Source organism: Sorex fumeus, unplaced genomic scaffold (assembly GCF_029834395.1).
Source record: "Sorex fumeus unplaced genomic scaffold, SorFum_2.1 ptg000007l, whole genome shotgun sequence".
Lineage (NCBI taxonomy): Eukaryota > Metazoa > Chordata > Mammalia > Eulipotyphla > Soricidae > Sorex > Sorex fumeus.
Window position 1 is genome coordinate 6,263,531 of NW_026606064.1, and position 72,089 is coordinate 6,335,619.

Sequence of the window (72,089 nt, forward strand, 5' to 3'; positions counted from 1 at the left end):
CTCAGGAATTACTCCTAGTGAGAAGCATTGTGTGTTAGGGATTGAATCTATATAACCACATGCAAGGCAAGTGCCTTGCCTGCTGTAGTCTCTTTAGCCCATGATCTATGATTTACTATGAAAATATATTTGTTATGACCACTTGGGAGACCTCTGTGGAATTTTATACTTTAGTATTGTTAATACAATATTATTGTAAATACAATGGGTCTCATTCACCTGACCCTGAAAGAGCCACAAATACAAGAGCACTAAGAAGGATGAGGAAGGACAGGCTGATAAAATCTCAGGGCCGAACTAAGCTTCCAAAAAAAAAAAAAACAGGACAAAAATGACTGTCTGAACTTTCAATGTACATACACTGGCATCAGATGCATCCTTCAGAGACCTGATGGTGCAAGCACAAAAGATCAGGTACATCATTATTGCTCTGACCGAGACGAGAGGGCATCAATCTCATCATGCTGTTTTCGACACTGGAGAAGAACTGTTCTTCGAAACATGCGTCAAAAGAGGCATTGGTGGTACCCGTGTCATTGTCAATACAAACTTGGCCATAAACATTGATTCAGTTGAATGACTAACGACCCGAATCGCATGATTACTCTTGAATAGATGTGGTTTACTGCCAGCAGTTCCTATTTTCGTTGTCTACACACCAGCATCCAATTATGATTAAAGAGAAATTTCAAAGTTCTAAATGGAGCTAGAGTGGTTCCGTAAAGAAGAACACACCTTCTAAAAGTGCCACGCCATCAACGGTGTCGCCCGCGTAGCAACCTGCTATGGTGACCTGGGCCTGGCCCAGGCCCCGCGGGAAAGGGAGGTTCGCGACCTTTGGGTCTATGCCTCCGGCGCCCCCTTTTTTCTTATCCTGCTTTGTGTGCTTCTGTGGCACTTTGGTATGTGGCTTTTCTGCATCCCGGATGGAGTTTATAATGGTTTCCTGCCAATTTTACTTATAAGTTAGGTATTTAGAATTAATAGGTAGAAGCTTTGTAGTTATAGTTTGCTTTTTAATCATTGTGAAATCTGTAGGAAACTAAGGAGATGTTAGGTTCGACAAAGGTCAGGAGTCATAAGTGAAACCAAACAATAACAGGAGCCAGAAAAATCGCCAAATATTGTGGCTGAAACAATTAGATTCTTAGCATACAGTACAGCCCTTAATTTCAAGCAAGGGCACCTAACATAAAAGAAAACAATAAGTTACCGTATGAGAGAATGAGGGACATTGTGAAACCTTTATCCCCCCATACAAAAACTGATCTAAGCACATACATCCTGGAGTTTATTAACAGAAAAGCAAAGTGTTGCAAACCAATATATGGGAAGGTCCGAGACCCTTCCTGGATTGTGATGTGTGGTTAAGACCCTGTCAGATGAAAACAAAAGTTGCTGAAGAAAAACAATGATAGAGAACTCTGTAGAAAGGGGAACCATGGTTAGACATTAAATCCTGTGTAATCACTGTAAAGAATTCATAGGTAAATGTTTTGTCCTAATTTAAAGCAGGAAGTGTATTAAGAAAGTGTTTTTGTCCCTCGATATTTTTTGGAATATGTCACCAATAAGTAACCACGATTTGATGTAATGTCCAATTGTATTCTGGCCCTTTGTTCTATGATTTTGCCTTGACTGTATAAAAAAGGAACTCTGTGCTCAGTAAATTCGCAGCAGCACTCAGCCTCACTTGTGTTGGTGTCTGTCTGTCATCGCCGAATCTCCTGCTTTCCTGTAAACCTTCTCCCACGTTCCCTCAGCCTGGTGGTTCCTGACCGAGCCAGTCTGCGGCATAAAAGATCATTGTAAGTGATATTAATGTCAAGATAGGACCGAGAAGATCAGCCGAATTGCTCCACATCAGGACCCATGGCCTAGAACGGAACAAACAGGGTGAGAGACTCTCTCAGTTCATCATGTTGACCAAGACCACCCATGGTAACCACAATTCAGAAGGCTGAATCTAAATATTGGACATGGGCGTCTCCCAGTGGACAGTTCCACAATGAAATTGACCACGTCATATTCAATAGATGGTCTTGCCTGACCGATATCACTGTTGTCCCAAAATTCAGACAGGATTGGACCACCATATCCTTTGTGCAAAATTCTACTTCACAGAGCAGGAAGAAAGGGCTGCAAAGTTTAAGAAGAGAACTCCCAGAATGACCACCAAATCGGAGCTCTTTGGCACTAGTGCTGCAACATGGGAAGATGCCATCATTGACAACAATGACAAGAAATACAATCGACTAGTTCAGCACCTCCATGATTGTGCAAAGAACGCTGAGAGAGAGATAAACACAAAAAGACGCTGTCTTTGAAAACTCTCGAGCTCATTTGGCAATGTGGCTTGGTGCAAGCCTCAGAAAATCTCAAGCAAGTGTCTGAACTCGCTAAAGCACTGCAGAGTAGCAATAAAGGAAGACCTCAAAGAGAGAAGAGCACCAGTGCTGGCAGATGCGGTAGAAGTAGAAAAGCATTCGTAATGCCCATCTGTTCATCACCAACTACAAGACCAAGATGACTGCCCTCCAAAGTCCTAATGTATCTATAACATCTTCCAGAAGGGCAATGGAGAAGATTATTCTTGCCTTCTACTTTTATGTCTTCATTAGCCATGTCTACCTGCCCACATACCAAATTCCCCTGGATGGATATGTTTTTCACTTCCAAAATCTGACACGGCATTTCATCAGTAAAGAAGCGAATAGCACCGAGCACAGACAAGGTTGGACCTGAACACCTGAAGAACATGCCATCAGAACTCATCAATATACTGACTGAGTTCTTCACAGACACCCTGTCTGAATGCAAGGTACGTTCCAATGGAAAACCAGCAGGACTGTACTACTGTACAAGAAGAGAGACATCCATGATATTGGCAACTATCACCCAATCTGCCTGTTGTCTGTTGTTGTCTACAAGCAGTTCACTCAAGTCATCCTGAATGGGATTGGCAGAACACTAGACGAAGGACAATCATGAGAGCAAGCCAGTTTCTGAAAAGGATTCAGCACGATGGACCATATTTACCTGATAATCAAGCTCATTGAGGTTTCTCGGGAGTTCAAGATGCCTCCCTATCTAACGTTTATTGATTAAAAGAAGGCCTTTGATTCTATTGAGACTTAAGTGGTCATTGAAGCCCTAGCCAAACAGGGCATTCAAACTCAATACATCAGGATCCTCCAAAAGCTGTATAGCGGATTTACTACTAGGATATCACCTTTCTACAAGGAAGTGATCATCCATGTCAAGAGATGGGTTTGGAAGGGTGATACCATTTCACCAAAACTCTTCAGTACCACCTTCGAGAACATGATGCGATGACTGGAATGGGAAGGAATGGGAATGAAGATAGACAGTCGGCAAGTATATCACCTCTGCTTCGCTGATGACATCATTCTAATAACACCAAACATTAGCCAAGCAGCACAAATGCTGAACAACTTCGACTGTGTGTGTGGAAAGGTCTGACTACAGCTGAATCTCACAAAGACAATGTTTATGAGAAATAGTCTTGTTCCTGATGTTCCATTCACTCTCAACGGAATTAACATGTCCGAATGCAACAGTTATGTGTACTGAGGTTGAGAAGTCAACTTGACGAATGACCTGGCACCTGAGTTGCCCAGGAGGAAGAGAGTGGCAAATGGTCAAAGAAAATTAAAATGTTTATTTTAACTTAAAGATAAGGAAATACAAAATAGGACAACAATAATATGACTCTCATGCCTATCAGTATAGCATATTCTCATTAAAATGTCTGGAAACAAAAGCATTGTCTGGGTGGAGGCAAGAAAGGTACCCTTAGGCACTCTTGTTGAGAATGTAATCTGTTTCAACCCCTAATGAAAGCAAAACAGAGAGTTTAACATTAAGAGTAAGAATATAAGTCCTCAAAACATAGCAGTAAAGCTTTGGTCATATACACCCAATCACAAAAACATTAATGTGTTTAGGAGTATATGAAAAAATTGCTCAAAGAATATAGGCTCATCTGTGTTCATCATAGTGCTTAATACAAGATATGGGAACAGCAAAATATACAAGAAATAGGAACAGCAAAATTGAACCACTTCATTGGATCAAGATGCAGTGGTATCTTTACTCAATGAAGTATCATGAGATCAAAGTTAGGCAATTTTCTGCAATGTAGGTGAACTAGAGGATATCATTCTGAGTAAAGGCAGTCAGAGAGAAGGTAATGACACAGAATGATCTCTCTCATTTTTGTGATCAGAAGAAGACACATCAGAAGATTTATCTTTTGGGTAATAAATTTGCTTGAGAGTCTGTTTTTATCCAGTAAAAGATAGTTGTCCTTATTGTACGTTTACAATATAGATGAAATTGAATAACCTGATGCCTCCCATATTTGATAGTTTTGTACAAATTTTAGAAATTTCAGATTTATGTCTAATAAGATAAAGTAGGACTGAGAGTAGAGCAATACCTCCCAGTGGCATATTCATATGCCAAAAACAATAACAAGTGTCACAAAGGATATGTTACTGGCACTCACTCGAGCAAATCGCTGAACAATGGGAGAACAGTGCTATAGAGTGTTATGTCTCTGAAGAATATCATGGAAGTTTACTGGACAGTCACAGAATCTGGTTAGTGGTTTGGATAGAACAATCATTTAAGTCATATTAATCTGGTGCTGGAGCAATAGCACAGAAGATAGGACATTTACTATCGACCAACACGGATTTGATCCCAGGATCCCATATTGTCCCCAGAATGCCAACAGGAGTAATTCCTGAATAAAGAGCCAGGAGTAGGCCCTGTGCATCGCTAGGTGTGACCCAAAAAGCCAAAAAAAACTTATTAATTCTTAATATTTATGAATGAGGCTAATATTTACATGTCCCGTATCTTCCAAAATTAATTTAATACTAATGAATTGTTTTAACTAAATAAGTATTTTTCCTCTTTTGGTCAGTTTTTAATAGACATGTGGTGTATTTGACATGATCTGAAGCAATCTGAGATTTTATTTCTATCTCTTCTACAATTTTGTTACTATAATGTGCTGCTTGGGTTATGTAATATCTTGAGTTATTAATACCATTCCTTGGAATCTATTACAATGTTTTGAAAACTTGAATCTACTCCGATTACATTAAAAATTAACATTTTAAGAGATATACTCCTTGTTGATTCCTGTGATATTTCAATAGCCAATATTTCTAAGAAATTAAAAGTATTATGAAACGGGTTGTCTGGAAAAAAATCATGGGATGGTAGAGAAGATGGAGCCTACTTGTAGAGCAGGAACCAAGCATTGCCCAAGATCAGTTACACAATAAGCTACACAATAATACTATCTAACACTAACACTAACACTAACACTAACACTAACACTAACACTAACACTACCACTAACACTAACACTGTCCTCCCAGGTTCATCGATTTGCTTGAGGGGGCCCTGTAACGTCTCCAATGTGAGACTTGTTGTTACTATGTTTGGCATATCGAATATTTCATGGGTAGCATATCAGGCTTTATCCTGTGGGCGAGATACTCTTGGTAGCTTGCCGGGCTCTCCGAGAGAGGCTGAGGTATTGATCTCAGGTAGGCCATGTCAGTCACGTGCAAGGCCAATACTTTACGAACTGTGTGACACAATAAAGGTACACAATTTGTTGAGACTAGGCAGAAGTAGAAACAGTGGCCCCTCTGCTAAATGACAGAGACCATGAAACCTGGAATGACAATCCAACCTAGGAATAGAGAAGAGTTAGGTAGTTTAGTATTTCCTTAGTGTTAAAAATGCTCAACGTCAAGCACAAAAATTTGTTAGTCTACAACTGTACCTCATGGTCTCTCACTATTAAAAATTAAAAAAAAAATTTTTTTTAAATAATGCTCAAAGTCAACCCTTCTCCTCCCCGTACATCCCACTGCAAAATCAAATCAGCCATCTTGTAGAGACAACATGGAAACTGAAGAATTATCAGAGCTTCTGATATGAAGCAAATCAAGAATCAACCCATATTCATTGCAGCTATTTCACAACCATCTGCCTGAGATCAGAGCTACGTAGAAGTCCAGATAGTTATCAGAGTGGCTCAAGAGTGGAGAAATTCCAAAGCTGCTCCCTTCCCATTATTTGTTTGCAGTATCTAAGTCAGATAGCCCATACAAGTGTCAGTGAGAGAAGATGAAAATACAGAGAGAAGCAGAGAGCTAGGAATAGACAGCTACTCTGATGTAGCGCAAGAGTGAAAAAAAACCATAAGGTATTTGCATTCATAGACCAAACTCATATTCCAATGCAAGAGAACACTGGACAATGACCAGGTCTTTTCAGATTCTGGAACGGTAGACTGCTTATTTCCAAAGTCATGTTTCTCCAGGACACAGTTGGGAGTAAGGGTACAAAGACTCCGTCAGAGATACTGAGTCAGCTTTCAATGGCTGAGCACTCTTCAATTCACCAGTATGGTAAGATCCAGCAGGTACACCAATACCACAACTGTGGTCCTAAACCTGTACCACGAGGTGGCAGCACTGGAGAGCAAGTCCTCCAGTTTCCAGCAGATCAGAAAACCTATGATTCAACATTCCCAGCAATGTAAGGGTCAGGTACCCATCCCGCCACCAGTACTCATTCTCCATCAATGATTATCCCAGTATCCCTCCCATCCCATCCCCCAAAAAATCCCACCCTACCCATTCTCTGTGGCAGAGCATTCTCTTTTGTTCTCTCTCTCATTTTGGGTGTTCTGGTTTTCAATAGAGATATTGAGTGGCCTTCTTGTTTCGATCTATAGTCTACTTTCAGCACTCATCTCAAATTCAGAGTGGATGTTCCAAACACACATTTTTTGGTGTTCCATTTTCTATCTGAGCTGCCTTTTCTCCCGGCATGTGAGGCCAGCTTCCGAGCTGTGGAGCAAACATCTTGGTACTTATCTCTACTATTCTTGGGTATTAGTCACCAATTCTGTTACATTATATTTCACAGATGAGTGTAATCTTTCAAAATTCTCTCTTTCTTTCTGACTCATTTAATTTAGAATGATACTTTCCATGATGGTCCAGTTATATGCAAAGTTCATGACTTCATCTTTTCTAACAACTACATAGTATTCCATTGTGAAGATGTACCAGAGTTTCTTTAAGCAGTCATCTATTCTTGGGCAGTAGGGATATTTCCAGATTCTGGCTGTTGTAAACAGTGTTGCAATGAACATACAAGTGCAGATGTCAGACTGAAACATAAACACCAAAATATGTAGACCTCTATAACTGTACCTCCTGGTGATACACTAACATAAATATCTGAAAAAATTTCCCAGAAATAGTCTTTTGTGTGGCAGGAATCTGCAAAGGAGATCCGGCAAAGAGCTGAGTGTGGACTACTGTAATGAGATTTATATAGTACTCACAAAATTTAGCAACAAGACAACTCCGAGAGAGTGGGAATAGAAGAACAGATCTCTCATATGTGGATGAAAAAAATGAAATTTAAAAAATAATCAATGATAACTGAACTAAAAAGTTAGTTCTACCTGCAGGACTCTTTAAGGGAGCATGTAAGGAGGAATAAAGGAAGGAACTGAGAGTAGACCAGAAACACAATGGGATAACCACTTTGTATTTCTAAAAGATTTCCATGCCAGTATTATAAGTAAATTTGCCAACATATCACGAAATAAATATATGAATAGCAGGAGCTATTTTATTTTAAGTAAGACTGAAAATTGTTTAATTATAATGATAATAGTTGCTTATTTGGATGTCTAAGAAAATCGAGGTCTGAGAATTGATTCTCTAAATCTCTTTTTGTAATTATTGAATTATGAGGCACAGCGGGTAGGGCGTTTGCCTTGCACGCAGCCAACATGGCCGACCCGAGTTCGATTCCTCCGCCCCTCTCAGAGAGCCCGACAAGCTACCGAGAGTATCTCGCCCCCAAGGCAGAGCCTGGCAAGCTCCCTGTGACGTATTCGATATGCCAAACCCAGTAACAACAAAGTCTCCTGGAGACATTACTGGGCCCACTCGAGCAAATTGATGATCAACGGGAGGGCCTTAAAATAATATTTCCATAAAATGTTTCCTTCAAATATGTTTTACTCTTTTACATGTAACTTATTTTTTTCAAGTTTTAAGACTTTATTTTTCCACAGAAACCATCATTCTTTTATTCCACAGTTTCCTCATGGCATTTATCACCTCTTTATTTCTGAAAGCATAAATCAAAGGATTGAGAAAAGGAGTTAGCACTGTATAGAACATCTCCACTAGTTTATCAAAGGAGAAAGAAGTTGGAGGCCGTGCATATTCAAATATACAAGGGATAAAGAACAAAATCACTACTGTAATGTGAGATCCACAGGTGGAGAGGGCTTTCCTCTGTCCTTCAGTGCTGTGATTTCTCAGGGAGAACAGGATGACCGCATAGGACACAAGCAACATAGCAAAGATCAGGATGCAGAAGAATCCACTGTTGGCCACCACAAAAAGGCCAAAGATATGCGAATCAATGCAGGCAAGCTTCAGTAATGGGAACAAGTCACACATAAAGTGATCAATGATATTGGGGCCACAGAAAGGAAGTTGAAAAATAAATAGAATTTGTATAATGGAATGGAGAAAGCCCCCTGTCCAGGCCACTCCAATCAGAATGCCACAGAGCCTTGAGTTCATGATGGTAGTGTAGTGCAAGGGTTTGCAGATGGCCACATACCGGTCAAAAGCCATGGCTGTCAGCACAATCAACTCTGCTCCTGAAAAGAAGTGTGCAGCAAAGATCTGGGTCATACAGCCTCCAAAGGAGATCGTTTTTTTCTCAAAGAGACAGTCTATAATCATTTTGGGGGCACTAGCAGAAGTGCCACATACCTCCAAAAAGCACAGATAAGCCAGAAAGAAGTACATTGGGGAGTTCAGAAGTGCAGGACTGTTAAGGACAGTGACCACGATCAGCAGATTGCCACTGACTGTTGCAATATAGATGAGCAGAAATATAATGAACCCGATTTTCTCAATTTGTGGATTCTGTGAAAGTCCCAGGAAGACAAACTCAGTTACAAAGCTTTGGTTTTGCATGATTTCCCAGGAAACACATTCAGATCTACAATGATGAACATTAGAATCCGTAATTATAAAAATAAAAATGTCACATCAGGCAAGTTTATTATCGTAGACATATTGAATTTTTTTAATCCATATGGTGTTTTGCATTTTTTTCTTCATCACTGAAGTCACAGTAGAAATTTGTTAAACGTAATACTATGAGATCGGGGCAATATTTACTAAGTAATGAAACAGTGCAGGATTAGACAGAACTTCTGTAGAGTTACAAACTCACATGTGATTTGGTGAGGAGGTAATTTTATCTCAGTTTTAAGCCTGGATCATCTGGTCATACTTCCCTACAGTAAAGTTGTGAAAAGGAATTTTGAAGCAATATTTTAGCTCCGAGGAATCAAAGACAGCCATTTTTCTTGATGGGCACCACCTGTAACAACATATAGTAGAAGCATGATATCCCTGATCATGAGATGCCTTATCTAGAAAGGGAAAAGATTTCAGAGGCTTTTTTTTAATTTATTTTTTTATTTTTTTTTATTTTTTTTTTTCAGAGGCTTTTAAATCACAGACAACACCCATTTTCTTAATCTGTTTATTAATGTATAGTTCATATTTTTCATTAACTAAAAATTCAGATTAAGAAGATAGGGTGTAAGAATTATCGAATCTAGCCCTAAAATTATTTTAAGTAGCTGAAACTAACATGCCTGTATAATATAAAATATCATGCTATTGTTTTAAAAGTTGCAAGCTTTCCACAAGAAATATTGCCGTGTCACCAGACCTAACCATCCATTATACTCTCTTAGACATCAATTACGACTATGTATATTCATAGAGGAAGTAACTAACTCTGTTCACACTTGTCCCAAAAAATGGTTGAATATTCCTGTCTTGAAAATGTAGCTTTTTAACATGCTTCGGTGCTTTGAAGGCGCATTTACATGTGCTATTATATTCATATCAGTCACATTAAATCAATGATATTCAGAGGAATAGTATGTTTCCCAAAATGTGTTCCATAAATCTGTTGTATCTAGAACAAGAAATCATTACTTACTTAACAAAGTCTTTTTTATTTTCATATCTTGCTAGACCTCATCCTTTACTTGACCATCTGAAAATTGTATCTATCCTTTTATAGCACTGCACTGCACTGTCCTCCCGTGGTTCATTGATTTGCTCTAGCAGGCCCAGTAACATCTGTATCGTGAGACTTGTTACTGTGTTTGGCATATCGAATACATCATGGGTATCTTGCCAGGCTTTGCCCTGTGGGCGAGATACTCTCGGTAGCTTGCAGGGCTATAACCTCATAATATTTTATTTTATCAGAATAAATCTGAACATTTACCTATATTCAACAATAGTACTCTTAGTATCAGTGGAATGTGAAAAGTACATTCACATTTAAACTTTGATAAATTCGCAGCATTTATTTTCTGTTTCACTATACCTTTATTTTATTTTAAGGTTGAGATAAAGACACAATTAATATAAAAAATATCTTAGATTCTGCCATGTCAATATGCCTGACCAATTCTGAAGCTTATCAAATCTTACTTTCAAAGAAAATTAACTGGATTTATTTTTAATTGAAAATTTTTGCTCTTTGAATTATATAACTTCTCAATATATTTTATGCACTTTTTGGTCTCAAGTCTTTTCATGAGTATAACAAGTGGAATGCACTATATCAAAACCTATTTAAATTATAAAAGCACTGAATCAAAAGCCCCTACATTATTATTCTTTATTATACAGACTCAGAAATCTAAAACACCAAAGTGGGGAAAGATTTCTTAGGTGCCTGCTAAGTGAAAAAATTGTAAAGAACAAATAAATTACCAATGAAGACAAAGGCAAGATGGTGCAAATGCTGGATTTCATCTAATATTTATTTAACTAAAACCTGAAAATTATCACAAAGGTAGGTTTATATTTTGAAATAGTGAGCATTTCAAACACTATTCCAAATACTTTTTTTTAATGTACATGACATTTATTGATTGTTTTAAGTAAATCAAAGATTGTCTTATTGATAGTAGACACACAATTTTGTAACGTTTGCACTTTTATTCAGTGTGTAAATATTATAATCCTTAATTAAAGTGAAGAATAGTCCTGAGATAGATTTGATGTGATTAGCCCAAGTGTTCACAATTAATAGGCATTAGATTCTATTAAACATGAAACTTGTAATGTATCCTTCATAGTTTTATGTCTAAATTGAAATTTGAAAATCTTCCTGAAAAATATGAGTGCAAATCATAGATCTTACCATTTGTCAGTGTTTGAAAAGCTCTGGTGATGGCAATCTCTTATTTTCTGTGAATAAATGTGTATTCAGAGATTGTCAGACAAGTGAAAGGCTGTTTCCAAGTCCTATTTCTGCATCTCTGAGACAGATCAAGAGCCACTCCAGGTGACAATGTTTCCTACTGCTTGGGCAGCACTTTCTTGAAGATGGTTTGGGTAAGGAGGAAATAAGAAATCAGTTTTCTCATTGATTGATTTCCCACTCGAATTAAAGGATGTTTCCCTGAGACATTGGAAACACATAGAATTGCCTCTTGGTTTTCCCAAGGGTTGGAAATTTCCCAGAAGTATGGTTCTTTTACTAACTAAGACTGTGACTTCTGTTTTAGTTCTCTCAAGTGTTTGCAAAATATTTATGTCCCTAGCCAATTAGAAATTTTATATCCTTTTTTGTATTTGTTCCAATGCACTATTTGAAGATTCTTCCATCCCCTTCAGGAATAGAATACTAAGTATACAGAGATGGATGGAATATTGCCTCTGTGTGGTGAAGGCTGAAACATCTGGGTACCTAGAATGCCAGAACAGAGTTCTGTGACAAGACCTAGCATTAAACTATAATCTGAAAAAAATATGTTTTCGTGCGTTAATCTATGTTTATGAAAGAATGATAGAGTTAGCATGGTAGAACGGTCCTCCTGTTGTTCATTGATTTGCTTGAGCGGGCTCAGTAATGTCTCCATCGTGAGATTTGTTGTTACTGTGTTTGGCACATTGAATATGTCATGGGTAGCTTGCCAGGCTCTGCCGTGCAGGCGGGATACTCTCGGTAGTTTGCCAGGCTCTCCGAGATGGGGAGGAATTGAACCCAGTTGCTGGGCCGGCTGTGTGCAAGGCAAACGCCCTACCACTGTACTTCGCTCAGTAATAGAGTTATAAATATATAATATGTATATTTTAATGGCTATGATATTTTCTTAATCCCTGACCTTTATAGTCCACAACTTTGATGCTAAGATACAATTTCTAGACAATGAAATAATTTTTCTTTTTTCAGGGTTTTGAAGTGAATGATGTTCCGTCTGTTTACTCTAATGAAATGTATGCTGGAATTAAAATTAATGAAAAACTTGCACTAATACACTAGTTCTCTTCATTAAATGGACATCATAATGAGTTTTAACTCATTTTTAATACAAAAATAATCTATTTTTGCATTTTCCATGAAAGGAGAAGAGTTGTATGTTCCTTTAGACTGAAATCCAGGAAAAAATTAACTTCATTGTCCTAAGCTATTAGGGACAAGTGATTTTCGTTAATATAAAAAATCTTTGGTTAAGCACTGAAGAATTTTATGCTGAATCTAATGAAGGCATAAGAAACTTTAAATTTGATAATTAATTATTGGAAGAGTATACTCCATTTTTCAGAAAGTACCCTGAAAATATAGAACAATCACACTTACCTAATAGAATTCATGGAAGATACTTCACAATAACTTAAAAATCCTACAAGTGTCCCAGTAAAAAGTCATTTCAAATAGTCTGAGTAATATTTATTTCTACAGCCTAATTATTTGTGTCTGTTTGTTTTGCGAAACACTAACAGTGCTCCATTGTTACTCTTGGCTCTGTGCTCAGGAATTTCTTCTAGTAAGAAGCATTGTGTGTTAGGGATTGAATCTATATAACCACATGTAAGGCAAGTACCTTGGTGCTGTAGTATCTTTAGCCCATGATCTAAGGTTTACTATGAAAGTATATATGTTATGACCACTTAGGAGACTATTATGGAATTTTATACTTTATTATTTTTAATACAATATTATTGTAAATACAATGGGTCTCATTCCCCTGACCGTGAAAGTGCCACCAATATGGCAGCACTAAGAAGGATGAGGAAGGAGAGGCTGATAAAATCTCAGGGCCAAACTAAGCTTCCAAAACAAAACAGGACAAAAATGACTGTCTACATTTTCAATGCACATACACTGGCATCAGATGCATCTGTCAAGGACCTGATGGTGCAAGCACAAAAGATCAAGTACGACATCATTGGTCTGACCAAGACGAGAGGGCATCAATCACATCACGCTGTTTTCGACACTGGAGAACTGTTCCTTGTAACATGCAACAAAAGAGGCATCGGTGGTATCAGTGTCTTTGTCAACACGAACTTGGCCATAAGCATTGATTCAATTGAATAACTAACGACCCAAATCAGATGATTACACTTGAATAGATGTGGCTCATTGCCAGCAGTTTCTATTTTTGTTGTCTACACACCAGCATCCAATTATGATGAAAGAGAAATTGTGAAGTTCTACATGGAGCTGGAGAAGTTCTATAAAGAAGACCATACTTTCTACAAGATCATTGTTGGTGATTTTAATGCCAAGATATGACCAAGAAGATCAGCTTAAGTACTCCACATCAGGACCCATGGCCTAGATTGGAAAGAACAGGGTGAGAGACTCTCTCAGTTCATCATGTTGACCAAGAGCATCCATGGTAACTCACAATTCATAAGGCTGAATCTAAACGTTGGACATGGGAGCTCCTGGTGGATAGTTCCACAACAAAATTGACCACATCATATTCAATATATGGTCTTGTCTGACCAATGTCGCTATTGTCCCAAAATTCCAGACAGGATCGGAGCACAAGTTTATGAAGAGGACTCCCAGAATGACCACCAACTGGGAGCTTTTTGACACTATTGCTGCAACATGGGAAGATGCCATCGTTGACAACATTGACAAGGAATACAATCGACTGGTTCAGCACCTCCATGATTGTGCAAAGAACGCTGAGAGAGAGATAGCCACAAAAAGATGCCTGTCTTTGAAAACACTAGAGCTCATTTGCCAACGTGGCTTGGTGCAAGCCTCAGGAAACCGCAAGGGAACATCTGAGCTTGCTAAGCAGTGCAGAAAAGCGATAAAGGAAGACCTCAAAGAGAGAAGAGCGGCAGTGCTGGCAGATGCGGTAGAAGCTGGGAAAAGCATTAGCAACACCTGCCTGTCCTTTGACAACTACAAGACCAAGATGACAGCCCCCCGACATCCTGATGGATCTATCACATCTTCCAGAAGGGCAGTGGAGAAGATTACCCATGCCTTCTACTCAGATCTCTTCGATAGCCATGTCCACCTGCCCAGATACAAAATTGCACAGGATGGATATGTTGTTCCCTTTGAAGTCTGACACGCCATTTCATCGGTAAAGAAGCGAACAGCACACGGCCCAGACAAGGTCGGACCTGAAAACCTGAAGAAAGTGCCATCAGAATTCACCAATACACTGGCTCGGCTCTTCACAGGCTACCTGTCTGAATGCAAGGTACCGTCCCAATGGAAAACAGCAGGATTGTACTACTGTACAAGAAGAGAGAAATCCATGACATTGGCAACTATCACCTGATCTGCCTGTGGTCTGTTGTCTACAAACTGTTCACTCGAGTCATCCTGAATAGTATTGACAGAACACTAGAGGAAGGACAACGATGAGAGCAAGCCAGTTTCTAAAAAGGATTCAGCACTATCTACCATATCCACATGATAATCAAGCTCATTGAGGTTTCTCGGGAGTTCAAGATGCCTCCCTGTCTAATGTTTATTGATTAAAAGAAGGCCTTTGATTCTGTTGAGACTGAAGTGGTCATTGAAGCCCTAGCCAAACAGGGCATTCAAACTCAATACATGAGGATCCTTTGTGAGCTGTATAGCAGATTCACTACCAGGATCTCACCATTCTACAAGGAAGTGATCATCCATGTCAATAGAGGGGTTCACCAGGGTGATATTTTATTTCACCAAAACTCTTCAGTGCCACCTTCGAGAAAATCATGCGACACATGGAAGGGGAAGAAATGGGAGTGAAGATAGATGGTCGGCAACTATAGCACCTCTGCTTTGCCGATGACATCGTTCTTATAACACCAAATATTAGCCAAGAGGCACAAATGCTGGCCGACTTTGACCATGAGGTTAGAATGGTAGGACTGCAGCTGAATCTCATAGAAGATGTTTATGAGAAACAGTTTCATTCCTGATGTTCCACTTGCTCTCAACAGAATGAACATCTCTGAATGCAACAGTTATGTGTAGCTAGGTCGAGAAGTCAACATGATGAATGACCTGCACCTGAGTTGCGCAGGAGGAAGAGAGCGGCAGATGGTCAAAGAGTATTAAAAAGTGTTCATTTTAATTTAAAGATAAGGAAATGTAAATAGGACAACAATAATATATCTCTCATGCCAATCAGTATAGCATATTCTCATTAAAAAGTCTGGAAACAATAAGAATTGACTGGGTTGAGGCAAGAGAAGTACCCTTAGTCACTGTTGGTGAGAATGTAATCTGTTTCAAGTCCTAATGAAAGCAATACAGAGAGTTTACCCTAAAGAGTAAGAATGTAACTCCAAACAACATAGTGGTATCACTTTTGTCCTATACCCCCAAACACAAAAATCTTAATGTGTTTAGGGGTATATGACAAAAATGCTCAAAGGATATATGCTCACCTGTGTTCATCACAGTGCTTAATACAATAGACAAGATATGGGAACAGCACAAATGAACCACTACATTGAATGAAAACGCAGTGGTATCTTTACTCAGGGAAGTTTCATGCTACTCTAAGATCAAAATTTTCTGCAATGTAGGTGAACTAGAGGACATCATTCTGAGTAAAGGCAGTCAGAGAAAAGATAATGATACAGAATGATCTCTCTCATTTGTATGGCATAAACAAACATACATGGTAATGTAGCAACAAAAGGCCAAAAACTAAGAGAACTGGAAGTTGGTTCACAGAATTAAGTATGTGTGTTAAGAGAGTGCTGGAAAGGAGGAGACTTTGAGAACTTTAGAGAGAAGAATGGGTCGTATAGTGAGGGTGTTGTGTTGGAATGATGTAGATATAAAACTGCAATTTACAGTATTGTAAATTAATAGTACCTCAATCAATGCATTTTTAAAATTTTAAAATAAGTTAAATGTACACACATCTGAAGATTTATCTTTTGGCTAATCAGTTGGCTGAGAGTCTGTTTTTATTCAGCACAAGATCACGATCACGATCAAGACCATCCTGGTATTTGTCAATTGCCTCGAGCAGGCCCCAGTAACGTCTCCTTCATCCTCCCCCTGAGATTTTTAAGAAAGTGCCATATTCAAGGCTCTTTAGGAGAATGAGACCCATCATTGTTACTTGTATTTGGCATATTGGGTATATGCCAAGGGGAGTTTGCCAGACTCTGCCTAGTGGGCAGGTTACATTCGGTAGCCTGCCAGTTTGTCCAAAGTAGGAATGAGAAAATAAGCTGTCACAATAAGATGTCGTGGGGCCGCAGGAGCTGGGTTTTATAGTCTGTGAGTCTTGGCCATTGATGGGATTACACGGAGCCAGGGGGCCAGTTGGTGGGTGTGACCCCCGCCTACTGGAATTTGGAGGATCTGGGTGGAGGATGCTCAGCCCCAATTCGAGTAGGCTTGAAGATCTCGGCCCCAGGACCCGCGTGCCTTTGTTCCCCTGCCGGTACCTTCATGTGTGTGGAGAGTGGTCTCAGCAGGGTGGTGGCTGGTTCTGGAGGTCTTCGGCTGCTGGAGCCCTGGTCGGGTGGGGAGGAAAACTCAACCCCCTCCCCTCCAAGGGGCCCCAGCAAGGACAGCCAGGCGCGGGGGCAGGAGACTCTCCAGTACAAGATAGTTGTGCTTATTGTACTTTTACAGTATAGATGAAATGGAAGTAAACTGATTCCTCCCATATTTGATAGTTCTGTACAAATTTTAGAAATTTCAGATTTATGTCTCTGAAGAGAAAGTAAGACTGAGAATAGAGCAACAGCTTCTTTTGGCGTATTCATGTGCCAAAAACTGTAACAAGTCTCACAATGGATATGTTACTGGTGCTCACTCGAGCAAATTGATGAACAATGAGAGGACAGTGCTATACAGTGTTATGTCTCTGAAGACTGTCATGGGAGTTTACTGAACAGTCACAGAATCTGGTTAGTGCTTTGGATAGAAGAGTCATTTAAGTCATATTAATCTGGGGCTGGAGTGATAGCACAGAAGATAGGGCATTTACTATCAACAACTAGGGTTTGATTCCCTGCATCCTATATGGTCCCCAGAATGCTGCCAGAAGTAATTATTGTGTAGAGAGCCAGGAGTAGGTCATGTGCATCACCAGGTGTGACCCAAAAAGCAAAAAAAAAAGTTTGTTTCTATGTCCTGTATCTTCCATGATTAATTTAATACTAACTAATTGTTTTAACTAAATAAGTATTTTTCCTCTTATGGAAAGTTTTTAATAGGCATGTGGTTTATTTGATATGATCTGAAGCGATCTGAGATTTTATTTCTACCTCTTTTACAATTTTGTTACTATAATGTCCTGCTTGGGTTATGTAACATCTTGAGTTATTGATATCATTTCTTGTAATCCATAACAATTTTCTGAAAAATTGAATCTACTCCAATTACATTAAAAATTGACATTTAACAATATATACTCCATGTTGATTCCTGTGATATTTCAATAGCCAATGTTTGTTAGAAGTCAAAAGTATTATGAAACGGGTTGTATGAAAAAAATCATGGTATGGTATAGAAGATGGAGCCTACTTGTAGAGCAGGAACCAAGCATTGCCCAAGATCAGTTACACAATAAGCTACACAATAACACTATCTAACACTAATGCTAACACTGTCCTCCCATTGTTCATTGATTTGCTTGAGCTATCCCTGTATCATCTCCATTGTGAGACTTGTTACTATGTTTTGCATATCGAATAAGGCTTTGCCATGGGAGCGAGATACTCTCCGTAGCTTGCCTGGCTTTCTGAGAGGGGCTGAAGAATGGGCCAGGTCGGCGGCATGCAAGGCAAACACCTTACCCTCTGTGTTGCACAATAAAGGTACACAATTTGTTGAGATTAGGCAGAGGTAGAAACCGGGGCCCCTCTGCTAAATGACAGAGATCATGAAACCTGGAATGAGATTCAAACCTGGGAATAAAGAAGAGTTAGGTAGTTTAGTATTTCCTTAGTGTTAAAAACGCTCAAAGTCAACCCTTCTCCCTATACATCCCACTGCAAAATCAAACCAGCCATCTTTGTAGAGACAACATGGAAACTGAAGGAGAATTATCAGAGCTTCTGATTTGGAGCAAATCAAGAATCAACCCATGTCCCTTGCAGGTTTTTCACAACCATCTGCCTGAGATCAGAGCTATGTAGAAGTCCAGATTGTTGTCAGTTGTTCAAGAGTGTAGAAATTCCATAACTACTCTCTTCCCATTATTTGTTTGCAGTATCTATGTCAGATATACCATACGAGTGTCAGTGAGGGAAGAAGAAAAATACAGAGAGAAGCAGAGAACTAACAATACACAGCTACTCTGATGTAAAGCAAGTGTGAAACAACCATATGGTCTTTTGCATTCATAGACCAAACACATATTCAAATGCAAGAGAACACTAGACAATGACCAGGTCTTTTCAGATTCTGGAACGCTAGACTGCTTATTTCCAAAGTCATGTTTCTCCAGGAGACTGTTGGGAGTAAGGGAATGCAAACACTGACACCTTCAGAAATTCTGAGTCAGCTTTCAGTGGCTGAGCACTCCTCAGTTCGCCAGTACAGTAAGACTCAGTAGGTACTCACTCCAATACCACAACTGTTGTCCTATATCTGCAGCTGTTAACACTAGGTGGCAGCACTGGAAGGCAAGTCCTCCAGGTTCCAGCAGATTCAGAAAACCTATGATTCAAAATCCCCAGCAATACAATGCTTGAGTACCCATCCCTCCACCAGTGCCCATTCTCCACCATCGATGATCTCATTATCCCTCCAACCCCCTCAACCCCACCCCGCCTCTGTGGCAGAGCATTCCCTTCTGTTCTCTCTCTCTTTTTTCAGGTCTTGCGGTTTGGAATAGAGGTATTTAGTGGCCATCCTGTTCAATCTATAGTATACTTTCAGCACGCATCTCCCATCTGAGCGGGTCCTCCAATCACACTTCCCTTCTCTATCTGAGCTGCCTTTTCCCCCAGCATGTGTGGCCGGTTTCCAAGCCGTGGAGCAAACCTCCTGGTATTTATTTCTACTATTCTTGGGTGTTAGTCACCCACTCTGTTACTTTATATTCCATAGATAAGTGCAATCTTTCTATGTCTATCTCTCTCTTTCTAACTCATTTCACTTAGCATGGTACTTTCCATATTGGTCCACTTATTTGAAAACGTCATGACTTCATCTTTTCTAACAACTTCATAGTATTCCATTGTGTAGATTTACCAGAGTTTCTTTAACCAATCATCTGTTCTCAGGCACTCGAGTTTTTTCCAGATTCTGGCTATTGTAAATAGTGCTGCAATGAACATACAAGTGCAGATGTCAGACTGAAACAAAAGCATGAAAATATGTAAATCTGTTACTGTACCTCACAGTGATTCACTAATAAAAATTGAAAAAAAAATCCCAACAATAGTCTATTCTGTGGTAGGAATCCGCACAAGAGATCTGGCATACACCTGAGTGTGGCTAATGTAACAAGATTTACATCGCACTCACAAAATTAAATAACAAGACAATCTCTGAGAGAGTGGGGATAGAAGAATAAATCTCTCATATGTGGAAGCAAAAATAATGCTATTTTAAAAAATGATCAATGATAACGGAACTAAAAAGTCAGTTCTACCTGCAGGACTGTTTGTTAAGGGGGTGTCTGGGAAGGATTAATAAAAGGAACTGAGAGTAGGCCTGAGGGAGGCTAGGCTATCAACATTGTATTTCTAAAAGATTTCCATGCCAGTATTGTAAGTAAACTTTCCAAAATCTCACAAAATAAATATATGAATAGCAGTAACTGGTATTTCTCTGTGACTTTATTAATCATTTGATTTTAAGCAAGAATAAAAATTGTTTCTTTATTTGATTATAATGATAATAGTTGCTTATTTGGATATCTAAGAAAATCAAACTCTGAAAATAGATTCTATCTCTTTTTGTTATTATTGAAATATGAGGCCTTCTTTAAAATAGCATCTCCATATAAAGTTTGCTTCCAATATGTTTTACTCTTTTATATATAACTAATTTTCTTTTCAAGCTTTAAGACTTTATTTTTCAACAGATGCAATCATTCATTTATTCCACAGTTTCCTCATGGCATTTTTCACCTCTTTATTTCTGAAAGCATAAATAAAAGGATTGAGAAAAGGAGTTAGCACAGTATAAAACATCTCCACTAGTTTATCAAAGGAGAAGGAAGTTGGAGGCCGTGCATATTCAAATATACAAGGGACAAAGAACAAAATCACAACTGTAATGTGAGATCCACAGGTGGAGAGGGCTTTCCTCTGTCCTTCAGTGCTGTGATTTCTCAGGGAGAACAGGATGACCGCATAGGACACAAGCAACATAGCGAAGATCAGGATGCAGAAGAATCCACTGTTGGCCACCACAAAAAGGCCAAAGATGTGCGAATCAGTGCAGGCAAGCTTCAGTAATGGGAACAAGTCACACATAAAGTGATCAATGATATTGGGGCCACAGAAAGGAAGTTGAAAAGTAAATAGAATTTGTATAATGGAATGCAGAAAGCCCCCTGTCCAGGCCACTCCAATCAGAATGCCACAGAGCCTTGAGTTCATGATGGTAGTGTAGTGCAAGGGTTTGCAGATGGCCACATACCGGTCAAAAGCCATGGCTGTCAGCACAATCACCTCTGCCCCTGAAAAGAAGTGAGCAGCAAATATCTGGGTCATACAGCCTCTAAAGGAGATGGTTTTTTTCTCAAAGAGACAGTCTATAATCATTTTGGGGGCACTAACAGAAGTGACACATGCCTCCAAAAAGCACAAATAAGCCAGGAAGAAGTACATTGGGGAGCTCAGAAGTGCTGGACTATTGATGACGGTGACCACGATCAGCAGATTGCCACTGACTGTTGCAATGTAGATGAGCAGAAATATAATGAACCCGATTTTCTCAATATTTGGATTCTGTGAAAGTCCCAGGAAGACAAACTCACTTACAAAGCTTTGGTTTTGCATGATTTCCCTGGAAACACATTCAGGGCTACAATGATGAGCATTAAAATCTGTAATTATAAAAATTAAAAGGTCACATCAGGCAAGTTTAGTCACATAGGCATACTCAAGTTTTTTTCATCCATATGGTGCTTTGTATTTTAGTCTTCATCACTGAAGTCACAGTAGAATTTTGTTACAGGTGATAGTATGAGATCAGGGGCAATGTATTTACTAAGTAATGAAACAGTTCAGGATTAGACAGAGCTTTTGTAGAGTTACAAACCTACATGTGATGCGGTGAGGAGGTAATTTTATCTAAGTTTTCAGCCTGGATCATCTGGTCATAGTTCCCTACAATAAGTTGTAAAAAAGAATTCTGAAGCAATATTTTAGATCTGAGGATTCAAAGACAGCAATTTGTCTTGATGGGCATTACCTTCTAACAACAGATAGCAGAAGCATGATATCTCTGATCAGGAGATGCCTTATCTAGAAAGGGAAAAGGTTTAAGAGGCTCTTTAAAATCACAGACAAGTCCCATTTTCTTAATCAGATTTTTAATTTATAATTCAAATTTTCCTTAACTAAAAATTCAGATTAAGAAGATAGGGATTATAAATTATCGAATCTAGCCATAAAATTATTTTAAGTAGCTGAAACTAACATACCTGTATAATGTAAATTATCAAGCTATGGTTTTAAAAGTTGTAAGCTTTCCACAAGAAATACTACTGTGACTCCAGACCTGACCATCCATTATAGTCCCTTTGACATCAATTATGACTATATCCCTAAAGGAAGTAACTAATTCTGTTCATACTTTTCCCAAAAGATGCTTCGGACTTTCCTGTCTTGAAAATGTATCTTTCTAACATGCTTGGTTGATTTAATGGTGCATTTCAAGTGTTATTATTCTCATATCAGTCACATTAAATCAGTGTTATTCAGAGGAATAGTATATTTCCCAAAATGTGTTTCATAAATCTGTTGTATCTAGAACTATAAATCATTACTTACATCAACAAAGTTGTTTTTATTTTCATGACTAGCTAGACTTAATACTTTACTTTACAAAATGAAAATATTATCTATACTTTTATAATTCCATAATATTTTACTTTATCAGAATATAACTGAACATTTACCTGTATTCAACAATAATGTTCTTAATATCAGTGGAATGTGGAAAGTACATTCACATTCAAAATTTTGATAAATGTACTGCCCTTATTCTCTGTTTCACTATACTTTTAATTTATTTTAAGGTTGAGATAACTATATAACTAATATAAAAATATCTCATATTCTGCCATGTAAATATGTCTGATCAACTCTGAAGCTTAACTAATCTTACCTTATCTTCAAAGAAAATTAACTTTATTTATTTTTAATTGAATATTATTGCTCTGTAAGTTATATATATAATTATAAGTTATATATATAATTTCTTAATATGTTTTATACATACCTTGGTCCCAAGTCTTTTCATGGGTATAACAAGTGGAGTGCACTGTATCAAAATCTGTTTAAATTATAACAACACTGAATAAAAAGCCCCTACATTATTATTATTTATAATACAGACTCAGAAATCTAAAACACCAGCCCAGGGAAAGATTTCTTAGGTGCCTGCTAAGTGAAAGAATTATAAAGAACAAATAAATTACTAATGAAGACCAAGGTAAGATGGTGCAAATGGTGGATTTCACCTAATATTTATTTAACTAAAACCTGAAAATTATCACAAAGGTAGATTTATATTTTGAAATAATGAGCATTTCAATCACTATTCCAAATAATTTTTTTAATGTACATGACATTTTTTAATATTTTAAGTAAATCTAAGGTTGTCTTATTGATAGTAGATGCAAAATTTTGTAACATTTCCACATTTATTGAGTGTGTATATAGTATAGTTACTATTTAAAGTGAAGAATAGTTCTGGAATAGATATGATGTGATTAGCCCAAGTGTTCACAATTAAGTGATAGACATAAGATTCTATTGAACATGAGAGTTACATTGTATTGTTCATAGTTTTAAGTCTAAACTGCAATTTGAAAATCTTCCTGAAAAATGTAAGAGTATAAATCATAATCTTACCATGTGTCAGTTTTTGTAAAGTTCTGATGATGGCAATTTCTTATTTTCTGTGAATAAATGTGTATTCAGTGATTGTCAGACAAGTGAAAGCTGTTTCCAAGTCCTATATCTGCATCTCCAAGCCAGAGCATGAGCTACTCCAGCTGACAATGTTTCCTACTGCTTGTGGAGGACTGTCTTGAAGATGGTTTGGGTAAGGAGGAAATAAGAAATCAGTTTTCTCATTGATTGATTTCCCACTCGAATTAAAGGATGTTTCCCTGAGACATTGGAAACACATAGAATTGCCTCTTGGTTTTCCCAAGGGTTGGAAATTTCCCAGAAGTATGGTTCTCTGACTAACTAAGACTGTGACTTCTGTTTTAGTTCTCTCAAGTGTTTGCAAAATATTTATGTCCCTAACCAATTAGAATTTTTATATCCTTTTTTGTTTTGTTCCAATGCACTATTTGAAGATTCTTCCATCCCCTTCAGGAATAGAATACTAAGTACACACAGATGGGTGGAATATTGCCTCTGTGTGGTAAAGGCTGAAACATCTGGGTACTTAGAATGCCAGAACAGAGTTCTGGGACAAGAACTAGCATCAAACTGTAATCTGAAAAATAGGTTTTATTGTATTAATCTATGTTTATAAAAGAATAATAGAGTTATAAATATATAATATGTATATTTTAAATGGCTATGATGTTTCTCTTAGTCCCCGACCTTTATAGTCCACAACTTTGGTGCTAAGATACAATTTTTAGGCAATTAAATACTTTTTCTCTTTTCAGGGTTTTGAAGTGAACAATGCTTGGTTTGTTTACTGTAAGGAAATATATGGTGGAATTAAAATTAATGAAAAACTTGCATTAGCTCACCAGTTCTCTTCATTAAATGGACATCATAATGAGTTTTAACTCATTTTTAGTACAAAAATTATCTATTTTTGCATTTTCCATAAAAGAAGAAAAGTTTAATGATTTTTTATTCTGAAATCCAGGAAAAATTTAACTTCATTGACCTAAGCAATTAGGGACATGTAATTCCATTAATATAAAAATATCTTTGTTTAAGCACAGAAGAATTTTATGCTGAAGCTAATGAAGTCATAAGAAACTTGACTTCAGATAACTAATTATTGGAAAAGTATACTCCATTTTTCAGAAGGTACTCTGAGAATATAGAACTATCACAACTTACCTGATAGAATCCATGGAAGGTACTTCACAATAACTTAAAAGTTCTACTAGTGTCCCAGTAAAAAGTCATTTAAAATAGTCTGAGTAATACTTATTTCTACAGCCTCATTATTTGTGTCTGTTTGTTTTGTGAAGCACTGACATTGCTCCATGATTACTCTTGGCTCAGGAATTACTCCTAGTGAGAAGTACTGTGTGTTTGGGATTGAATCTATATAAATGCCTGCAAGGCAGGTATCTTGCCTGATATAATCTCCTTAGCCCATGATCTAAGTGTTTTTACTTTTCCTATGAAAATATATTTGTTATGACCACTTGGGAGACTTTTGTGGAATTTTATAGTTTATTATTGTTATGGCAACATCATTAGCAATGCCATAAATATGTTTTCTTTAAGTGCACAAAATACAGCACTCCCATCACCAAAGAACCAAAGACCCCCACCACCCCCTGTCTTTATATCACTTCCAGTCTTCCAGATCTTCCTCCAGTTATCTCTATCCTTACAGGGCAACTCTGTTGTCAGAGTTTCAGTGTTGATTTTGATTGGACATTGCCTCCCTTTTATCTTTTCACTTTTCTTCATATATCACATTTGAGTGATGTCTCAAGTTATAACTTTTGAAATTTTATATAAATGATTTTATTTGTTTTTCACCAATAAATTGTAAATGATATATCATTATTTACAACTGTATTAATATTATTATTTTATGTTTGCAATGTTACTGGATGACACACAGAACCAGAGTGTCAAATTCCCTCCACCACTATACCTAAATTCTACTGCTCCTCTTTTTGATAGATTCTGTTTTCTGGCAATATTTAAGTGTTTGCTTCTACTGGTCATTGTCTATTCCCTTGCTTTGCTTGTTTAAATTCCACACATAAGCAATATTGCCTGGTATTTATCTTTCTTCTTCTGACTCATTTAATTTGCAGTGACACCCTCCAGTCCCATTTTAATTCAATTAAATGTATGATATCTCCTTCACTCAGAAGTGAGTAGTATTCAGTTGTGTGTATAGATCACCGAATGTTATCCACATATCTTGGTTGGATATTCAGATTGTTTCCTGGTTTCAGTTGTTTGAACAGTGATCAATAATTATTTCTCTGTGTGTATCGTTATCAAAAAGTATTTGTGATATTTAGATAGATACCTTGAAGTGGGATCACTGGTCATATAGAAGTTTTATTTTTATTTTCGGAGAAGTCTGCATACTTTTTCCATAAAGACTGAACTGCACACAATGTCATCCACAATAAATGAAATTTTACTCTCTCTATCCTCATCACCATTTATGGTTTCTGAAGTTTTTAATATAACCATTCGCAATGGTGTGTGGTGATAACGCATAGTTGTTTTAGGTTATGTATCCTTGATCATCAATGATAATGAGCACTTTGGTGGGGGTACACCCAGTCAGTGCTCAGGAGACCTAGGGGAAACTTTCCTCAAAATTTGCTCAACTGAGGTATTGGATCCTTGCCAGGAGCTGAGGACTTAGAGCTTCTCAGGCTCTGCCATGCTGGGAATTATCCCTGCTGGGAATTAACCTCACCTATGGTGCTTGGGAAACTACTGGGCAATACCCACTCTTTCAAAGAACATCTAGAGCTAAACAAAATGATGCTCAGAAGACCATATGGTGCCAGGTGTTAAACACAGTCAGGAGCATGCCAGCCCTGTGCACAACCAAGAATAATAATAAACAATTTTTCACATGCCTATTAGTCATATATACACATATATTTATGTATACATATACACATATGTATATATATGCATATATATTTTTATGATTAACTATCTGTTTAAATTCTCTTTCAATATTTCATGTTTGTTTGCATTTTGGTTTACATTTTTCGAGATCTTTTATTTTTCCCTTTTTTCTTTTTATTTATTTATTGAATCACTGTGGGAAAGGTTACAAAGCTTTCAGGTTTATGTCTCAGTCATGCAAATATCAAACACATTTCCCTTTACCAATACTTATTTTTTACCATGAAGAACCCCAATAAAACCCCACCCCCCACCCCTCCCTGTCCCTGTGAGGCAGATGAATTCTAGTTAACACTCTATCTGCTTTGATTAGATTCATTGTTTCAATAAAAGATTCACCACTATTTTTTAGAGTTTACCCCCCCCCCAAATCAGACATGCTGAAAAAGCATTGTGAAGTGATTTGCTTTCTACAGCTGGGTTCAAGAATTAAATGTTGGTTTTGGATTTCTGCTATTTTACCTATTGACCCTGGAGATATTTCTACTGAAAGTCAGATAGTTAAGAAATTGGTTTCTGTGTTCTGGAGTCGTGGCCGTGCTGGAGAGCCGCTCGCGGGGGGCAACCGGTGGCCTCGGTAGGGCGTGAAGGGCGGAGCGAAATGCCCCCCCTTCCCATGAGGTTTTAGTCGCCCCCACACTCCCGGCTCATACCTGCTGTCCACAAGGCTCCCATGTGGCCGCCATCTTTCTTTCCAGAGAGGAGAGGGTGAATGGGCAACACCCTTTCCCCTCTGGCAGACTTGATGGCCTGGATCAACACATAGTCCGTTCACTTTTCTGCTCCAAGCTGCTGGGTTCTGCATTAAGTCCTTGTGCTTCTGGGGCCATGGCCGTGCTGGAGAGCCGCTCGCGGGAGGCGACTGGTGACCTCGGTAGGGCGTGAAGGACGGACCGGAACGCCCCCCGACCCATGATGTTTTAGTCGCCCCCACTCCCCGGGCTCATACCTGCTGTCCACAAGGCTCCCATGTGGCCGCCATCTTTCTTTCCAGAGGGAGGAGGGCGGAAGGGAGCAACACCCTTTCCCCTCTGGGCAGAAATGATTGCCTGGATTAACGCATAGTCCTTTCACTTTTCTGCTCCAAGCTGCTGGGTTCTGCATTAGGTCATTGTGCTTCTGGGGCTGTGGCCGTGCTGGAGAGCCGCTCGTGGGGGCAACTGGTGGCCTTGGTAGGGCGTGAAGGGCGGTCTGAAACGCCCCCCTTCCCATGAGGTTTTAGTCGCCCCAACACTCCCGGCTCATACCTGCTGTCCACAAGGCTCCCAAGTGGCCGCCATCTTTCTTTCCAGAGAGGAGAGGACGAATGGGGCAACACCCTTTCCCCTCCGGCAGACTTGATGGCCTGGATCAACGCATAGTCCGTTCACTTTTCTGCTCCAAGCTGCTGGGTTCTGCATTAAGTCCTTGTGCTTCTGGGGCCGTGGCTGTGCTGGAGAGCCGCTCGTGGGGGGCGACTGGTGACCTCGGTAGGGCGTGAAGGACGGACCAGAACGCCCCCCTTCCCATGAGGTTCTAGTCGCCCCCACACCCCCGGCTCATACCTGCTGTCCACAAGACTCCCATGTGGCCACCATCTTTCTTTCCAGAGGGAGGAGGGCGGAAGGGAGCAACACCCTTTCCCCTCTGGGAAGAAATGATTGCCTGGATTAACGCATAGTCCTTTCACTTTTCTGCTCCAAGCTGCTGGGTTCTGCATTAAGTCCTTGTGCTTCTGGGGCTGTGGCCGTGCTGGAGAGCCGCTCATGGGGGGCAACTGGTGACCTCGGTAGGGCGTGAAGGACGGACCGGAACGCCCCCCTTCCCATGAGGTTTTAGTCGCCCCCCACACCCCCGGCTCATACCTGCTATCCACAAGGCTCCCATGCGGCCGCCATCCTTCTTTCCAGAGAAGAGAGGGCGAATGGGGCAACACCCTTTCCCCTCCGGCAGATTTGATGGCCTGGATTAACGCATAGTCCTTTCACTTTTCTGCTACAAGCTACTGGGTTCTGCATTAAGTCCTTGTGCTTTTGGGACTGTGGCCGTGCTGGGGAGCCGCTCGTGGGGGGCAACTGGTGACCTCGGTAGGGCGTGAAGGACGGACCGGAACGCCCCCCATCTCGTGAGGTTTTAGTCGCCCCCTCACCCCCGGCTCATACCTGCTATCCACAAGGCTCCCATGCGGCCGCCATCCTTCTTTCCAGAGAAGAGAGGGCGAATTGGGCAACACCCTTTCCCCCCTGGGCAGAAATGATGGCCTGGGTTAACGCATCGTCCATTCACTTTTCTGCTCCAAGCTGCTGGGTTCTGCATTAAGTCCTTGTGTTTCTGGGGCTGTGGCCGTGCTCCAAACTTAACTCTGATTTTCAGGGAGAAAGATTGGGTGGTTTACTTCTCATTGATCACTTTGTATATAGAGAAATGTCGCGCGGCCGCTTACGGTTTTGAGAAAAAGTCCTCGTTCCCGCATACTCGAGCTGTGTTTGTAGAGGCTTCTGGTCACCGGGGTTCCATCTGGGGGAGGCGGGATGCGGCACCTACTCCATCTGGAACTTGCCGGTGATCTCGGCTCTTTTTGGAACCTGTTTTTTTTTTTTTTTCCCTCCGGTATATGTGGTTCCCGCACCCTCCATGTGGTCCTTCTCTTAGACTGAACGCTTCAAAGATGGCGCTGGGGGGCGGGCTGTGAGCGTGACTTCCGGAATCAGAGGTTACCTGGGAGGTGTAGTCTGGCAGATTTGAGAAAAAGTACTCGTTCCCGCATACTCGAGCTGTGTTTGTAGAGGCTTCTGGTCACCGGTGTTCCATCTGGGGGAGGCGCATTTTTCGAGATCTTTATCTATATTGGAAATCAGTCTATATTAGATGTATTTATGCAAGAAATTCTCCTGTTCAGTAAACTGTCTTTATCTTAGCTGTGGTATCTTTTTCAGCGATGAAACTTTCTAGCATGATGCAGTCACATTGGTTTGTGCTTTTTTTTACTTTCCATTGTGGATGACTTCTTTGAGACTCCTTAGAGATCAATGTTCCTGGAGAATTCTTCTCTTACCCTATAGATTTTATTGATTCAGGTCTGATTTATCAAAGTCTTTAATTCACTTTCAGTGATGAATTTTATATGCTGTAAGAAAGCAGGTCTTTTTTCGTGTGTGTGTGTGTTTTGTCTTTGCCTTTTGGCCACACTTGGTGGTGCTCAAGGATTAGTATCGGCTTTTCTATTGGAGGTCACCACTGGAGGTGACTTTGGGTCATATGTAATGCTGGGAGTCTAACCCGGGTGACTCATGAAAGGCAAGTGCTCTACTTGCTCTACTATAGCCCTAGCCCCCAAATTGTCTTTCTTTGTTTACAGAATGTGGTCTGAATTCTGCCAATGACCATGCTGTGGTGCACATTCCCAGAGACAGAGATAGAACATCTCTTGGTTGGAACCAAGCTTTTCACCAGGACAAGATACCAGGAGCACAAGTGACTGAGCCTGGGCAGATGTACAAGCAGTGACTCCTCTGTTAAATGAAAGGGGGCAGAAAAGCTGAAGTGGCAGTTCAAGCTGGGAGTGCAGAAAAAGACACAATTTAGTGTTTTGTTTTGTTTTTTTAGTATCAACAAATTCCGTAGTCAACCCTTCTTCTTCTCCCTCATACCTCATACAGAATTCCAAACAACCAAGCTTGTGGAGACAAAAAGGAAAACTGAGGATGGATTATCAGTGAATCTGCTGTGGAACAAGTCAAAAATCAACCAGGCCACTTGTGTCACACAGCATTTCCCTACCATCTGTCTGCATGATGTTGGAACTACCAGTAGTCCAGACTGTCATGAGTGATTCCAGGATAGAGAAAATCCAAAACTTCCCCTTCCCAAAATTTGGTTTCAATACCAGACATCCCATACGGGTGCAAGAGAGAGGAAAAACTACAGAGAGAAGCAGAGAACTAAGCTCTAGCAGCTGCTCCAATGGAAAGCAAGTTTGAAACTACCATCCACCCTACCAAGTCCACAGGTTTTGCATGTATTCCAATGCAAGCAAACTTTGGACTAGAGATCAGATCTTTCCAGACTCTGGAATATTAGACTGCTGCTATTCCCCTAGTTATGCAGTTAGGAGCTAGGATATGCATCAACTTCATGAATGCTTGGTCAACTTAGGTTGCAGGGCACTTCTCAGTTCTCCAGCACCACAGTTGTGGGCCTAGACATGAACGCTGGGTGGCAGCACTGAGGACCATGTCATCAAGCTTTCAGTTGATCTAAAAAACCAGTGACTGCAAATTCCCCCAGAAGCCCTGTCTGTGGCAGGGCACTGCACACAGGACGCTGCATACATCTGAGTGGGCTAATGATACAAGATTTACACAGTACTCACAAAACAAACCACTACATAAAAAATGGGTATAAGAGAAGAATCCAGTCTTATATGTGGAAGTAAATCAGTAAGGGGATTAAAGTGATTCCTAGCCTTAAGAGTCCACCTGTAGAACTGAGTTTGCTAAGAGCAGATGTGGGCAGGATGAAGAGAAGAACCTAAAACGGTGCAGAGGGATGCTGGGTCTGGTGTTGGGTGGGGACTGGCTTTCTAGAAGATTATCATTATAATAATGTAAAAATCTTTGCCAACATAATATATATCCCATAATAAGTAACAATCACTAACATGTATTTCTCTTATTTTTATCATTGGATTCTGCATAAGAATATAAATGAACTCTTCATGTTTGTTTATATATAATATAAATTGACTATATAATATAAGTCACTAAAAGTGACTTAATAAATATAAGTGACTATAATATAAGTTGATTTTCAGGATATCTAGGAGAGTTAGTAGTTAAAAATGCATTTCTTGAAACTTTTCATTTCTATTGGATTAGTGAGTTCTGTTACATAGTCCTTCCACATAAAATTTTCTTCAAACATAGTATACTTTTTCAAATTTAATGTCATTTTTTTCAATCTCTAGGGCTTTATTTTTCAACAGAAACAACCATTACTTTATTCCACAGTTTTCTCATGGCATTTTTCATTTCCTTATTCCTGAAAGTGTAAATCAAGGGATTGAGTAAAGGAGTTAGCACTGTGTAGAATATCTCCACTATTTTGTCAAAGGAGAAAGAAGTTGGAGGCCTTGCATACTCGAATATGCATGGGACAAAGAACAAAACCACTACAGCAATGTGAGATCCACAGGTGGAGAGGGCTTTCCTCTGTCCTTCAGTGCTGTGGTTTCTCAGGGAGAACAGGATGACCCCATAGGACACAAGTAGCAAAGAGAAGATTAATATGCAAATGAGCCCACTGTTGGCCACCACCAAAAGGCCAAAGACATAAGTATCAGTGCAGGCAAGCTTCAATAAGGGGTATAAGTCACACAAAAAGTGATCAATGACATTGGGACCACAGAATGGCAGTCTGAAAGTAAAGAGAATTTGGATAATGGAATGCAGAAAGCCCCCTGTCCACGCTACTCCAATCAGAATGCCACAGAGTCTTGAGTTCATGATGGTAGTGTAGTGCAAGGGTTTGCAGATGGCCACATACCGGTCGAAGGCCATGGCTGTGAGGACAATCACCTCTGTCCCAGACAGGAAGTGGCCAGCAAAGAGCTGGGTCATGCAGCCGCCAAAGGAGATGGTTTTCTTCTTATAGAGAGAATCTACAATAATTTTAGGAGTATTAACCGAAGAGAAGCATGCATCCAGGAATGACAGGAAGGCCAGAAAGAAGTACATCGGGGAACCCAATAGAGTTGGACTGTTGAGGATGGTTGCCACTATCAGCAAGTTCCCACAGACAGTTGCTATGTAAATCAGCAGAAATACAACAAAGACAATTTTCTGAACAAGTGGATTCTCTGTAAGTCCCAGGAGGACAAACTCAGTTACAAAGCTTTGGTTTTGCATAGTTTCCCAGGAAATGCTCAGAGTGACCACACTGAGCATTAGAATCTGCAATTATAAGAAGGAAAACGTCATATCAGACCAGTTTGCAGTTTGTTATCATGGGTATTTATATGACTGTTTATTTACCAATACTACACATTTTATAATACTATACATTTTCTTTCACCATTGAAATTATGAGAGCAGAATTTTATCAAAGGTCATAGTGTCAGATCAAGAAAAAATGGACTTACTAATTCATAAAATAGTGCAAGATAACTAGGACTTCTGCAGAGGAGCAACCCTACATATGATAAGATTAGAAAGTACCTTTATCTTGATAAGGAAGTACCTTTATCTTGATTTCCAGCCCGTATCACTTATTTACCAGAGTCCATTGTTAGCAAAGTTTATTTTAGCCACATCCTAATTTTGATAAATGGAGTATAATAATTGATTAGTCAAGGTAGGCAGCAACTATTAAAATAGGAATTATATACATAAGAAACCTGGTCTGGAGTTGCCTTATCTAAAATGGAAAAGAAAAAGTTTCAGAGGCACTTAAAAAAACTCAGAGGAATCCCCCAGTGTTTTCTGGAATAGTTTAAACATATGCTTTTAAGTTTAATTATTGACACTTTATAAAAGAGAACTATTTAAAAATATGTAGTTAAAAACTTGTATGAAAGATGTAATGTATATGCATGTGTTGAATATTTTTATTCATTAATTTAAAAATTTAGAATTCTATAAAAATTAATTGCTGGTGAGTGCTGTCATTGTTTCTAAATTAAATAATGTCATAAAACAATTGATGAAGCTCTCATGGCTGATAAACAGCTTCTCTTCGGTCTTTTTGTTTCTTTGTTTATTTCTGTGGGCTAGAGCGATATCACAACGGGTAGGGCATTTGCCTTCACGTGGCCGACATGGTCGACCTGAGTTCGGTTCCTCCACCCCTTTCAGAGACCCCAGTAAGCTACCCAGAGTATCTCGCCTGCACAGCAAAGCCTGGCAAGCTACTCGTGACATATTCGATATGCCAAACAAAGTTAGAAGTCTCACCATGTTACTGGCCAAACTCAAGCAAATCGATGAACAATGGAAGGACAGTGACCGTGACAGTTTATTTCTGTAGAAATCTTTTCTTTAAAGGATAAATTCAGACAAATGACATGCTTATTTGAAATTTAAACACAAGTCCTCTCTTTCAACACTCAGTTTTCCAGTAGATCAACTCAGAAGGGAACATGGATTCAATCTAAGCAAGAAACTCAGAACAGGGGTTATTTTCCTCTATTTGAGCCACAAACAGAGGTGAAAGATACAACTGCCAAAACTACATAGTATTGGGTAGAACAATACATTCACTCTAGCTGGAATCTTGAGGCTTTATTAATTACTTGCTAATTATTTATAAACTGTTGCGAGTTGGATTTAGTATAAGCACTACAGTGTATCTATTTTAAATTTATCTGGCTTTTTTCCCAAAGTACAGATGTTCAGATATAGAGGAACTCTATGTTTCACAGAACTATGACAAGAATGATTTCCAATTATTTTTCAATTGGAAAAATTAAATTTTGACTTATATTATAATTCCCTTACCAATAGTGGATATTTTCTTTCACTTAAAGTCAGCCTTACTCATAAACCTTTTTCCATTCTTTATCCAGAAAACTACTAAAGCTTTCCATTTGTTCACAGTGTATCTCTTGCTCATTTATTTAATTATTTCAGTAATTGAATTCTTCATTATTTGACTGAATCCCAATCATGAACAGCTTTGTAACGTTGCATCTTACCATTATTCAATTTAAAAAATAGAGAAAATGTGTTCTTAGTGATGATGGTAAAGGTAAAGGCCCTCCCGTTGATCGTCGATTTGCTCGAGCGGGCCCAGTAACGTCTCCATTGGAGACTTTGTTGTTACTGTGTCTGGCATATCGAATACTCTCGGTAGTTTGCCGGGCTCTCCGAGAGGGGCGGAGGAATCGAACTCGGGTCGGCCATGTTGGCCGCTTGTAAGGCGAACGCCCTACCGCTGTGCTATCGCTCCAACCCAGTGATGATGAAATTTGAAAAATATACTTCTTTATCTCCATCTCTACCATTTTGATGAGTGTATTGCCTTTATTTTCTTTTTTGATTACTGTATTACCTTTATTTTCTGTTTTTCTATAGAGTTAGCTCATTTTCAGAGTGAAATAAAGACATAACCACTAACATGGAAAAAAGCTCAGCAACCTCGCCATTTACAGAGACCTAAACAACTCTGAGACACATATATAAAGCAGAGAAAATAAAATGGATTTATTTCTATTTGAAAGACTCAACTTTGTGACTCATATCACTCTCACATATAATTTTCAGGTAAAGCATTGTCCAATTTCCTAAGTCTTTTGTGAAAAAATAAATTGTTTTATTCTATATAACAAATCAGTGAATGATGAGCTCATTTGAATCAAAGTTATTCTACATTAGTATTCTTATATATCCTCAGAAATCTAAAATACCAGAGAGGAAGGAGATTTTTTCAAAACATCTCATAGATGTGTTAGAAAGAAGTGTCAATGGAGATTTATATAAAATGTTGAATATGCTTCACTTTAATTTTTAATTAAGCAGAAAAATTAAAAAGTAAAGAAAAATGTTTTTTGAAATAACAAGTATTTCAATAATTCCAAAAAAAGTTTTCTTTCAAAGACTAATATTTATTGAAGTGTCTTTAATGTGTCTCATTCTATCTTATTGATAATAAACATATAATTTTATATGATTTCAAACCCACTGAGCTTGAAAATGTTATATAGACTATAAACATGAAGAACAATAGTATGGAAAGTTTCTTACTGGTCCTAAGTGCACAGTTGAGTGGTAGACTTGTAGATTGTCTTAAACTCAAAGGCTAGATTACACCATCCATAGTTTTAAGTTTTACATTACGAAATCCTTCCTTGTCACTACTACTGTCACTATCCTCCCGTTGTTCATCGATTTGCTCGAGCGGGCCCAGTAGCATCTACATTGTGACAATTGTTACTGTGTTTGAGCATATCCAATACGTCATGGGGAACTTGCCAGGCTTTGCCGTGTGGGCGAGATACTCTCAGTAGCTTGCCAGGCTCTCCAAGAGGGTCAGAGGAATCGAACTCAGGTTGGCTGAGTGCAAGGCAAATGCCTGCCTGCTGTACTATCACTCAAGCCCAAGTCCTTCTTTAAAAATACAAAAGTGAAAAGTATAGATCTTACCATACATTTGTTTGTTGAAGGAGCTGGGGATGTTAAACATTTACTCTCCGATAGAAATGTGTATTGAGAGACAGGCCAACAAATGAAGGCTGTTCCCAAGTCTTATTTCTACACCAAAGAGAAAGAGGGACAGCATCTCTGGTTGATGATGCCAAGAATGTTCCTTGCTGTTTGTGCAGCACTGACTTGAACACAGTTTGGGGAAGGAGAGAATAAGAAAGCAAAATTTCCTTCTTCACTGATTTCCCAGTGGAATTGAAGTAGGACCCTATAGAGACATAGGAAGCTATAGAGTAGTCTCTCAGTTGCCCCCAGGGTTATGAATTTCCCAGTAGTATGATTTTCTAAGAATGTGAACTTGGCTTGGTTTTCTCAAGTGTTTGAAAACCATTTACATCCCTGACCAATTAGAGTTATTTTTATATGATATTTTAATATTGGCTCCTGGGTTTGTATTTGAAAGTGCTCTACTTTACTTTAGAAATAGAGTATTAGGTGTCTAGGAGTATAATATAGTCTTTCAGTAGGAACTGATGAAACTTCTCTATATTTATAGAAATGCCAAGGCAGAGTTCTGGGAAAGACCAGCATCAAGCGGTTATGTAGAAGATAGATATTAGTGTACTAATCCATTCTTATTGAAGAATAATAAACATTATCAATAATGACATAAGATATATAGATTAATTGAAAATTCTCTGTTGTTCCTGGTTCCTGATTTTGACAGATAGATAACTCAAACGAGTTGTCAAACTGATAGAAGTACCTTAATTTCAATTTTCTAAATAACTTGGAGCAAGTTCTTATATCCATTTATCTAAAATTTTATGTGATATAGCACAAACAAATCATCTTGGCTATAAGGGACACATCCTGGAGTAGCTGATATATGACAAATATGTCTCAGGAGTAAAACTTCAACAACTAATTCTTACAAGAAATCATATTAAGTATCTTTAACATTACCTTAATTCTTTGCTCTCTAGTTATTTCTTTCTGATTAAAAAAAAGTAGAATAATGCAAAAATGTCAGTTGACTGTGCAGGATAGATAACATAGTAATCAAGTAATTTCTGTAATAATAGGGGAATGAAGTTAAATGGAAGCCGTTTGCAAAGGAGATCCTGATTCAAGTCTATCTAATTCTCCCAGTTCTTCCTTTTAGGACATTTGTTTTTTATGGTTTTTTTTCTTTAATTATTAGATATTTTGGGATTCTATATTCAAACCACATATTATTAAAATTTCCCTTTGTGTTTTTCTATTTAATGTTTTTTTGCTTTTGTTTTTTTTTCTCTGTGGGTCACATCCATCCGGTGATGCACAGGGGTTACTCCTGGATCTGCACTCAGGAATAACCCCTGGTGGTGCTCAGTGGACCCTATGGGATGCTGGGAATTGAACCCTGGTTGACTGCGTGCAAGGCCTACACTCTACCAGGTGTGCTATTGCTCTAGCCCCTCTATTTAATGTTTTTATGTATGCAACTCTTGAGTTTATTTCTGGTCGTCTGACTTGATTCTCAGATTGGGGAAGTTTTTAAGCTATTATTTATCCCAGCAAAGCTTTTCCCCAATGCTCTTTGCATTCCTTCTGGACTCCTATCATTCTATTGTCATTTTTATTTAAACAGTCCAGTGGCCCTTCATATTTTATTCACATTGCTGAATTCCTTTTTTGTCTTCTTCTGTTCTTTCTAGGTGGCTCATTCATCTTCTACTCAGGCACAATGATTAATTTCTAAGCATCTGGCATTCTGTTACTTAATCTCTCCATTGTATGCTTTCATGAATTGAATGTGCTCTTCAATTCATTTATTTTTAATTAAAGATTTCTCCTACTTTCTATTTCCTCAATGAGGACTCTAACTAGTGTTTTTCTCAATTCAGTTTCTATAAGAAAAAATGGATAAATTTTTAAAAAATATACATTTTCTGAGTCAGGACAAAGAGTGTTTTATTGCACTTGCCTTACATGAAGCCAGTCTAGGTTTGATCCCCATCATTTTGTCTGGTCCCCTGATGCCCTGAGGAGTGATACTTGAGCACAAAGTTAGAAATAAGTCCTGTGTTCAACCATGTGTAAACTAGAAGCATCATCAGCATCAGCATCTTCATCATCAGCATCTTCATCATCATTCATATTATAAATTATATTAAATATTATATATAATATGTATTATATAAATACTACATATAATATAATACATATAGACATTATAAATTCATAAAATTCACATCACTACTAATACCTTTGGGATAATTAAGTAACCTGATTCAATATGAAAATTAAAGCTATAAGAAAAACATCTCCCAATATACAAATATTTTCATAGTTATTGACTAGTTCTGCCCAAATTCAGAGAACTCATTAACTATACTTCTCAAGGTCCTCATAAAATTGAAGAAGGATTAATCCCTCCTTATAATTCAATGAGGTCAATATTGTCAAAATATCAAAATCATACAGAAACATTACTAAATGAATATTACACATCAAAAACTGGATAACAATAGATGGAAAGATCTTCCACAAAGTGAATAGATTTTACTAAAATATTTAAAGGATTTCAAGAGCAAGTGTGAGTTATCACACAATATAGAGAGGTTCAGTATATATGGTTGATAAATGTTATATAGCATTTAGTACAAGGAAATATATGTCCTATGCGTCAATTGAGCAATTGGGTCCTTTCCAGGAACTGAGGACTTAGAGCTTCTCAGACTCTACAATGCTGGGAATTATCCCTGCTGGGAATTAACCTCACCTATGGTGCTTGGGAATTGACTGGGAAGTACCCACTGTTTCAAAGAACATCTAGAGCTAAACCAAATGATGCTCAGAAGACCATATGGTGCCCAGTGTTGAACACAGTCAGGAGCATGCCAGCCCTGTGGCCAGCCCAGCATAATAATGAATAATTTTCAATATGCCTATTAGTCATATATACATATATGTATGTATATATATACACATGTGTATGTACATGTGTATATATATATTTTATGATGAACTGTCTGTTTAAATTCTCTTTCAATATTTCATGTTTGCTTCCTTTTTGGTTTATGTATTATGAGTTCTTAATCTATATTGGAAATCAATCTATATTAGATGTTTATATGAGAGAAAATATTCTCCTGTTCAGTAAACTGTCTTTATCTTAGCTGTTATATCTTTTTCAGCGATGAAACTTTCTAGCTTGGTGCAGCCACATTGGATTGTGCTTTTTTTTTTAACTTTTCATTGTGGCTGACTCCTTTAAGACTCCTTAGAGATCAATATTCATGGAGAATTCTTCTCCAACCCAATAGATTTTATTGATTCAGGTCTGATTTATCAAAGTCTTTAATTCACTTTCAGTGATGAATTTTATATGCTGTAAGAAAGCAGGTCTTTTTTCGTGTGTGTGTGTGTGTGTGTGTGTGTGTGTGTGTTTTGTCTTTGCCTTTTGGCCACACTTGGTGATAGATAGAACATCTCTTGGTTGGAACCAAGCTTTTCACCAGGACAAGATACAGAATTCCAAACAAACAAGTTTGTGGAGACAAAAAGGAAAACTGAGAATGGATTATCATTGAATCTGCTGTGGAACAAGTCAAAAATCAACCCGGCCACTTGTGTCATACAGTATTTCCCTACCATCTGTCTGCATGATGTTGAGAACTACCAGAAGTCCAGACTGCCATGAGTGTATCCAGAGTAGAGAGAGGAAAAACTACAGAGAGAAGCAGAGAACTAAGCTCTAGCAGCTGCTCCAATGGAAAGCAAGTTTGAAACTACCATCCACCCTACCAAGTCCACAGGTTTTGCATGTATTCTTTGGACTAGAGATCAGGTTTTTCCAGACTCTGGAACATTAGACTGCTGATATTGCCCTGGTTATGCAGACAGGAGCCAGGATATGCAGCACCTTCATGAGTGCTTGATCAGCTTGCTTGCAGGGCACTTCTTAGTTCTCCAGCACCCCAGCTGTGGGCCTAGACATGAATACTGGGTGGCAGCGCTGAGAAGCATGTCCTCAAGATTTCGGCTGATCCCAGAAACCAGGGGCAGCAAATTCCCCCAGAAGCCCTGTCTGTGGTAGGGCACTGCACATAGGATCCTGCATATATCTGAATTGGCTAATGATACAAGGTTTACACAGCACTCACAAAAAAAAAAAAAAAAAACACAGCTCCATAAAAAAAGAGGATAAGAGAACAATGCAGCTCTTATATGTGGAAGTAAAACAGTAAGGGGATTAAAATATGATCACTGATTCCTGGCCTTAAGAGTCCACCTGTAGAACTGTGTTTGCTACATACATACATCTGAGTGGGCTAATGATACAAGATTTACACAGTACTCACAAAACAAAAAACTACAGATATTTACAGCATTCAGCCAAAGAGAAGGACAACATGGAGGGCGGGATCCACAGATCCCGAAGGAAAAAAAAAAAAAACAGGTTCCAAAAAGAGCTGAGATCATCGGGAAGCCCCAGATGGGGTAGGTACCGCATCCCGCCTCCCCCAGATGGAACCCCGGTGACCAGAAGCCTCTACAACCACAGCTCGAGTATGCGGAAACTAGGACTTTTCCTCAAAACCGCGCGGCCGCTTACGCGGCCGTGCGACATCTCTCTACATACAAAGTGATCCATATATACAAAGTAAACCACCCAACGTTTCTCTCTGAAAATCACAGTTAAGTTTGGAGCACGGCCACAGCCCCAGAAACACAAGGACTTAATGCATAACCCAGCAGCTTGGAGCAGAAAAGTGAAAGGACTATGTGTTAATCCAGGCCATCAAGTCTGCCAGAGCGGAAAGGGGATTGCCCCATTCGCTCTCTCTTCTCTGGAAAGAAGGATGGCGGCCGCATGGGAGCCTTGTGGACAGCAGGTATGAGCCGGGGGTGTGGGGGCGACTAAAACCTCGTGGGAAGGGGGGCGTTCCGGTCCGTCCTTCACGCCCTACAAAGGTCACCAGTTGCCCCCCGCGGGCGGCTCTCCAGCACGGCCACGGCCCCAGAAGCACAAGGACTTAATGCAGAACCCAGCAGCTTGGAGCAGAAAAGTGAATGGACTATGCGTTAATCCAGGCCATCATATCTGCCCGGAGGGGAAAGGATGTTGGTCCCTTCCAACCTCCTCCCTCTGGAAAGAAAGATGGCGGCCACATGGGAGCCTTGTGGACAGCAGGTATGAGCCGGGGCTGTGGGGGCAACTAAAACCTCATGGGAAGGGGGGCGTTCCGGTCAGTCCTTCATGCCCTACCGAGGTCACCAGTTGCCCCCCGCAAGCGGCTCTCCAGCACGGCCACGGCCCCAGAAACACAAGGACTTAATGCAGAACCCGACAGCTTGGAGCAGAAAAGTGAACGGACTATGCGTTGATCCAGGCCATCAGGTCTGTCCTGAGGGGAAAGGGTGTTGCCCCAGTTGCCTTCTCCTCTCTGGAAAGAAAGATGGCGGATGCATGGGAGCCTTGTGGACAGCAGGTATGAGCCGGGGGAGTGGGGACGACTAAAACCTCATGGGAAGGGGGGGCATTTTGGTCCGCCCTTCACGCCCTACCGAGGTCACCAGTTGCCCCCCCATGAGCAGATCTCCAGCACGGCCACAGCCCCAGAAGCACAAGGAGTTAATGCAGAACCCAGCAGCTTGGAGCAGAAAAGTGAAAGGACTATGCGTTAATCCAGGCCATCAAGTCTGCCAGAGGGGAAGGGGTGTTGCCCCATTCGTCCTCTCCTCTCTGGAAAGAAAGATGGCGGCCACATGGGAGCCTTGTGGACAGCAGGCATGTGCTGGGGGAGTGGGGGCGACTAAAACCTCATGGGAAGGGGGGCGTTCCAGTCCGTCCTTCACGTCCTACCAAGGTCACCAGTTGTCCCCCGCGAGCGGCTCTCCATCACGGCCATGTCCCCAGAAACACAAGGACTTAATGCAAAACCCGACAGCTTGGAGCAGAAAAGTGAACGGACTATGCGTTGATCCAGGCCATCAGGTCTGTCCGGAGGGGAAAGGGTGTTGCCCCAGTCGCCTTCTCCTCTCTGGAAAGAAAGATGGCGGCCGCATGGGAGCCTTGTGGACAGCAGGTATGAGCCGGGGTACTGGGGGCGACTAAAACCTCATGGGAAGGGGGGCGTTTCGGTCCGCCCTTCACGCCCTACCGAGGCCACCAATTGCCCCCCATGAGCGGCTCTCCAGCACGGCCACGTCTCCAGTGCACAGAAACCAATTTCTTAACTATCTGACTTTCAGTAGAAATACTTCCAGGGTCAATAAGTAAAATAGCAAAAATCCAAAACCAACATTTAATTCTTGAACCCAGCTGTAGAAAGCAAATCACTTCACAATGCTTTTTCAGCATGTCTGATTTGGGGGGGGGGTAAACTCTAAATAATAGTGGTGAATCTTTTATTGAACCAATGAATCTAATCAAAGCATATAGAGTGTTAACTAGAATTCATCTGCCCCACAGGGACTGGGAGGGGTGGGGGGTGGGGTTTTATTGGGGTTCTTCATGGTAAAAAATAAGTGTTGGTAAAGGGAAATGTGTTTGATATTTGCATGACTGAGACCTAAACCTGAAAGCTTTGTAACCTTTCCCAAGGTGATTCAATAAATAAAAAATAAATAAATAAAAAAAATTTAAAAAAAAACCACTACATAAAAAATGGGTATAAGAGAAGAATCCAGTCTTATATGTGGAAGTAAATCAGTAAGGGGATTAAAGTGGTTCCTAGCCTTAAGAGTCCACCTGTAGAACTGAGTTTGCTAAGAGCAGATGTGGGCAGGATGAAGAGGAGGGTCTAGAACGGTGCAGAGGGATGCTGAGTCTGGTGTTGGGTAGGGATTGGCTTTCTAAAAAATTATCATTATAATATTGTAAAAATACTTTGCCAACATAATATATAAACATCCCATAATACCAGCAATCATTAACATACATATCTCTTTTATTTTTTTATCATTCGATTCTACATAAGAATATAAATGAACTCTTCATGTTCATTTATATATAATATAAATTGACTATAATAATATAAATCACTAAAAGTGACTTGGCTGGAGCGATAGCACAGCAGTAGGGATTTGGCATTGCGCGGCTGGCCTGTCCGAGCCAGGTTCTATTCCTCAGCCCCTCTCAGAGAGCCCAGCAAGCTACCGAGAGTATCTTGCCTGCACAGCAAAGCCTGGCAAGCTACGCGTGACGTATTCGATATACCAAACACAGTAACAAGTCTCACAATGGAGATGTCACTGGGCCCGCTCGAGCAAATCGATGAACAATGAGGTGACAGTGGACAGTGGATAAGCGACTTAATATATATAAGTGACTATAATATAAGTTGATTATCAGGATTCCTAGGAGAGTTATGAGTGAAAATGTATTTCCTGAAATATTTCATCGTTTTTATTGGACTACTGAGTTCTGTTAAATAGTCCTTCCACATCAAATTTTCTTTCAAAATAGTTTACTTTTTCAAATTTAATATCATTTTTTTCAATTTCTAGGACTTTATTTTTCAACAGAAACAACCACTACTTTATTCCACAGTTTTTTCATGGCGTTTTTTACTTCCTTATTCCTGAAAGTGTAAATCAAGGGATTGAGTAAAGGAGTTAGCACTGTGTAGAATGTCTCCACTATTTTGTCAAAGGAGAAAGAAGTTGGAGGCCTTGCATACTCGAATATGCATGGGACAAAGAACAAAACCACTACAGCAATGTGAGATCCACAGGTGGAGAGGGCTTTCCTCTGTCCTTCAGTGCTGTGGTTTCTCAGGGAGAACAGGATGACCCCATAGGACACAAGTAGCAAAGAGAAGATTAATATGCAAATGAGCCCACTGTTGGCCACCACCAAAAGGCCAAAGACATAAGTATCAGTGCAGGCAAGCTTCAATAAGGGGTATAAGTCACACAAAAAGTGATCAATGACATTGGGACCACAGAATGGCAGTCGAAAAGTAAAGAGAATTTGGATAATGGAATGCAGAAAGCCCCCTGTCCACGCTACTCCAATCAGAATGCCACAGAGTCTTGAGTTCATGATGGTAGTGTAGTGCAAGGGTTTGCAGATGGCCACATACCGGTCAAAGGCCATGGCTGTGAGGACAATCACCTCTGTCCCAGATAGGAAGTGGCTAGCAAAGAGCTGAGTCATGCAGCCGCCAAAGGAGATGGTTTTCTTCTTATAGAGAGAATCTACAATAATTTTAGGGGTAATAACCGAAGAGAAGCATGCATCCAGGAATGACAGGAAGGCCAGAAAGAAGTACATCGGGGAACCCAATAGAGTTGGACTGTTGAGGATTGTCGCCACTATCAGCAAGTTCCCACAGACAGTTGCTATGTAGATCAGCAGAAATACAACAAAGACAATTTTCTGAACAAGTGGATTCTGTGTAAGTCCCAGGAGGACAAACTCAGTTACAAAGCTTTGGTTTTGCATAGTTTCCCAGGAAATGCTCAGAGTGACCACACTGAGCATTAGAATCTGCAATTATAAGAAGGAAAACGTCATATCAGACCAGTTTGCAGTTTGTTATCACGGGTATTTATATGACTGTTTATTTACTGATACTACACATTTTGTAATACTATACATTTTCTTTCACCATTGAAATTATGAGAGCATAATTTTATCAAAGGTCAGAGTGTCAGATCAAGAAAAAATGGACTTACTAATTCATAAAATAGTGCAAGATAACTAGGACTTCTTCAGAGGAGCAACCCAACATGTGATAAGATTAGGAAGTACCTTTATCTTGATAAGGAAATACCTTTATCTTGATTTCCAGCCTGTATCACTTATTTACCAGAGTCCATTGTTAGTAAATGTTTTTTTAGCCACATCCTAGTTTAGATGAATGGAGTACAATCATTGATTAGTCAAGATAGGCAGCACCTATTAAATAGGAATTATATACATAAGAAACCTGGTCTGGACTTGCCTTATCTAAAATGAAAAAGTAAAAGTTTCAGACGCACTTAAAAAAAACTCAGAGCAGTCCCCCAATATTTTCTGGAATAGTTTAAACACATGCTTTTAAGTTTAATTATTGACACTTTATAAAAGAGAACTATTTAAAATATGTAGCTATAAACATGTATGGAAGATGTAATATATATGCATGCATTGAATATTTTTATTCATATATTTTTACTACCAAATATTTATATTCATATATTTTTACTACCAAAACTACATAGTATGGGGTAGAACAATACATTCACTCTAGCTGGAATCTTGAGGCTTTATTAATTATTTGCTAATTATTTATAAAATGTTGCCAATTGGATTTAGTAGAAGCACTGAAGTGTATTTATTTCAAATTTATCTGGCTTTTTTCCAAAAGTACAGTTGTTCAGATATGGATGACCTCTATGTGTCAAAGAACTATGACAAGAAAGATTTCCAATTATTTTTCAATTGGAAAAATTAAATTTTGACTTATATTATAATTCCCTTACCAATAGTGGATATTTCCTTTCACTTAAAAGTCAGTCTTACTCATAAACCTTTTTCTTTTCTTTATCCAGAGTACTATAACTTTCCATTTGTTCACAGTATATCTCTTGCTCATTTTTTTAAACTATTTCAGTAATAGAGTTCTTCATTATTTGACTGAAACCCAATCATGAACAACTTGTTACTTTGTATCTTACCATGATTCAATTTAAAAAAATAGAGAAAATAATGTTCTTAGAGATGATAAAATTTGAAAAATATAGTTCTTTATCTCCACCTTTACCATTCTGTTGAGTACATTGCCTTTATTTTCTGAGTTAGCTCATTTTCAGAGTGAAACAAAGACATAAACCACTAACATGGAAAAAAGCTCAGCGACCTCGCCATTTACAGAGACCTAAACAACTCTGAGACACAAATATAAAGCAGAGAAAATAAAATGGATTTATTTCTATTTGAAAGACTCAACTTTGTGACTCATATCACTCTTTCACATAATTTTCAGGTAAAACATTATCCAATTCCATAGGTCTTTTGTGAAAAAATAAATTGTTTTATTCTATATAACAAATCAGTGAATGATGAGCTCATTTGAATCAAAGTTATTCTACATTAGTATTCTTATATATGCTCAGAAATCTAACATACCAGAGAGAAAGGAGATTTTTTTCAAAACATTGATAGATGTGTTAGAAAGACGTGTCAATGGAGATTTAGATAAAATGTTAAATATGCCTCACTTTAATTAATTTTTAATTAAGTAGAAGAATTAAAATGTAAAGAAAAATGTTTTCTGAAATAGCTAGTATTTTAATAATTACAACAAAACACTAATATTTATTGATTGTCTTTAATGTGTCTTATTCTATCTTACTGAAAATATACATATAATTTTATGTTATTTCAAACCCATTGAGCTTGAAAATGTTATAAAGACTATAAAACATGAAGAATCGTATGGAAAGTTTCTTACTGGTCCATAAATGCACAGTTGAGTGGTAGACATGTGATTGTCTTAAACCAAAGGCTGGATTCCGCCATACAAAGTTTTAAGTTTTACATTAAAAAGTCCTTCCTTAAAAGTACAAAAGTGAAAAGTATAAACCTTACCATATATCTGTTTGTTGAAGGATCTGGGGATGTTAAAGTTCTACTCTCTGGTAGAAATGTGTATTCAGAGACAGGCCAACAAATGAAGGCTGTTCCCAAGTCTTATTTCTACACCAAAGAGACAGAGAGAGAGCATCTCTGGTTGATGATGCCAAGAATGTTCCTTACTGCTTGTGCAGCAATGTCTTGAACACAGTTTGGGGAGGGAGAGAATAAGAAAGCAAAGTTGCCTTCTTCACTGATTTCCCAGTGGAATTGAAGTAGGAACCTATAGAGACATAGGAACCTATAGAGTTGTCTCTCAGTTGCCCCTAGGGTTACGAATTTCCCAGTAGTATGATTTTCTAAGAATGTGAACTTGGCTTGATTTTCTCAAGTGTTTGAAAACCACTTACATCCCTGACCAATTAGAGTTATTTTTTATATGATATTTTAAAATCGGCTCCTGGGTTTGTATTTGAAGGTGCTCCACTTCACTTTAGAAATAGAGTATTAGGTGTCTGGGAGTATAGTATAGTCTTTTTTGTAGGAACTGATGAAACTTCTCTATATTTATAGAGATGCCAAGGCTGAGTTCTGGGAAAGATCAGCATCAAGCTGTTATGTACAAGATGGATATTAGTGTACTAATCCATTCTTATTGAAGAATAATAAACATTATCAATAATGACATAAGATATATAGATTAATTGAAAATGCTCTGTTGTTCCTGGTTCCTGATTTTGACAGATGCAAAACTTAAGTGAGGTGTCAAACTGATAGAAGTACCTTAATTTCAATTTCCTAAATAATTTGGAGTATGTTGTTATATCCATTTGTTTAAAATTGTATGTGATGTGGCACAAACAAATCATTTGGGCTACAAGGGCCACATCCTGGAGTAGCTGATATATGACAAATATGACTCAGTAGTAGAATTTCAACAACTAATTTTTACAAGAAATCATATTAAGTATCTTCAACATTATCTTAATTCTTTGCTCTCTAATTATTTCTTTCTGATTAAAAAAAAAGTAAAGTAAAGGCCCTCCCGTTGATCGTCGATTTGCTTGAGCGGGACCAGTATCGTCTCCACTGGAGACTTTGTTGTTACTGTGTTTGGCATATCGAATACTCTCGGTAGCTTGCGGGGCTCTCTGAGAGGGGCGGAGGAATCGAACTCGGGTCAGCCATGTTGGCCGCTTGTAAGGCAAACGCCCTACCGCTGTGCTATAGCTCCAGCAGAATAATGCAAAAACGTCAGTTGACTGTGCAGGATAGATAACATAGTAATCAAATAAGTTCTGTAATAATAGGGGAATGAAGTTTAATGGAAGCTGTTCACAAATGAGATCCTAATTCAAGTCTAATCTAATTCTCCCAGTTCTTCCCTTAAGGACATTTTTCCATTATGTTTTTTTTTTAATCATTAGACTTTTTGTGATTCTATATTTAAATCACGTATTATTAAAATTCCCCTTTGCGTTTTTCTATTTAATGTTTTTTTCGTTTTTGTTTTTGTTTTTCTCTTTGGGTCACATCCGGTGATGCACAGGGGTTATTCCTGGCTCTGCACTCAGGAGTAACCCCTGGTGGTGCTCAGTGAACCATATGGGACGCTGGGAATCAAACCCGTGTTGGCCCAATGCAAGGTAAACACCCTACCAACTGTGTTCTTGCTCCAGCCCCCTTTATTTAATGTTTTATGTATGCAACTCTGAATCTATTTCTGGTTGTATGACTTGATTCTCAGATTGGGGAAGTTGTTAAGCTATTATTTATTCCAGCAAAGCTTTTCCCCAATGCTCTTTGCATTCCTTTTGGACTCCTATCATTCTATTGTCATTTTTATTAAAAATATACAGTGGCCCTTCATATTTTATTCACTTGCTGAATTCCTTTTTTGTTTTCTTATGTTCTTTCTAGGTGTCTCATGCATCTTCTACTCAGGCACAATGATTAATTTCTAAGCATCTGGCATTCTGCTACTTAATCTCTCTATTGTATGCGTTAATGAATTGAATGTGCTCTTCAATTCATTTATTTTTTATTGAAGATTTATCCTACTTTCTATTTCCTCACTGAGGACTCTTCCAGTGTTTTTCTCAATTCAGTTTCTATAAGAAAAAATGGATAAATTTTTAAAAAAATATACATTTTCTGAGTCAGGACAAAAAGTACTTTATTGCAAATGCCTTGCATGAAGCCAGTCCAGGTTTGTTCTCCAACATATTGTCTGGTCCTCTGTTGCCCCGAGGAGTGATACTTGAGCACAGAGTTAGAAATAAGTGCTGTGTTCAACCATGTGTAAACTAGAAGCATCCTCCTCCTCCTCCTCCTCATCATCATCATCATAATCATCATCCATATCATAAATTAATTTAAATATTATATATAAAAAGGTAAGGTAAAGGCCCTCCCATTGATCATCAATTTGCTCGAGCGGGCCCAGTAATGTCTCCATTGGAGACTTTGTTGTTACTGTGTTTGGCATATCGAATACTATCGGTAGCTTGCCAGGCTCTCCGAGAGGGGCGGAGGAATCGAACTCGGGTCGGCCATGTTGGCAGCTTGTAAGGTGAATGCCCTACCCGCTGTGCTATCGCTCCATTTTACTTTGAAAAAATTATATATAATACATTATATAAATGCTACATATACTATAATATATATAGACATTATAAATTCATAAAATTCACATCCCTACTAATACATTTGGGATAATTAAGTAACCTGATAAAATATGAAAATTAAAGCTATAAGTAAAACAACTTCCAATATGCAAATAGTTTCAGAGTTATTAACTAGTTCTGCCCAAAATTCAGAGAACTAATTATACTTCTCAGGGTCCTCATAAAATTGAAGAAGGATCAATCCCTTCTTATAGTTTAATGAGGTTAATGTTGTCAAAATATCAGAATAATACAGAAACATTACTAAATGAATATTACACATCAAAAATCTGGATAGCCATAGATGGAAAGATCTTCAACAAAGTGAACAGATTTTACTAAAAATATTTAAAGATTTCAATGTCAAGTGTGATTTATCACACAATATAAAAAGGTTCAGTATATATGGTTGATAAATATTATATACCATTTAGTACAAAGAAATATATGACCTATGCATCAATATATGTAGAGAGAGCATTGATAAAAAACAATCTCAAGATAGAATGTTTCCTTGGTATAATAAAGATCCTGTACTCCAAACTCAAAGTTAGCAATACACAACTATAAACCTGTGCAATACCTTCTTTATTATCAGATATAATGCAGAGATACCCTCTTTCACTATTGTAATTCAAATTACTGGAAATGTAAGCTACCAAAATTAAGCAAAAAAAATAATATAATAAAGGCATTCAGATTTTTAAAAAATTACTCTCTTTTTGTACAGGCAACATTTATAATAGAGAAAGAGAAACCTAATGACTGGGGTAGGGAGAAATCAAAAGTTCTTAAAAATGATGCACTAACATATGAAATAGCAGACTACAAAATAAAAATATAATTATTTGCTTGACTTCTCCTATGAACAACTAGGAATGAAAAAGAAAACCACCTAAATCTCTTTTACATTATCAAGAATTCAATTTGAAAAAGGAGATGAAATATTTACATACTGAAACCTAGTAGTCACCATAAATAGAAATAGAGGGGCCAGAAAAATATGGTAGGGAGCAATACACATGTCTTGCAAGTGGACAAAACTGGATCAAAGCCCGTATTACCATGTGGTACTCCAGTGTTACTGAGTACAGCCCTAGAAACAAACAAGCACCAATGAACCCGGATGTATCAATAATGCTGGTGTGGCCCCGGTAATCTGGCACCAAAGTGCCTGAGAAACACTACATCCTGGGACAGTCATATTCAACCATATCCCAGATGTCCAAGAAATCCCCGAGGGTCTCTTTAGGCCTCCCGAGCATCTCTTGGGAATCACCTTCCTTCAAAAAAAAAATTAAAGAAATATAAAAGGTCAGAAAGAAAATGAAAGATATTCCAGGCCATAGATTTGCAGAGAACTTAAGGTAGTATGACTATTATAATGATATTAATATTTCCAAAGTTCTCTGAACATTCAATATCATAAGTATTAAATTCTCTGTGGAATTTTTTAAGGCTATAGAATAAAAAGTTAAGAGAAAGATACATTAAGATAAAAATGCTACATGTAATAAGGTGAAAAAGAGAAGCATTATAAACACATGGAAAAAGCTGGTTAGCTAGAAATGAAAAATATAAAGTTGTTCTCCTACCTCACATCATAAAGAAAGTTAACTCAGATGTATTGTAAACTTGATATTAAACTCAAACATTTAAAGCGTATGAAACAAAGTAAAATTCTTCATGATATTGATTTCTGTGATGTCTTTACTGATTCAACTTTGTTAGAGAAAAAGCAAAAATGAAACTAAATGAAACTAAAAAAGACGCACTGTGAGAGGAGCTGTGACTAAACTAAAAAGACACTCTAGTGAATGAGAGAAAAATATTCACACACAATACATCTGACAACACCTGCTATTGAAGACATTTAAATGTCCTCATTAAAATCAACGTCAAAAATAAACAACCAAGTCTAATATGGGGAAATGAAATGTGCAAATGTTTTATCAAGCTAGACACACAGATGACAAATAGGAATGATGCTCATTGTCACTTACAACCAGGGAAAGTTTATTCAATGCCATAAGATATCACTTAACACAAGCAAGTATGCTTTATATGGGGAAAAAAATAGGGTGCAGGAACAACCAATGCTGATAGGGATATAGTTTTTAAAAAAATAAAATACTCATTCCCTGTTTGTGTGAATGTCATTCAGTTCACGGTTTATGGAAGTTAGAGTAGAGAATTCTCAAAAAAGTGAAAGATGACACTCCCATATGGTTCTGTGATTTTATTCCTTTGAATCAATACTAAGAATAACATGAAGTAGAAAAAAAGATATAAAAGATACAAAAAAACTGCTAATTTTTTTGCTGTGATATTTACCACAGACAATATTTGTGATAACTAATATGTAATGTGACAGGAAAGTGCATAAGAAGATTGTGGTATAGGAGACAGGGTCAAGCTGATGGATCAGGGAGAGAAGAGAGCTTACATTCACAAAATTTATAAATAAAAGAAGAATTGGAAGGACACAAAATGCTGCATGTTTGTATGTGACATCACTGAGGCCCTAAATCTTGGATACCCTCAGTCATGTCTGCTCACTAAATTTGGTGTGAAGATCACCAGCAGCCCAGTTATGGTGCACATTCCCAGGGAAGGAGAGTGGAAAATAGAGAAAACTATTGGACCCAGGCCTTGCCCAGGGTCCAGTGGCAAGGCACCTAAACTGACCAATTAGGTACATGTACTGGCACCAGGTCCTCACTGTTAAATGGTAGGAAGCATCAAAGCTTAGAATCATAGTCCAAGCTGAGAGTGTAGAAGAAAAAAGGCGGTGAAGCATTTCTTAATATCAACAGTGCCCAAATTATCCCCTCCCCTTTCCCACACATCCCATGGCATATTTCAAACCAACCATCCTTGGGAACATGAGAAAAGATTATCTGTGACTTGAACATGGAGGGATCCTGGAGTTAACTCATCATCCCCTTGCATCCTGCTGTATTGCAAAACCACCCATCTGAGGCCACAAGCTAAGTAGTGGTATAAATTGTCATCAGTGGTTGCAAAGTGGAACAAACCCCAAAATGTTCCCTTCCCAGCATTTGGTCATTGTACGCAGATAACCCATCCCATATGAAGGTATAGAGAGAAAGAGAGAAATACAGAGGAAGAGACAGAAAGAAGCAGAGAACTCGTTCTCAATTGCTACTCTGGGATAAAAGTAAAAAAGTGAAGGGACAACCTACTTTTTTGCATGCACAGACTATCAACATATTCAGTGCTGGTGGAATGGTTGAGCATTAGATTAGAGACCAGGGCTGAGGAACATTGAACTGAGGGACGTTGAACTGCTGATGCCTCCCATGTCCTCTCGGACATCGGACTGATAAATTCTGTGATGAGTCTCTGCACAGCCCAGACCTCATCCCCTGCTAGCCTCACTAGGTGCCAGTGAAGCCACTCCTGATATCCACTTATTCTGCTCAGCATGGGAGTTAATACCCACCATCTGATTTCTCAGGGAGCTGTCAACTCGGGCTGGAGTGAGGAATTACTCTTTTCAAGAAAGAAGAGACGGTCTTAGTTCTTACTCAGGCCTTCCAGGCTCTTGCCTTTCTCTAAGAAAATAATTTCAGAAAAGGAGAAGTGAAGTAAAAACAAATTTATTTGGAGGCATTGAGAAAGAGGAATGAAGGAGAAAAAGAGAAAGTAACATGCTCAAGGGAGAATGTGGACTTCTCCAAAGGCACAGAGAGAGCCGCAGTACCCATCTCAAGAGGGGAGATGCAGGTAACACGTATGCTCAGGCTCAAACAGCACATGAGCTCTGGCATCATATGCATGTGTTTCCTTTCTTCTAGCTGGCTTTTATAGCTTTTCCCAAGCTGCCTCATGTGGGGCTTTCTACTGAGCAAAGAGTCTGTTGCTATGGTGGTTGCCAAGGGGGTAGATTTGGGATTGGTTGCAGCTTGCTTAAACGTGAATGGCACTGATGGAAGTCATGCTGAGTGAAGTGATTCAAAAAGAAAAAAAAAGATTATCTCATGCATATACATAATATAAAGAAACAAACTTCAGAATAGGTCACTCAATAGGACAAAACCCTGAGATATGGTCAATACAATTGTGATCCAAAGATGCCAGAGGGAGGGGTGAATAAAGAGGATGGAACCTGATGACAAAGGCAAAGGGACCATGGCCCTTTAGTGTTGGGCATAGTTTGGAAGGACTGTAAGATTAAGATAATGATACTGGCACAAAAAATAAATTTCAGATATAAATCTCAGATAAAAAGAGAAAGAAGTTAATTTTCCAAGTTTTACCTCTCATGGCAACGAATTTACCCCTTAGTTAAAAACACATTCAGTATTTCAGTAAATCACGGAGATTGGTGTTATTGAGAAAAATTTCTCTGTTCTTCAAAATGCCTAAAGGTCTCAAGTTCCACACTTTGTGAATATAAACTGATATGCCTCTTCTTATACTTTTATAGTCTAAATGACAATTTAATCCAAGTAGAATATCACTTCAATTATTTTTAGATTTTCAAAATTTTCCAATATTTATCTCTTTTACAGTGAAATTTGGGCTGGAGAGATAATATAGCGGGTAGGGCATTTGTCTTGCACGTGGCCAACCTGGGTTCAATTCCTCCGTCCCTCTCAGAGAGCCTAGCAAGCTACTGAGAGTATTCCGCCTGCATGGCAAAGCCTGGAAAGCTAGCCCTGTCATATTCGATATGCCAAAAATAGTAACAACAAATCTCACAATGGAAACGTTACTGGTGCTCGCTTGAGAAAATTGATGGACAGTGATGGGAGGACAGTGCTACAGTACTACAATGAAATTTATGGCAGAGCCTGGCAAGTTCTTCATGGTATGTTCAATATGCCCAAAATAGTAACAATAATGAGTCTCATTCTCTTGACTCTGAAGGAGACTCCAATATGGCAGCATTGGGAAAGACGAATAAAGAGAAGCTGCTAAAATCGCAGGGCTTGGGCCCATGGAGATGTTACTGGTGCCTGCTTGAGTAAATTGATGAACAATGGGATGACAGTGATACAGTGATACAATGAAATTTAAAATATTTATTTCAGAATTTAGAATGCAAAAAATTCCCACTGTTCCAGTCTGTTAATGCATTTCTTTATAAATATACATTTATTATGTATTTGTATCTGAAATTTTATTTTAAAAGCTTTACATTAAATTAGTTTTCATTCAGTTTACCAAAAACCATGACCAGAAATGATAAATTGGATATTATAAAATCTCAAAATAGAAGCCTTTGTACTATGCATTTTAATATATCTATTAAAATTCATTTTAGTAAAAAATTTGACTTTATTATTCACACTTTGATGCTAATAAATAGCACTTTTATTCTTAATAACTATAGTATTATTATTATCAAATTGTAGCACTGTAGCATTGTCGTCCCATTGTTCATTGATTTCCTCAAGTGGGTACCAGTAACGTCTCCATTATGAGACTTGTTGTTACTCCTTTTGGCATATCGAATATGCCACAGGGAGCTTGCCAGGCTCTGCCATGTGGGCGGGATACTCTCGGTAGCTTGCCGGGCTCTCCGAGAGGGATGGAGGAATCAAACCCAGCTTGGCCGCATGCAAGGCATATGCCCTACCTGCTGTGCTCTCACTCCAGCCCATTTTTTAATTTATCAAATTACTGATATAAAATATGAATATTTTATAACAGTTTATCACTACTCAGTACCTTCCAGGTGTTTAGAAATATTTCCTAAGTATGAATATAATTCTGTAACTGAAGATTCAAGGGTGCCAAGACATAGTACGGGGGTAAGTTACATACCTTACATATGGCTGAGTCTGAATCCCCCCAGCATTGGTTCTCTAACTATGCCCCAACTGATCACTAAGCAAAAAGCCAAGAATAGCTCCTGAGCATTGCTTGGTGTGACCCAAAACAAAATTCACAAGGAAACAAAGTTTACAGTAGATTATAGAGTAGAAATTTATTGCAAACATTCAAATTTAACATCCTCAAATTTCAGGAATAAATCCCTTCCACATTCTGCCAGCTTTGCCAGATTTATCCATGTAAGTACACACATGTTCACAAATATATAACAAAAGACATTACATGTGTATATATGACTAGGTTATGAATATAAGTTAAGATATATTAAATATATGCTCAATATGTACATATTGCTTTATATTTCAAATATTATTTCCATTAAACATAATAATATAGGAATATGAAATATTTGTAGTGAAGTACTAACAACAATTATCTCATTTTTACCAACTCCCAAGGACAGTAGTAACAAGGGCAAGGACGAATGGTGAATAAATGTAAAACCTCCCTCAAGGACTGGGGAAAGGTTAGTTGGGATGGAGATGGGCATTTACTTTTGGCATTATGATAGTGATGGTTGGAAGGGATCACTCTGGATGGATGATGTGTGCTGAAAGTGAATAAAGGAACAAACATGATGGTTTCTCCGTATCTGTATTGCAAACCATAATGTCCAAAAGTAAAGGGGAGGGAGGGGAGAGAGAGACAGAGAGAGACAGACAGACAGACAGACAGACAGACAGAGACAGAGAAAGAGAGAGAAAAGAAAAGTGCCTGCCATTGACACAAGCAGGTGATGAGTCGGGGTAGCAGGAGGGATACCGGGAATTTCGGTGGTAACTCAGTTGCATGGTGATTCAATTAAAAAAATAAATTTTAAAAAAATTGCCCCAGTCTTTAGCAAACAAAATTGTGATATTTATTTGATCATAATTGTGGTATTTATTTGATCATAATTGTGATATTTAATCATAATTGTGATATTTATTTAATCATAATTTATTTGCTTTCTCAATATGTTTCATCTTTGACAAAATATCTATGAAGTCTTATTTCTTACATTGTATGCATTGAATTAAGTTTGATTTTTTCAATTAATTTCATACAAAATAGCATTTCACGTGTAAGAGTATTTATATATTTTGTTTTAAAATCTTTATATTTTTCACTAATGGTTTCAAAGTAATGGTCTCCCTTTCCAATTTAGTCTAGTGTGTCTACTTGGGAGCTCTCAGTAACATATATAATCAATGCAATATTTTAATGTTTTTTTAGTAGTCAAAGAACACAGTCTTGAAAACTTTTTAATGAATTAAGTAATTTCCTTAATATTCTTGAGGTTTCCTCCCACCTTTTTGGGGGGAGGAAGATATCATCATAATGAAACACACTAATTTCTCTATGATAGCATTTAAAACTTACTTTTATTTCTTGAAGATTTAAATTAAATCAAATTATACTTAATATAAAATGTATCTTCTAGGTTTCTGTATTAGCTTTTCCTTTTAACACATTTGTATTTGTAGATGTCTGATACTGAGAGTTTTGTACATATATTACTGCATTATCACTTGTTCAAGCCATTGTAAGGGTAGCATTGTGGGACAAAGAAACAGTCAAGGGTTTTGAAAATGCATGAGCTGAAAAGTATAACCCAAATTTAATTTAAAGCAAATATATAACTTCTAAAGAAATATTTCAAACAAGCCAAGATACATGCCTCTGAAAAGTTGAAGTGAATTTTCTGCTGTCATACACACCACATAACAACAGAAGTATAGGAGAAATACCATTTTACACTGAGGTTAATTGGGGTACAAAAAACTTGAATATTCATAACTCAATATTGAGTGAATGTTCTCCATTAATACTTTCCAAAATATACACTGAAAATAGAGAACATCAGGTTTATCATAAGCTGACAGCATGGGAAAATATTTTAAACCTAAATATTGAAACCAACTGTGTTAGAGTCCAAACTACAAATTAATTAGGAATACATTAAATAATTTTCCTTCTAATATTTTTATTGTTTCTCTGCAAATATTTTTCAGAGTAATGAATGAAAGAATACAGTTAGTAAACAATTAAATTTTAAAGAAGTAGAAAATTAAACTAAGTACTAATATTTAAGAATATAGGCTGTTTTAATTTCATACTTATCAAAAAAATCGATTAACTTGAGACATTTTAATAGTTTTATTTATAGATGTCAAATAGTACATCAATATAGTTTTTGTCAGAGGGTTGAGTATACCTAATTTTTATATGCTTCATTTTTCAGCTGAGTTGATGAATAATTTGTTCCATAATCTGCCCATGGCATTTTTCACTTCTTTATTCCTGAAAGTATAAATCAAAGGATTGAAGAAAGTTGGGAGAACGGTGTAAAATACTGACACCATTTTATCAAAGGAGAAAGAAGTTGGACGCCGTACATATTCAAATATACAAGGCACAAAGAATAAAAGCACAACAGTGATGTGAGAGCCACAGGTGGAAAGTGCTTTCCTCTGTCCTTCAGAGCTGTAGTTTCTCAGAGAGTAAAGGATGACCCCGTAGGACACAATCAACATGAAGAAGATCAGGATGCTGAACAATCCACTGTTGGTCACCACCAAGATGCCAAAGACAAAAGTATCAGTGCAGGCAAGCTTCAGTAATGGGTACAGGTCACACAAAAAATGATCGATGATATTGGGTCCACAGAAGGGAAGCTGGGAGGTAAAAACAATTTGTATAGTGGAATGCACAAAGCCCCCTGACCAGGCTACTCCTACCAGGATGCCACAGAGCCTTGAGTTCATGATAGTAGAATAGTGTAAAGGCTTGCAGATGGCCACATACCTGTCATAGGCCATGGCTGTGAGGACAATCACCTCTGCTCCAGCAAAGAAGTGTCCGGCAAAGATCTGAGTCAAACAGCCTCCAAGGGATATAGTTTTCTTCTCATAAAGACAGTCAATAGTCATCTTTGGGACAATGACAGAGGAGAGGCACATATCCAGGAAGGACAGGAAAGCCAAGAAGAAGTACATTGGGGAGCTCAGGAGTGCTCGACTGCTCAGGATGGTCACCACAATCAGCAAATTGCCACTGAGAGTGCCAATATAGATGGACAGAAAGAGGACAAATTCTATTTTCTGGACATGTGGATTCTGTGAAAGTTCCAGGAGGATAAACTCGGTTACAACACTTTGGTTTGGCATGATGTTCCAGCAAATCTACAAAGCTGCCACTGGGAGAATATAGGATCTGCAATTATAAAAATAAAAAACTTTGGGCTTTTTTATTTTCACACATCAAAAAGTTCCTTCGTGTGTACCTATTATTTTTGTCATTAATGAAATATACAGTTACAAATTTATTAAATGTAGCAATGAGAAATGAGGCAGAAATATCATATAAGTAAATATGAAGTTACTGTGTAAGACATAATTAGACTAGACAATGTTATAATTACTTTTTTTTGAAAATTACTTTTATAAATACTGATGAAGGAAAGCTGACACTTGTCTCAAAATTCAGTGCTGGAACATTGTATGTCTAAAACCCAATAATAAATTTGTAGTAAATCACGGTGCTTTAATAAAATATTTTTATAAAAACTTTTAACTCAATGTTAGCTTTATTCTTCTTATAATGATTTGCTAGAGTGAATTGTTCAAAGGAATTTGAGACCACCTAATCTAATTCCTATAAAAGGGTACACATTAATTAGAAAATATACTTTGTTATGAAGACGTACTTAGAGATGAATCATGCATATATTAAAAAGTGCTCCTTGTCTCTTATAATCAAGGAAATTCAAATCAAAACTGCAATTAGACATCACTTCACAGTAATGAGATTGACATTGACATGTGTCAGAAAGAATAGAAACAATCAGTGCTATGGGTAAAGAACCCTCATGCACTATTTCTGTTAGTGTTGATAGTAGCAATGACTGCATTATCTTAAAAAGAAACTAATGTAAGTTCCCGTCAACTACACACTGCATACATCTATTCATGAAATGATACTTGCATCAGAAAAGATGAAATAGTCTTCTGCAGCAAAAGGGATGGATCAATTTGGCTATGCTAAATGTAATAATTTAGGAATAAAAGGCAGTTGTAGGATGGTTTTACTTGTAGGTCTAATATGAATTATTAAAGCAACTGAATCGTCAAGGGAAATAATTTAGCTTCTAAACTCAGGAAAAACTGTAGAATAACATTGCTTTTTTTTGACCTTGCCACAGAAAACTTAGGTTTATTGGATTATTCCCGTCACAGTGCTCCCATTCCTCTGTGTTTATTTGTAACCTCTTTGTGCTCTGTTGACTTGTAAATATTGTTTTTCTCTTCTCCTAAAGTCCTTTGTATAGTTAATTCAGAGCAATGTCCTTTTTGTATGGACACAAGAAGGCAGTTAATACTATGCTTTCATAGCTTTCATAACTTGGGAATTAACTGACTCTGAATCATATTTACCTCCTGGACATCTGTTCTCTCGACTTAAGCCTCAGTTGCCCTTACTTCCTAGCACCCCAAAAGCAGGGTTCTGATGAGAGACTGGATGGACCAAGGGCAAGCTGTGAGCTATGTGTTACCCTGGCATTGAAATGGGCCTGGCCAGCGAGCCATAATACTTAACTATAAGTTAAGAGCATGGTCATGGACAAATTCCGTCATGATCCAAAAGAGCAATGACTAGATTCAGACCCTGCTAGGGTTAGGAAAGATTAATCCGGCCTGAGCACTATAGTCTGAGTCTGTGGAGAGATGTCCTCAGGACAGTCACCCTACAAGCTCAATGTATCTCTGATTGCGTCCAAACAAAATAACTAATATTAAGAAGTAGAATTAAGATGTTAATTAAGTTATTGGACTAAGGAAAGGAGAAAAACACCTTAAGTGGTGTGTTCCCTGTGAGCCAAGGAAGGGCTTTCTTATATTGATTTTGCTGCCTAACTGTGTGTAGTGTTTGCCCCCAATACTGGGGAGTGGGAAAGAGAATGAGAGTTGGAGAGAGATGAGAGAGTCCAGGGTAGCAAGAGGAAGTACAGAGAGACTAGCAAGGGGGACAGAGGGAGAAGAATGTTGACAGAAATTGCAGGATCAGGCGCAGGGAGAGAGGAGAGAAGAGGCTGCGAGAGGGAACGCAGAGATGAGGCCAAGAGACAGAAGGAAACTGGAATGAGGGACAGGTTGAGACTAGAACGAGGAGCTGAGAGAGACTGGACCAGGAACATGGGGAGAATGGAATAAACGGCAGCTGATCACCAATCAGCCTGGTGGCCCTTGTTTCCGCCTTTGTCGGCCCATTGCACGGGCTGCTCCAGGTGGGTGAGCGGCCCGAGTCCAAGGAATTTGGACCAGGAGAGGAGGAGCCGTGGGATTCTCCTATCCTCCCCTGCCCCACCCTCAAATTATACAGAAAACTGTGCTCATTGCAAAAGAGTAAAATGATGATGGGGAAGATAAACATAGGAATATTTAAGGGTGGTGTTGCACTAGAATGTAAATGATGGGAATGGTGACAATGATATCTATTGAGATTTTAAACACCTAAAATCAACATGATTCTAATCCAGAGATGTAGCTCTGTAGCACTGCCCTCCTGTTGTTCATCTATTTGCTCGAGCAGGCACCAGCAACATCTCACAACAAATTGTGAGACTTGTTGTTACTGTTTTTGGCATACTGAATACGTCACAGGGAGTTTGTCAGGCTTTGCAGTGCGGGAAAGATACTCTTGGGAGCTTGCTGGGCTCTCCGAGAGGGGCAGAGGAATCAAACCCGGGTAGGCCACATGCAAGGCAAACGCCTTACCCACTGTACTATCCCTCCAGTCCAATCCAAAGATGAATTTAAAAAAAAATTATTTAAGAGAAACTAAAACTGACCAGTGTATCCTGAATTAAATTCCAAGAGAGAAAGAATAGTGGACACTTTAGTCAAATGCAAATAAAATCTGTTTCATTAAGAATAAAACATTATGGGGGCTGGAGCAATAGCACAGCGATAGGGCATTTGCCTTGTATGCAGCCGACCCAAGTTTGAATCCCAGCACCCCATATGGTCCCCTAAACACTGCCAGGAATAATTCCTGAGTGCAAAGCCAGGAGTAATTCCTGAGCATCGCTGGGTGTCACCCAAAAAAGCAAAAAATAAAAGATTATGGTGAGAAAGATAGTATAGGAGATATGGTGTTTACCATTCATGTGGACAACCCCTGTTCTATTCCTAGCATTTTCATACGGTCCCCCAAGTGCTGCCAAATTGATCTCTGAGCAATGAACCATAAGTTAGCACTGAGCACTGCCAGGTGGCCTCAAATACCCATAATCTCCTTCTCCAAAGTGCTTACCCCTCTCGCCCCATCAATGCTCACCATAGTTTTGATAAATACACTCACGACAATATTTGAAAAAATAATCCATTAATATAAATAAAGTCTCCATAGACAACTGAGCTATTAAATGATGAACAACAGGAAGACAATGCAGCAGACAGTGCTATATTGATTGAAACAATCATTCATTTTTCATATTCATTCTAGGTGCTTTATTTTCTTTTTCACCATCATATGTCATTTAAGAAAATACTGAGCCTCTAATGTGCTTCACTGAACACTTTTGCACTATAAGACTTTGAACTATATGACTCACTAAAGTCATATTTTTTGGACATACCAGTAAGCACAAACAAAAATTGTGAAATATTAATGTGAACACTATTTTATAGTAGTGTCTGCATGAAGCATGTGACATTTAAATCTGAATACTTTATAAGAGTATGGTTTTTTTATTTATACATATTTTTATTTAGAAGCATTTATATCAGTACAGTGAAACTAAAAGTTAGAGACTGTTGTCATTAGTTTGGATATCACTAGTTTATTATAAAAGAGACATGGAAATTATTTACATGATGAAAGATTTCAGAACTTCAGAGGAATGGGCAGTTTCATGGGATGCCATTTCAATAGTGGTATTTCAATCTACATACTTTCCAAGAATATCACCCGTCTCTATACAAGAATAATCCTTGTCATCTAGAACCACTTTGGTGCCTCTGTATTCTGGTAGAAGTACTCTATCTCCAACTTTTACACTAACTGGTTGAATATTTCCACACTTCCCTTTCAAGCCTGATCCAACAGCAACCACCGTGGCTTGCAACACCTTTCCTGGAGATTTCTCAGGAAGCATAATGCCTCCCTTGGTTACAGTTTCAGCTGCACTCCTCTCAACTAGTACGCGATCAAAGAGCAATAAGAAATTTTCTAAATGCTTGTCCTCCCATGAGGCTGACTGCCGCACTCCGGAGCTCTGCACTCACACTGCGGTACCTTAGAGCCCCGCAGTCTGGCCCCACGGCCACGTGAATGTGGGAAAAGGCCGTGCAGTGTGCAGGGGCTCTCGCCCCACCCAGCCCGCCCCTCCCCACTCTATAAGAGTATGTTTTAATGACATTAAAACATTATGAACCTAAATCTCATATTCTTCATCATTTAAAAATTCAGAGAAAGGAGATAAATTTAAGTATAACCTTATTACATATTCAGTTTAATTACATTGCATAGGATAAGCAAATATGCCATTGTAATATAGTAACTATATTATAATTATAATAATTGTATTATAATACTTGTATTATAATAATTATATAATAATATACACTGTAGCACTGCTCTCTTCTCCCATTGTTCATCAATTTGCTAGAGCGGGCATTGGTAAGGTCTCCATTGTGAGACTTGTTACTGTTTTTGGCATATTGAATAGGACACAGGTAGCTTGCCAGGCTTTGCCATGCCAGTGGAATACTCTCGGTAGTTTGCGGGGCTCTTTGAGAAGGGCAGAGGAATCGAACCTGGGTCGGCCGCATGCAAGGCAAACGCCCTACCCGCTATGCTATCACTCCAGCCCAATAATAATATAATAAATATTATATAAATATAATATACTATATTTTAATATTATAAAATTTACAATTAGCATTATCTTAGCCCAGCCTTACCCTTCTTTATATTCAATTTAATACAATTTTTAATTCTACATATTGTATAGGAAAAAAATTTGTTGTTTATGTTTTTTCTAGGAGATTCTATGGACATTTCTTTTTTCAGCAAACATATTTTTTACTTCTGAGCTGAGGACCACTCAGAAATGTTTCAAAGCTTTTAGAGTTATAATGTCTACATTCTGCACATCTCTTGGGGCTATGACCTTGGAAAGTTTGTGTCCCCAGTATCCCCATGGCCAATAATTTTCTTTCAGTCCTTTTAGGCAACAAAAACAAATTTAATAGAATAAGTCTTCTAAAGCTGTTAAAATTCAGTTTTATCTCATAAGTATATACAACATTCAAAACTATGAAAATGTGTTTGTATCTTGTGATTAAAAATATTTTTCATTATATTCAAAGAATAGGTGTTTAGGTGCATTCCTGGGTACTTATACTTGAATCCCTCTTTCATTGCTTCTATCATTCTAAAAAATAAATTATTTTATTACCTAACCATCAATACATAATATGTACCTATTAATTATATTACTAGTGAAGTTCCTTAAATAAGCTGTATTTTTCATTGCTACTTTCTGCACAATCCATAGAGGATTCATTCTTTTTGACAGGCTAGATAAGCTTATTTCTTTATATAAGTACCTAGAAACTTATCTTCTCTTCAGATTCAGATTAAGACTTTTCCCCACTCAAAATGCATCTCTTATCGTTCATTTAAACATTTAAATTTTTGCATTATTAATATTAATGAAATTTGTAAAAGTGCTTTTCTTTGTTTCCCTTGTATCCTTTTGATCACTAAAGTTCCTTTACTTTCTGTTTTTGTAATTATATGATTCATTTAAGAGTGAAATTAAGACAAAATTAGTGCTAGAGTAGAGGACGTCTCCTATCATCTAAATATACCTGAGCAATTATAAGAATGACTATACTTTTGTGATAAGAAGTGTAGTTAATGAAATTCAATTAATTTTTGCAGAAAGGTGAGGATTGAGTCACAATTAGAAGTGTTCAGTGTTTACTCCTGGCTGGGTTTGGGGAACCATATGGGGTACCAGGGTTCAAACAATGGCTAGCCATGTCTAAGGCAAGCACACTGACCTCTGTACTAATTTCCAACTGAATGGACATGTTTTAATTGCTCTATGATTTATGCCATTCTTTCTTTCAGTAAAGTGTTACCTGTGCAGTTTGAGAGCATTTTCATGACATTATTATATGCTTTGAAATTGTTTACACACTTGAATCACAATGCTCATACATTTATTATTCTTTATAGAGTCTTAGAGATCTTAAACACAACAGTGTGAATAGGTAGCTAAAAGCCTGACAGTATTAAAGAGAACAGTTTAAGTACTAAAAGAGAGCTAAGGTAAATTGAGATCTATCATGCATTTTTACTAATTTATATTTAACTAGCAAATGAAAAACAGGAGAAAATATTTAATTTTTGAAATTATAGATATTCTATTCCCCTCAAAAATGACTGAATTCTAATATCCGATATTTGTTGAGTGCTTATCAAATCCAAAATCTTATTCAATCTAGATATATAACAAACACCTAAATACTATTAGTTTTTCCATAGCATAATCTCAATAAAATGTAAAGAATCTGGAGAGACACGTTATATGGCTAATTCAAGAATCTGGAGAGATATGCTATATGGTTAAGTCTAGTGTACACAATGAAGTGAGAGATTAACCCAAGAGTCTTAAAAACAGGAATACAACACTGATAGATCTTAGTCTTACATCATAATTTGAAATACTTCTCAAAAACAAGGAAATATAAATTATAGGTCTCACCTTGTGTCAGTTCCTTTAAAGTTCTAGTGATGGTAAATAATATTCTATTATATGTGGAAAAACATCCATTCTGAAGCCTGATTCCAAGTCCTAATTCCACATCTAAGAGAGAGTAGAAGAACATCTTGGACTGATGAAGTCGAAAATGCTTCCCAATTTTTGTCCAAGACAGTGTTCAACATGGCTTAAGATGGGGAGGGGGAATCAAGAATGTTCTCATTATTACCAATTAGATTTTAAGTAGATTTCTGTGAGACATCACAAACCTATAATTGACTTCAGCACCACCCCATTGGGATTTTTCGAACAATATGATTTTCCAAAACTATAGACTCTGGTTTTCTTTCATCAAGTGATTGTGATAGTTTTGTCCCTAACTGATTAGGACTTAAATTGTTTTCTTTATATCTTTTTCTAACTGCTCCTAAGTTAAATATCTTTCATTTCCAGTAGGATTAAAGTATTAAGTATACACTGATTATTGGTTTAATTGTGCAAACTTTTGACATATATATAGGCATACATATATATACACACATACATATATATACACATACATATATATGATCTCATGTTTTTTGAACATTGTAGAAGATAATTTAATTTAAAAATTGTTTAGAATGAGTGGAACAGTAGCACAGCAGGTAGGCATCTACCTTGCATGCAACTGACCAGGGTTCAATTCCTCCACCCCTCTTGGAGAGTCTGGCAAGATACCGAGAGTATCTAGCCTGCAGTCCAAAGCCTGGCAAGCTACTGGTGTCATATTCAATATGCCAAAAACAGTAACAACAAGTCTCACAATTTATTTTGAGATGTTACTGGTGCCTGCTCAAGCAAATCGATGAACAATGGGAGAACAGTGACAGTGACAGTGACAGTATACACTGATAGAATATAGTGTCTTTGTTGGATAAGGATGAAACTCCATTTACATACTCTATATAAATTCTGAGGTTAAGGGTCAGCAATAATCTGAAAGAAAATTTGGGGATTACAATGTTAATATGTTCTTATTAAGAAAAATATATTTTATTTAGAAAAAGAAGTGTGGATAAATCAAATTATAATTTGATTATTATCTCATTATTCTTAATTCCCGGTCTTAGAAACCCAAACATTAAACCTAAGCAAGGTACAATTTCCGTAGAAATATGAATGTTCCTTCATCAGTTTTTTGGAAAAGAAGAAAGTCAAGTTCTTTTTAGTCTGATGAAATGCATGGTATGATTGAAATCCAGGCCATAGATCACCTTGTCACTTCAGAATATAGTCATAATTTCAATAATAAAAATTAAAAAAAAAGAATAAGGCCATACTTAGTTGATAAAGTCTCTATACTGCAACCCCACCAATTTTTGTTTATTCAAATCCCATGAAAAGACAGAGTTGAAATAAAGGAGAATGAAAGCAAGAAACACTTGCATTTATCACTTAATCACTTAACTTCTCGTTAGTCGTCAATTTGCTCGAGCGGGCGCCAGTAACGTCTCCATTCGTCCTTGTCGCGTGCTAGTGTAGTCCAATGGCATCTGTTCGCTCCGGGAACATGAAGGGCCTCAAACCGATCGTTCATGATCTTGACGAAGAAGTCTGACCATCTAGTAGGTGGGCGGCCACGCGGTCTTTTGACATCCCGTGGAATCCAGTCGGTAACAGCTCTAGTCCGGCGGTCGTCTTTAAATCTCATTACGTGACCAGCCCATCTGATTTTCGACACCTTGGCAAACGAGACAGCATCCCTGATTCTTGATCGTCGACAGATGTCAGAACTCCGGATTCGTTCTCTCATTTGAGTGAAACGTGATATTCCAAGCATAGCTCTTTCTATTCTTCTTTGGGAGACCTGAATAGCATTTTCATCTTGTTTGCGTAGGGCCCAGGTCTCTGAGGCATATGTTAATGCAGGAAGAAAAGTGGAATCAAAGAGATGTGCCCGGAGCCGGAGGTTCTTCGTCCTCTTAGATATTTCTTCGACGTTCTTGAAGGCATTCCAAGCCGCTCTCTTCCTCCTGTGCAGCTCGGGTGCCAGGTCATTTGTCATGTTGACCTCTCGACCTAGGTACACATAGCTGTTGCATTCAGAGATGGTCGTTCCGTTGAGAGCGAATGGGGCGTCAGGAACGAGGCTGTTTCTCATAAACATTGTCTTCATAAGATTCAGCTGTAGTTCTACCTTTCCACACTCATGGTCAAAGTCGGCCAGCATTTGTGCCGCTTGGCTGATGTTTGGTGTTATTAAAACAATGTCATCAGCAAAGCGGAGGTGGTGTAGTTGCCGACCATCAATCTTCACTCCCATTCCTTCCCATTCCAGTCGTCGCATGATGTTCTCGACGGTGGCAATGATGAGTTTCGGTGAAATGGTATCACCCTGCCGCACCCCTCTCTTGACATCAACGATCACTTCTTTATAGAATGGTGAGAAGCTGGTAGTGAATCCGCAATACAGCTCACGGAGAATCCTGATGTATTGGGCTTGAATGCCCTGATTGGCTAGGGCTTCAATAACCGCTTCCATCTCAACAGAATCAAAGGCCTTCTTTAAATCAATGAACGTTAAACAGAGCGGCATCTTGAACTCCCGAGAAACCTCAATAAGCTTGGTTATCATGTGGATATGGTCGATGGTGCTGAATCCTTTGCAGAACCCTGCTTGCTCGCATGGTTGTCCTTCATCTAGTGTTCTGCCAATCCTATTTAGGATGACTCGAGTGAACAACTTGTAGATGACAGACAATAGGCAGATCGGGCAATAGTTGCCAATGTCATGGATGTCTCCCTTCTTGAACAGTAGTACGGTCCTGCTGGTTTTCCATTGGGACGGAACCTTGCATTCAGACAGGTAGCGAGTGAAGAGCCGAGACAGTGTATTGATGAGTACTGATGGCAGGTTCTTCAGGTGTTCAGGTCTGACCTTGTCTGGGCCAGGTGCTGTTTGTTTCTTTACCGACGAAATCCGTGTCGGATTTTGGAAGGGAGAACGTTGGGATCGACATATCCATCCTGTGGAATTTGGTATGTCGGCAAGTGGACATGGCTATCAAAGAGATTTGAGTAGAAGTCATGGTTAATCTTCTCCATTGCCGTTCTGGAGGATGTGATGGATCCATCAGGACGTCAGAGGGCAGTCATCTTGGTCTTGTAGTTGGCGAAGGACAGGAGGGCGTTACGAAAACTTTTCCCGGCTTCTGCTGCATCTACCAGTACTTCTGCTCTTCTCTCTTTGAGGTCTTCCTTGATCGCAGCTCTGCACTGCTTTGCGAGCTCGGACATTAGCTTGTGGTTGCCTGAGGCATGCGCCAAATGACGCTGGCGAATTAGCTCAAGAGTTTTCGAAGATAGGCGATTTTTTGTGGCTATCTCTCTCTTGGCGTTCCTCGCACATTCATGGAGGTGCTGAACCAGTCGATCGTATTCCTCGTCAATGTTGTCAACAATGGCATCTTCCCATGTTGCCGCAATAGTACCAGAGTTCCCAGTTGGTGGTCATTCTGGGAGTTCTCTTTTTGAACTTTGCAGCCCTTTCTCCCCCCTCTGTGAAGTAGAATTTTGCACAAAGGAGACGGTGGTCCGATCCTGTTCAAAATTTTGGGACAACAGCGACATCAGTCAGGCAAAACCGTCGATTGAATATGATGTGGTCTATTTCATTGTGGAATCGTCCACCGGGAGACTCCCATGTTCATCGTTTAGATTCTGCCTTCTGGAACTGTGAGTTACCATGAATGGCCTTGGTCGACATGATGAACTCAGACAGTCTCTCACCCTGTTTGTTCCATTCTAGGTCATGGGTCCCGATGTGAAGTTCTTCAGCTGATCTTCTTGGTCCTATCTTGGCATTAAAATCACCCACAATGATCTTGTAGAAGGTGTGGTCTTCTTTATAGTACTTCTCTAGCTCCATGTAGAACTTCTCAATTTCTCTTTCATCATAATGAGATGTTGGTGCGTAGACAACGAAGATAGAAACTGCAGGCAGTGAGCCACATCTATTCAAATGTAAACGTCCAATTCTGGCTGTTAGGCATTCGAATGAATCAATGCTCTTGGCCAAGTTTGTGTTGACAAGGACACCGATGCCTCCAACCTCTCTTTTATTGCATGTTCCGAGGAAAAATTCTTCTCCAGTGTCGAAAATGGCATGGTGAGATTCGTGCCTTCTTGTCTCGGTCAGACCAATGATGTCGTACTTGATCATTTGCGCTTGTGCCATCAGGTCCTCGATGGATGCATCTGATGTTAGCGTACGTGCATTGAAAGTACAGACGATCATTTTTGTCTTCCTTCGTTGTGGCAGCCTAGGTCGGCCTTGAGATTTTGTCGGCCTCTCCTTTCTCATCCTTCTCAGTGCTGCCATGTTGGTGAAACCTTCAGGCTCAGGTGAATGAGACCAGTTGTAGTTACTGGTTTTGGCATATCGAATACACAGCGGATAGCTTGCCAGGCTCTTCCGTGCGGGCGGAATACTCTCGGTAGCTTGCCAGTCTTTCCGAGAGGGATAGAGGCTTTGGGGGCGACCTCTAATCACCCTTGTAGGTGTTACCATATTTGAACCCTATCAAATATGGTACGACAATTCCGGAAGATGGGTATTTAGTGTCTTAAGCGTTCTGGAGTGTGGCGACAGCTGGGTAGTGGAAGTAGTGTCCAGCGCGAGGGCTGGACGCAACGACTGAGGCGGCAGCGGCTTGCATTTATATGGACTAAAAAATTGGGGGCAAATAAGATTCCCATTTTTTGCAGTTTCTCATGACTCAACACAGAAGAACCAACTGGTATGAGCCATATTCCCTGAGGGGGAAATTTGACAAGTTTTTTGCAGCAGTAGGACTCAATAAATTAATTCTGTACCTCTATTTCTTACTAGACTGCTTTTTGGAACTAGCATTCCTCCTGTGCACATTAAACTTTAGACTTATGTAAACATGAGCTTATGCTGGCTCCGTCGTCTTATTAGTAGTTTGTCACAAATCATATCACATTTCTGCCTCCTCATTTTTAGAAGTATCATTTTGAACAATGTTTCAGAAAAAGAATATTCCATAAATTTTGGAATGGAGAGATAATAGAGAAGGTAGGGCGTTGGTTGTGCAAGCAGCTGACCAGGGTTTTATCGCCAACACCCAATATGTTTCCCCAGAGCTGCAGCAGGTCAGAGGCCTGAACACAGAGCCGGGAGTAAGCAGCAAAGGGAATGGTTCAAATCTCCCCACCAGAAAAATTATTTTTATTAAAAAATAATGAAAACATATAGAAATTCTCTGTGTGTGTTTCTCTGTCTCTGTCTCTCTCTGTCTCTCTGTGTCTTTCTCACTCTTGTTCTCTGCCTCTGTCTCTCTCCTTCTCTCTCACTCTCTCTCCTCCTCTCTGTCTCTCTCTTTCCCCCCCCCTCTCTCTCTCTTTCTCTCTCCCTCTCGCTTTCCTTCTTGGCAAAGAGAGGTACTGACAGGTTATCACTTTCCCTATTTTTAGCACTCAAGTTTTGTCCAGAGTGATCATTTCCAACTATCATTTTCATACGGGTCATTTCATAGTGGGCTGGAGCTGTACCACAGTGGTTAGGGCGTTTGCCTTGCATACAGCCCACCCGGGTTCGATTCCTCCGCCCCTCTTGGAGAGCCTGGCAAGATACTGAGAGTATCTCGCCTGCATGACAAAGTCTGGCAAGCTACCCGTGACATATTCAATATGCCAAAAACAGTAACAACAAAGTCTCACAATTTGTTGTGAGACATTACTAGTGCCCGCTCGAGCAAATGGATGAACAATGGGAGGAAAGTGATACAGTGCTAAAGTGCATTTCAGAGAGTTGGTGGTAGGGAGTCGAAGAGGTGGCAGAAAGGAAACTGGGAACATTGGTGCTGGGAAATGTACAGTGGTGAAAGCATGGGTATTGGAATATCCTGTGACTGAAACCCAGTCATGAACAATTTTGTAACTGCGTATCTCACAGTGATTCAATAAAAAAAAAAAAAGAAAAAAAACAGAAAATAAAAGATTTAAAAACCAGAGAGATAATACAAAGGGCAAGAGGCTTGCTGTGCATGTGACCGACCATCATTTTTTGGTTTGTTTTTAGGCTACAGCCAGCTGTGCTCAGGGTTCACTCCTAGCTCTGAACTCAGGGCTTATTCCTGGTGGTGCTCTGTAGACCATATGAGATGCCAGAGATTGAACATTTTTAAAAAGGTCTACTACACACAAGGCACTATGTATTATACCTACTATATATTGTCCCCATTATAATCTCCCAACTGCTCTTTCACCTGGATTTGATCTCCATAATTGCATATAGTCCCCCAAGCACTGCCAGGAATTATCCTGGGCACAGGATAATTCGTGTGACCCTAAATTCACCCAAGTATTATTTAAATAATTTAATATTTTTTTTAGATTTTATATCAATTTTTGTTTATTTTTAATCTTTAAGAAACCACATAAATTCAGTGATTTTTCCCAGAAAATAGTGAAAAGTTTTAAACTTGAGAGTCAAATAATACTATTTTGGACACACATTGTATGTATACGTGAAAAGAAATTATGAGCTATTGCTATCTGCATGTTTTTGAAGTAGTATCAACAGGCATAATGTGAACTTGAAATTTGAAAAGTAAGATGAGCAGTTCTGGGGGCTGGAGCAATAGCATAGTGGATAGGGCATTTGCCTTGCGCGCACGCATCCTAGGTTCGATTCCCAGCATCCCATATGGTCCCCCGAGCACTGCCAGGAGCAATTCCTGAGTGCATGAACCAGGAGTAACTCCTATGCATCGCCGGGTGTGACCCCCCAAAAAATAAAAAAAAAGATTAGCAGTTCTAATTGACTATTCAGTATAGTTATTTTGCATAGTATGATCTAATATATAAATTTATATTCCTTTTATAGCACTATTAACTTTCACAGGGAACTATATTATGGACCCAGTACTACCCACTATCTATGGTTGCTTTAATATTTATGTTTTATACACAATTATATTTCATACACAATTATGAAATAAAAATCATTCTCATTTTTCTTCTTGAAGTTTCTTTAATTAATGTCCATATCATTTAAAGTGCTAGGGGTACCCTAGAGATATTTAGGCTTCCTTATGGTCATATTTTCTTGTTTCTGATTATTATACACCTTAGAAAATTTCCTTCTCCGTATCTTCCAAGCCCGCAATTGACTTCTTATCTTTTTGAGAAACGATAAAAATTCTAATTAGCATTTATCATTATCCAAATAATATAGTTCTTCTAGAATTCCATTTTTAAACCTTTAGGTGCATACATTTTCAAAATTATAGAAAAATAGGAATTGCTGAATTTATTAGATTTTCAAATACACCCTTAAATGGAATTCAGTCCTTGGACTAATCTAGCAGGAATGTAGAGTGCTAGCATCCAGTTGAGATTCCTGAGTTAATCCCCTAAACTTCTCCTGAAGGAGAAGCTTTACATCTATTCCCTGTTTATGATAATGTTCAACCACACCCACACCAATGTGTAACTGCTACCCCCAAACCCTTCCTGACTTTTCTATAATTAATGCTGTGAGACTTAAATAAATGGCCACTGATTACCAACCAGCCCATTGTTCCCATTTCTTCCTTCCTTTTACTGTTGCCATTGGCTACCCAAGGCACGGGGGGGGGGGGGCAGTGATTGGGTCCCAAAAACACACACAGGGACCCTTAGGTCACA

The 72,089-nt window shown here is 38.5% G+C and overlaps 5 protein-coding genes across 5 annotated transcripts; all 5 read right to left on the minus strand.

The window, feature by feature from the left end:
* Window positions 1-8,138: 8,138 nt before the first annotated feature.
* On the minus strand, window positions 8,139-9,074 carry LOC130044327 (olfactory receptor 4C15-like). The gene has a single exon (XM_056137032.1). The coding sequence runs from the start codon at window positions 9,072-9,074 to the stop codon at window positions 8,139-8,141; it is 936 nt and encodes a 311-aa protein (XP_055993007.1).
* Window positions 9,075-20,471: 11,397 nt separating this feature from the next.
* LOC130043699 (olfactory receptor 4C15-like) lies at window positions 20,472-21,383 on the minus strand. The gene has a single exon (XM_056136119.1). The coding sequence runs from the start codon at window positions 21,381-21,383 to the stop codon at window positions 20,472-20,474; it is 912 nt and encodes a 303-aa protein (XP_055992094.1).
* A 10,001-nt stretch (window positions 21,384-31,384) lies between these two features.
* Window positions 31,385-34,404, minus strand: LOC130041335 (olfactory receptor 4C15-like). Its single transcript, XM_056133427.1, has 2 exons — window positions 34,391-34,404; window positions 31,385-32,306 (listed from the first exon to the last, which is right to left on the minus strand). The coding sequence occupies exons 1-2, from the start codon at window positions 34,402-34,404 to the stop codon at window positions 31,385-31,387; spliced, it is 936 nt and encodes a 311-aa protein (XP_055989402.1).
* Window positions 34,405-43,055: 8,651 nt separating this feature from the next.
* LOC130041151 (olfactory receptor 4C15-like) lies at window positions 43,056-43,991 on the minus strand. Its single transcript, XM_056133191.1, has one exon. The coding sequence runs from the start codon at window positions 43,989-43,991 to the stop codon at window positions 43,056-43,058; it is 936 nt and encodes a 311-aa protein (XP_055989166.1).
* Window positions 43,992-56,850: 12,859 nt separating this feature from the next.
* Window positions 56,851-57,786, minus strand: LOC130042659 (olfactory receptor 4C15-like). Its single transcript, XM_056134811.1, has one exon. It carries the CDS (start codon window positions 57,784-57,786, stop codon window positions 56,851-56,853), a length of 936 nt encoding a protein of 311 aa, XP_055990786.1.
* Between the last annotated feature and the right edge of the window lie 14,303 nt (window positions 57,787-72,089).

What these genes read in the sequence shown, in the direction of transcription:
- LOC130044327 (XM_056137032.1), bottom strand. Translation starts at nt 9,074, where the DNA reads ATGCAAAACCAAAGCTTTGTAACTGAGTTTGTCTTCCTGGGACTTTCA.
- LOC130043699 (XM_056136119.1), bottom strand. Translation starts at nt 21,383, where the DNA reads ATGCAAAACCAAAGCTTTGTAAGTGAGTTTGTCTTCCTGGGACTTTCA.
- LOC130041151 (XM_056133191.1), bottom strand. Translation starts at nt 43,991, where the DNA reads ATGCAAAACCAAAGCTTTGTAACTGAGTTTGTCCTCCTGGGACTTACA.
- LOC130042659 (XM_056134811.1), bottom strand. Translation starts at nt 57,786, where the DNA reads ATGCCAAACCAAAGTGTTGTAACCGAGTTTATCCTCCTGGAACTTTCA.